Genomic DNA, 72,089 nt, shown 5'->3' with positions numbered 1-72,089 from the left:
ATTATGCATTGCGCAGCACACTTCCAACAGGACTATAAATTAGGATAGTAATTCCATCTGGGTTTCTGGTGACAAAAATAGAGAATTTAAGCTGTTTCTGAAAGTTCCTGATGATGCTGAGACCCCTCAAGTGATATTAGCAGTCTCCTGGTGTGTGGCTGAGGCAAGTTTATTAATTCCCTTCCCTTCCAAGAAGATGTAATTAGTAATTAACCACAATTGCCTTGTCCAGAGGAAAAGTTACATGATGTAATTAAGATGAATGCATGTGGTATTACCAGGTGTTCAGATGGGTAAAAATGAATTAATAAACAAAGGAGCAAATCCATTGTGAAACTCAACTGCAAATGAATCATTGGTTCACTTCATAGGATATCTGTCCAAGGTCGTCACATTAGGAATCACTATGGCTACCACCCGGGCTAAAGGGGAATTAATTTATGTCTGAGGTATGCTGATCAGTGTCTCCAGGTTCTACAAGAGTCTACTTTGAAGTTGAGCAGCTCTTTGAATGTCCATAATAGTTGTGTTTTACTGCATGGATACTGACACATGGTACAAAACAGTGCCATTGATCACAAGGGCTGATACAGATAAGCAACAGAAAATTATTCACAGAACAGTTAAAGAAGTTCTGAAAGTATTCCTAAGAAATTAGGCAGTCGCAATATTGAGAGAATGTTGACTGAGACAAATGCCACTGGACTTAAGTTGAAGGGTCAAGTTTTAGTCTTTTTAATTTTTATTATTCATTAAATTTGTACAGTGGTACCTCTGGTTATGGACGCTTCTGGTTAAGTACACTTCGCGTTACGAGTTCCGCTGACCTGAAAGTAGGTGCTCCTGGTTACAAACTTTGCCCCAGGATGTGGGCAAAAATTGCACGCCCAGGGCACGTGTGGAGCGGGAAGGGCAAATAGCGAAAGCACACCTCAGGGTGAGAATGATTTCTGATTACGAACGAACCTCCGGAAAGGATTCAGTCAGTAATCAGAGGTACCACTGAATACCCCCCATTCATCTGAAGATCTCAGGGCAGTTCACAGCGTAAATAGTCTTACCACTATAGACAAGTATTTTTTCTGGCATCCTAGCCAGGGCCCCATCTTCTGTATAACTAAGATGAAGCAGAGCCAAGATCAAACACAGATATTCTAGAACCAGGAAACTAGTCAATAAGCTACATTTTTAAAAATTATTATTTGCCTGCTTGATAAATTGGCTGTTCTTAGTTTAATTGTCTGCTGCATTGAATTTATGAGCCCCCAATTAATATGTGGTTCCTTGACGTGGCAACATACTACAGTTCCTGTTCATTTGTGCCATTGATGCATATCTCTTGTACAGTCAAGTCTTCTATAGGTGATGCGCTGCATACAATGAGCACCCAATTTGCCTTACTTTCCTTCTCCAACTTTAGAACATAAGAAGAGTCTTCCTGGATAGGACCAATGCTTCATCTACTCCAGAATTCTGTTTTTCATACTGGCCATCCAAACACCTAGCAGAACCTGAGCACCCTCCTCTCCTGCTCTTTCCCACAACTGGAATTCAGAAGGATATTTCTGTTTGTCCACCTTGCCCTATGACATTTTCAGTTCAGGGTCATGCTTGTTTACCTTCTCATGATAAACCTGCCCTATATTTCCTGCATCTTGATAAGGACCAAGCTCTTCAGGGCCCACTAGCCACCTATTCCATCCCTTCGTCCAATGGATGAAGGAAGAGGTTTATCAGAAGAAGGGAGCATACTGGCAAAACCTATCTAGTTGATGTTGATCAGAGTGGATCTAAATTTAATGATTGTTGATAGGCTATTTTAAATGTTGAAAGCATATTGCATTCTCTGGGCTCATCCACACTTGTGCTATGTCTAAAAAGCATGGGTCCAAGTGGTTTCCCACTTGACCCACGCTTTCTAGGCATGAATCCAAGCAGTTTTCGCCTTGCCCTGCTTCTTTTCTAGGGAAAACCTACTCTCACGTGTTATATCAGAACTAATGGCATTCTGGGGAAAACCCGAATTGCTGTTCTGATTGAGCACTAAAGAGCAGTTTTTCCCAGCGGGAAAGCAGAAGAACAAGAAGAAAGGTGAATAAGCTCTCTGTCTCATCCATGATCCTATAAGGCAGATAATTCCCACTTCTGTTGCCCTGGGCTCCTTTTGGAGGAAAGTTGGGATATAAATAGAATAAATAAATTTATGTACTGAGCTGCCCTGACCGTGATTACTCTGAAGTAAGCCCATTAATTCAGCAGAGCTTTCTTCCAAACTTACATCCATAGGATTACAGTCTGAAACTTGAACAAGTGACTTCAGCAAAATGTAAGTTTTGTTTTTATTTGCATTCCAGATATCCAACTTGTATTTCATCCCCCTACCCAGATTTAACCATGTAATATATACTGAAAAATAACGATAAACTGAGGACATGGCTAAGAATGTGCACCAGATTCAGGCTTTAAACTCTCCTCATCATAGTAATCTTTAACCAACATTAAAGCATTCGGCATTTTTTCAAGAGCTTAATGTACAATCAGCAGGAGAAACAGGGCATGGCATGCCTGTTTCTCACTTATTATTACCCCCATATATTTATCATTTAATGTACATACATGCTTCCAATCTGCATTCTTCCAGCACTGTAAAATGGTCTTTATAGTCAGAATATGAATGAAAATAATGCCTGCGATCTCTAATGGCTTAACTTTAACAAAACCCACTAAGAACTTTAATGGGCACCATTGCTATTCGACTTTTAAATAATAACTTCTAAAGGGCCCTTTTGTAAGGAAAAAAAGCATTCTAGCAACATGAGCAAGGAGTAAAGTTGTTGTGACTTTACCCTTTGCTGGGGGAAAATGAGCAAGTCACAAATATGTCATCCTAATGAAGTCTTCTTGTGATTATATTGCAATTTGGTCCCTGCTGCTTGCAAATGGAGAGGCACTTCCCTGCCCTGACTTTCTAGCACCCAGCCGAGTTAATGCAAAACGTGTAAATCTCTTCAAAGCAAGGAAGTTTGCCATGGCTGGATGGAATTCCACTATGCTGAGGTATCCATTAGGTTTGGAGACAAGCTAATTAGATGTCTGTCTTTTGGCGGGGAGATATTAAGTCTTAAATTCTAGGGCATCTAAAGTTTGTGCAAATCCAGGCATCAATCAGTTAGACAAAGGGAGAAAAAACAAGTCAATTTTATTAGACTACAAGACCCAGTCAGTTGATTATAGTGAGAAAAAATAGGACTAGTTACTTTAACGGAGGGTTTGCTCTTGTAATTGATTAACTGCTGCCATCTGCTCTATTGACCTTCGTTAATTTGTTGTATTGCCTGTCATTCCTTATCTTGGGCTGTGTGGAGAGGATTTTTAGGTAAACATCGACATGGCTAAAGTCAGAAGGGAACTTCAGCTGCCTCTGTGGTTTAAGTTTAATTGTATGCATAGTCAGACTTTCTTGTTGAAATCACTGTTGTGCTGTTACTATTTCAAGCACAGGAGCTTATGCCTGAAGCAGAGGAGAAGGAAAGGAAGACGCTGAGCTGATGTGAAACAGGCCACAACTTTAATTCATGAAATTTCCATGAGAGCAGCATAAGAAGAATAGGGAGACTGCCCCATTACCCTCCCCCCCCAACTGAGTTTATGCAGAATCAATTTCTGGTGGCTTTTTGTTTGAGTGGTTACTAAAAGAGCAGATCCAGTGTACAGTGATACCTCGGGTTAAGTACTTAATTCTTTCCAGAGGTCCGTACTTAACCTGAAACTGTTCTTAACCTGAAGCACCACTTTAGCTAATGGGGCCTCCTGCTGCTGCCGCGCCACCGGAGCACGATTTCTGTTCTCATCCTGAAGCAAAGTTCTTAACCTGAAGCACTCTTTCTGGGTTAGCAGAGTCTGTAACCTGAAGCGTATGTAACCCGAGGTACCACTCTACAAATGCAGAAAAAAAGACAGTCAGCCTTCTCCCACAACCCACCATTTCTAGCCTGGGAAGATCATTAGTTTAGAAAACGTATGGAATGCTAGAACTCGGACAAAATGTGCTGAGGTGTGGGAACGTAGAGAACAAATTAGCTGCCATTGATTTACTGGCTTCCTTGTTCCAGAAGATTGCTTCTTGTAATAATGCTAAGTTTTTGTTTTTAGGCCTTCTATAAATGTGGAGTTCGAATGAAGAAGTTTCTAAAAGCATTGGTTTGTAATCCCCTATAGACCTCTTGAACTTGAACCCACCCTCCTTCTGCAAGTACATAAATGTTAGAAATGTGCTGTGTAAGCTGGAAAAAAGTACTATGCTGATAGTGAAGCTAGGACTGCATGAAAGATAATCACATATGGAGCTTGACATCAGATGTCAAGGAAATAAACAACTATCTGAAGGCAGCCCTGTTTAGGGAAGTTTTTAATGTTTGATGTTGTATTATTATTATTATTATTATTATTATTATTATTATTATTATTTAGTTGGGAGCTGCCCAGAGTGGCTGGGGAAACCCAGCCAGATGGGAGGGGTATAAATATTAAATTGCTGTTGTTGTTTTATTGACCAATGAGTCAGGGCTCCAGTTCCCTGCGGCTCTGGAACCTGGAGGTTAGGAAATGTCAGACAAACAATTAGTTTGAGAAATACCACTGAGCATTAGCTAGAGGAGGGAACTATAGTGGTACCTCAGGTTACATACGCTTCAGGTTACATACGCTTCAGGTTACAGACTCCACTAACCCAGAAATAGTGCCTCAGGTTAAGAACTTTGCTTCAGGATGAGAACAGAAATTGTGCTCCGGTGGCGCGGCAGCAGCAGGAGGCCCCATTAGCTAAAGTGGTGCTTCAGGTTAAGAACAGTTTCAGGTTAAGAATGGACCTCCAGAACGAATTAAGTACTTAACCTGAGGTACCATTGTACAAATTGACTGGTGTCCCTTACAAGAGGTTCCTTATAGGTCAGAACAGCTCGCACTATGGATTTGATAGTGGGAAAAATATTTGATCTTGATCTTCACCTTGTCTTGCTTGTTGGACCTTGCTTCCCACTGGCTTTGCAGAGAAAGGGGCATTTTTTACATTCTGGGCCTGTCCCCTTCAATTCCACCCTGTGATTCTTCTTTATGCTGCTTAAGAAAAAAACTGTACTCAAAGGACTTAGCTGTACAGCTGCAAATAAAATGTTTTAAGTGTGTCTTAAGTACAATATATAATGTGACACTAGATGGCAATGGTGAGCCTGATGGAAAATTCAATGTATTTTTAAAAACAGCATTTTCAGAACGGTTTTTAAATGTGTGTAGATTCCACCAATGGGACGCGGGTGGCGCTGTGGGTAAAACCTCAGCACCTAGGACTTGCCAATCATATGGTCGGTGGTTCGAATCCCCGCGGCGGGGTGAGCTCCAATCGTTCAGTCCCAGCGCCTGCCAACCTAGCAGTTCGAAAGCACCCCCGGGTGCAAGTAGATAAATAGGGACCGCTTACCAGTGGGAAGGTAAACGGCATTCCGTGTGCTGCGCTGGCTCCCCAGATGCAGGTGGTCACGCTGGCCACGTGACCCGGAAGTGTCTGCGGACAGTGCTGGCTCCCGGCTTATAGAGTGAGATGAGCGCACAACCCTAGAGTCTGGCAAGACTGGCCCGTATGGGCAGGTGTACTTTACCTTTACTAGATTCCACCAAAGTTTACTTTAAAATTTAATTCTATCAGTCTGATAATTTTAAAGAGATACCTAGGTTCTTTTAAATATTGTTAAATAGTTCCTTCCTATATCTTGTCTAACTTTCTGAAGTCATTGAATATTTTTTCCTGTCTTCCCTCTAGAATTCTGCACATATAATGTCGCTTCATCAGCATATTTAATTAACACCCCATTTAATTTTTCTTCCAGCTCATTAATGGAGCTAGAGAAATGGTGCTATGATTTGCATTCTCTAATTAGGTAAGGGGAGTAAAGAACTTCTTGTTATACTTTAAACACTTGGATGCACGGAGGGGAAATCCTTATTTAGTCCTACCATTTAGTGTTATTTGTCCTACTATTGCTAATATCGGAGGAAGAGATTTTGTTGGAATTAATGAACAAAAAGCCACACTCCCTTTGACAGTTAAGAGTCAATGAAACTCCATTTAATGGCATTATCCAACGTAATCCATTCTCTTTTCAAACTTCGCTCTGAAAAGCCAACAAAATCTTAGGATGGGAATGCTTTAAAAACCCTGCTGGATGCTAGAAAGCTCCTGGATTCTTTCCTTTGCATCGTGATGACTAATTAATAGAAACAGCTTGATAAATGTTCAAGTTCAAGAGTCTAGCTTCCTCTGAAGCGTTTGCATTTGGGATGGCAGTCAAGCTGAGACAAGAAAGTTGTTGCCTCCAGACTCACAACTTTGATCCTGCTTTGACTGATGTTGTAGAGAACTGAGAATTCTTCCAGGTGATGCATCGTAAATTCCCAGCAGTTTTACCTTCAGGATGAGGCTGAAGAAAAAGTAAAACAGCCAGTATACATATTTAACCCTCAAAGTGCATTGTTACATCTTGTTCCCCCAAACTTATACCATCTGCCGCTATCCCCCGCTTTACCAAGATTGCTGCAGGTGAATACCAATATTTATGGATAATGTCAGGAGTTTAAAGCTAATCTCACTTGTCTGATATGACAAAGCACCCCGGGTGCCTACTACAATGGCGAAACCCCAACACGAGAACCTAATAGAATGAAAAATTGGTACTTAGCTTAACAGGCTGGAGAATCCTCAGCTCAAGCTGAGTTCAGAGCGATAACAATATGTCTGTTTGAAAAGCTGCTCTAAAATACTCAACTCGCAGGTACAATTTCCACATTTATAGGTATGTTAAGAGAAATAGAGGCACTCTCAGCAGGGTGAGGGGACTGGGTGAGGTCAGTAATATAAATCGTTTCTTCTTCCCTGTCTCCAGAAAAAGGAGGTGGAGGAGGTGATTTTTGTCATAAAGCCTTCTTGTGTGCAAGTGTATTTTCTCAAAGCTTGGCTAGATGGCACTTCCCGCTTCCTTAGCTGCCCAGTTCAAGGAAGGTTCTGTTGAGGAGCTAGCTAGAGGAATTACAAGCAGGGCGAGAGCCAGTAAATGCATGCTTGGTTTCAATAGGTATTTGAAAACCATTCAGAAGCAAAAAACCTTTCAAAGTGTTTTCCCACTTAGTAGCTGTTTTATCTGACCTCACTTCTGTGTCAATAACTGTGGGGAAGAATAGAGTTAGGACATGTTCATTGGGCTTTTAGTTTGTGGGAAGTAGAGGTGGGTGTCTTCAGATGCATTAGCGCAACACATCTAACCCTACAAGGCACATGATACCCATATCAAGTCTTGACTTATCACCTCAGTAATCTACAGGACAATATAATACTCATGAAACCAACATGGGTAACAGTATCCACAGCAGGCAAACATACCAAACCGTGTTTTGTAGGCAGTCTGTTTGTTTCTGCACTTGCATTTGAAACACCATGGGTTCTAGGAAGCTCCTGTGTAAGTCCATAATTTAACTCCGGACAATGCAAGCTGTAGGTTTAGTTGATAACATTGCTTATTAGGTTGGAATGTAGGTTCAAGGCTGAACGTTGTGCTCCCATAAAAAGTTATACTCAACTGCATAGCTTGATCTTCCTTGTATGTGTGTGTTGGGACAGAGGGGAACTGCTTTAGTTGCGGAAATTCAAAGAGTAACTGTTGCTGCAGCGTCAAGTGACACCCTGTGCTTGCTTAGTAGCATGGATCTGTGTAGTATGCCTCACTGTTTATTCAAATACATTTGCGTGCCAAGGCCCCATGACCAACGATCCCCTAGTGGATGGATGAAACACACAAACAAGCAGATTTTGGTTTATGGGTTCAAATAGACCACAACTTTATTGGTTACAGATGTGAGTGGTTTGGCTTATGCGCTGGGTGAAGCCAGACTATATATCAACCCACCTGTCTGCAGGGACTCCATCTGAGGGTAAACCACTGATAGGGGGAGCTCTAAGACTTATATCAAATAGGGGGTCCCCACTGGGGTAGTGGCATGGTCCTAGCCCACGCCTGGGCATCGGACAGAATCCACACCCTTGTGTCCTTTTCCTTAATGAGGAGGGGCAGGCAGAGGCTACAACCTCCCCTCCAACTAAACAAAGGCTTACCCACAATGCCTGACCTCACAGCGTTGTGACGATTGCTACAAGGTAGGCAAAAATCAAATGGCGGAGCCAATTTGCCAAGTAGAAAAAATTCCTGTCTGGTCCCAGCAATATGGCAACTGACGATTAGTCCATAGCAAGGTCGTAATGCATTGAAGCAGAAAAAAGAGGGCAAGGTGTGTGGGAGATCTGGCAAAGGGCACAAGAAGACGCCCAGCCCCCGCTGCACTGGAGTTTAAATTCCCTGTGGACACACCCTCCGTCGGTGCTGAATGGTTGGTGAGGCCCACTCCTTGAGCAGGGCCCCACCCAGCACTGATGGCATGGGGGGGGTGATGGTAGGACATGCTCAAGTCTCCAGCCCTCAGCCGGGTGATGCAGGACCTGGGGCCCGGCCACAACACTACCCACCAGATGAGGTAAGCGGACATATCGCATAGCACTAAGGTACTGGGCTGGGCTGGAACAAGAGATCCCATAGTTGGGATCACAGGGAGCTGCCATTTGCCATGCTGTTGTAGACCCATTCCCAACTGTATAAAGCTTCATAGTTGCCATAGTCATGCAGGTCAGGTGACTGCCATCGCAACAAACTCGGTAAAACATGGACCCTAGAAAGGCGACTCAGGATTTATTTGTGTTATCTCAATGTTATATTCTGGGTTAGGCAGTAGCACAAGAAGTCAATATTTGAGCTGTGCCCTCAAATGCCACTGAAATATAGATAAAGAATAAAATAAGAATAGTGTGTCTATGAAGAATGGGTGGAAGAGCTTTACATTTTATGATACTACAGGGCTGGGGAACTGGATTCAGCCAGAAAGGTGGATCCTTATCTTCCCCCATCCCCTGCAGGCTAAGTTTGACAGGTAGATGAGGCCAGTCACGCATTAATCAGCTGATGACACAATATGCAGATGACAAGCTATCATTGTACTATCATAATACTGTGCATGGAACTGTAAGGGTCTGACAATCAGCTGATCACTGGAGCTTTCACAGTGCTGTGCATATTAGAATAATTGACTTCCTGTAATGTTGTTTGGGCTTATTTTTCACAACTGCATTTATTTATTTTTGCACAATTGCATCTCTGACTTTAAAACAACAGACCTTGTTATAATTGGATGAATAAGACTTTGCATTGGGTTTGTATGGTCTTTTCTTATTCTTCTGAACATAAACACACCCCTTATCTAGAAAGCTAACATGTCCATAGACGACTGCTAAAACATATGGGGGTTTTAGCTCCTGAAAATGTCCACATATCACAGACTGCAGTTGGGATATATATGCATCAGCCAGGTGTGGACAGGATAGGAAAGAGACGAAAGCAGAACATAAGAAAATCCCTGCTTTATGGTCCAAGGAGTCCATTTAATACAGCTTTCTGTTTCCAAGAGTGAGTGGCCAGGCAATTCCTTCCAGGAAAACAACTGTTCGTCTTAGTCCCTTAACTGACACACAGAGGTCCCTTTCAGTTGCTATAGCTACTGAGGGACATATCCTAGGTGCACAAGCAAATCTTCCTTCCCACCCTCTTCTCTGCAGCTCTCCCCATCCCGAAAAAACTATCCAGATCTACTGAACATTGTGGGGTTTGTTGTATGGGGCTGCAGTGGGAAGGGAGAATCGCCTGAAATCAGGCAGAGGAATCTTCCATCTTTACTTCTTGTGTGCTTGTTTCAAGCTATATTATTATTATTATTATTATTATTATTATTATTATTAATTATTAATTATTCATTATTCATTAATTTAATTTGTATACCACCCTATACCTACAGGTCTCAGGGTGGTTACAATATAAAACCAATAAAGAAGAAGAGGAGTTTGGACTTGATATCCCGCCTTTCACTCCCCTTAAGGAGTCTCAAAGAGGCTAATATTCTCCTTTCCCCTCCTCCCCAACAACAAACACTCTGTGAGGTGAGTGAGGCTGAGAATCTTCAGAGAAGTGTGACTAGCCCAAGGTCCCCCAGCAGCTGCATGTGGAGGAGCGGGGAAGCGAACCCAGTTCCCCAGATTACGAGACTACCGCTCTTAACCACTACACCACACTGGCTCTCTAAAAAGCAAAAACAATGCAATAACCCCCTCCCTTGCACTAAGCTATTGTGTAAGGTGCACAATAAGTCATGCATTAGCTGATGGAAGTTCTTTTATCTGTCAAGGACCAAGTGAAGTGTGTTGTTTGACATAAATTCTTTGTTTTGAAAACTGTTTCCTTGTAACCAACTTCTATTATTTCCATAACTTTGGTAGAAGTGAGGTGAGGGCAATGTAACGGGGCCTAATATCCATAGGGTGGCAGTTATATAATTGTTATGGCATAACAAAGCCCAGGAGCCATTAGTTCAATATTGCTGCCCTTTCCAGCCTCAGGACTTGTTATAGAGGTAGATAAAATGATACTTTAAGCGGCTGAAAGGAAATGTCTTAATGGAGACATGCTTTTACTCAAACCACCTCAAGCATCCATTCCTGTAACGCTGTGGTGTTACCCATAATGAATTCAAAGGTTGGCAGGCTTCATTTGTTTGAGATGTGTTGCTCAGGTTCCAGCTACTTTCTCTTCCTTTGAAGAACACTGCTTTAAATATCATGGGGGTAGAACATAGCAGAGGCTGTGTCTGGTATTTTCTTTAGTTTTGTTTGATACCTGGAAAACTTTTTTTTTTAGCCAGGCATTTAGACTTGTTTCTTGAGAACAGTGCGATGGCCGTTTCTCATTACAGTCTTTCTTGGCAGTGATCTTAAGCCATGCCTATCCAGTTCGGCTTAAATGGTGTCAGCACAGTTACCGCATGACTAACAAAACCACCCATAAATAAATAAATCTGTATGCACCCCCCTCCCCCTGAAGCTGAGAAATCCAGTCAGAATTCTACTCACATTCTCCATTTGTAACGTTTCTGTTGACTGCCAGAAAGGTTGGGCAGAAAGATACTGCCTGCAATTCTTTTAATGGCTGCATGTTAACCTGCCGTTTCACACACTTTCACTGGGCAACAAATTACTGACAGTCTCTTAGATTCTCATGGACCAGAAAATAGACAAAACCGAGAGAGAGAGAGAGAGAGAGAGAGAGAGAGAGAGAGAGAGAGAGAGACCCTTTTGTTCTAAAGTGCTTTATTTTAAAACAATGGGAGCACTGTTACAGTTCTTATGTTCCATTACTCAACATGTTTCTTTTTATAGACTGGTCCTTGGTTTTCTGTGCTTCTTGGGCTTGCGGCTTGCAGGAGAAATAGTAATGAGTACCAGACTAGGCAGATTAGGACCCTGGACAGTTCCCTGTGGGCCCTGCTTTCTGAATTAAGGAAAACATTTTCTCAGCCATGGACCAAGATCAGCTGAGAATTTAAGAAGGCTGGCAGGGCCTTCCCTTCCAGTGGCTCCATCCCCCTGGAAGATCGGCACGCCATCTTTAATGAGCCTGTAGCCTATTCTCTGCTTGCATACTCCTGCAAAATAGAAGAATATTTATTTGTATTGGCCACTAACCATAGCAATAAAATAAATAAATAAAATAAAGTGTACTGAAGGTAGAGGTAAAAACTTTAACTATAGAAAATACATTTTGGGGGTTTACATCAATAATCAAATAATAGATCTTATTCTAATTGCCCCCACTAAAAACCTTGCCGTTTTTGCTGTCACCTTATTATCTTGATCTGCTAAAAGAAAGGACACACTAGCAATGGTTGAGCGACCTGGCATGGACAATAATAGAGGGCTAATAATCTCCTCCCCTTCATGGATCACTGCCTTGCCGTGGCGAAGGGGCTTGAAGAACTCAGAGAAGCTATGAACTATGCCGAGCAGGGCACCCAAGATGAACAGGTCATAGTGGAGAGTTTAAACCAAACATGATCCACCTGGAGGAGGAACCGGCAAGCCACTCCAGTATCCCTGCCAAGAAAACTCCATGGACAAAGACAACAGGCATATAAAAGTTATGACGCTGGAAGATGAGCCCCTCAGGTCGGAAGGCATCCAACATGCTACTGGGGAAGAGCGGAGGACAAGTACAAGTAGATCCAGAGCTGATGAAGCGGCTGGGCTAAAGCCGAAAGGACGTTCAGTTGCGGATATGCCTGGAAGCGAAAGGAAAGTCCAATGCTGTAAAGAAAAATATTGCATAGGAACCTGGAATGTAAGAACCATGAACCTGGGTAAGTTGGATGTGGTCAAAAATGAGATGGCAAGAATAAATATTGACATCCTGGGCATCAGTGAACTAAAATGGACAGGAATGGGCGAATTCAGTTCGGATGACCATCATATCTACTACTGTGGGCAAGAAACCCGGAAAAGAAATGGAGTGGCCCTCATAGTCAACAAAAGAGTGGCGAAAGCAGTACTGGGATGCAATCTTAAAAATGATAGAATGATCTCGATATGAATCCAAGGCAGACCTTTTAACATCACAGTAATCCAAGTTTATGCACCAACTACTGGTGCTGAAGAAACTGAAATTGACCAATTCTATGAAGACTTACAACACCTTATAGAAGCGACACCAAAGAAGGATGTTCTTCTCATTATAGGGGATTGGAATGCTAAAGCAGGGAATCAAGAGATAAAAGGAACAACGGGCAAGTTTGGCCTTGGAGAGCAAAATGAAGCAGGGCAAAGGCTAATAGAGTTCTGTCAAGAGAACAAGCTGGTCATCACAAACACGCTTTTCCAACAACACAAGAGACGACTCTACACGTGGACATCACCAGATGGGCAGCATCGAAATCAGATTGATTATATTCTCTGCAGCCAAAGATGGAGAAGCTCTATACAGTCAGCAAAAACAAGACCTGGAGCTGACTGTGGCTCAGATCATCAGCTTCTTATAGCAAAATTCAAGCTTAAACTGAAGAAAGTAGGAAAAACCACTGGGCCGGTAAGATACAATCTAAATCAAATCCCTTATGAATACACAGTGGAAGTGAGGAACAGGTTTAAGGATTTAGATTTGCTAGACAGAGTGCCTGAAGAACTATGGATGGAGGCTCGCAACATTATACAGGAGGCAGCAACGAAAACCATCCCAATGAAAAGGAAATGCAAGAAAGCAAAGTGGCTGTCCAATGAGGCCTTACAAATAGCGGGGGAGAGAAGGCAAGCAAAATGCGAGGGAGATAGAGAAAGATACAGGAAATTGAATGCAGATTTCCAAAAAATAGCAAGGAGAGATAAGAAGGCCTTCTTAAACGAGCAATGCAAAGAAATAGAGGAAAACAACAGAATGGGAAGAACCAGAGATCTGTTCAAGAAAATTGGAGATATGAAAGGAACATTTCGTTCAAAGATTGCCATAATAAAGGACAAAAGTGGTAAGGACCTAACAGAAGCAGAAGACATCAAGAAGAGGTGGCAAGAATACACAGAGGAATTATACCAGAAAGAAATGGATGCCTCGTACACCCCAGGTAGTGGGGTTGCTGACCTTGAGCCAGACATCCTGGAGAGTGAAGTCAAATGGGCCTTAGAAAGCACTGCAAATAACAAGGCCAGTGGAAGTGATGGTATTCCAGCTGAACTATTTAAAATTTTAAAAGATGATGCTGTTAAGGTGCTACACTCAATATGCCAGCAAGTTTGGAAAACTCAGCAGTGGCCAGAGGATTGGAGATCAGTCTACATCCCAATCCCAAAGAAGGGCAGTGCTAAAGAATGCTCCAACTACCGCACAATTGCACTCATTTCACACACTAGCAAGGTTATGCTTAAAATTCTACAAGGAAGGCTCAAGCAGTATGTGGACCGAGAACTCCCAGAAGTGCAAGCTGGATTTAGAAGAGGCAGAGGAACCAGAGACCAAATTGCAAACATGCGCTGGATTATGGAGAGAATGAAATCCCAACAACTGGCACATTTTAGTAAGGAATGGCTCGTAATCTTCACACGACATTTTCATGCATCCTCTGGAGAAGGCAAACATGGATCCAGTGCCATTAAGAACACAGAGCCTAATGTATACGTTATTGAATAAAAACATGAGGGGTATTTTTGAGGAGACATCTGTTCAACAGGTCAGCACAATAGAAGTGAACCACATTTATGTCTTAGGCAACTTTACTTACAGAACCTGGAGTTACTTGCTTCCAAAGCTTCCATAGGTGTGTAGTATGAACATTTCCAACAAGCATCTGTTAAGCCATCTGTGTTAGTTTACAGCAAGCTGTGCTCACTGCAGTGCTTCATATATGTCCTGTTCAACCCCCCACCTCCCTTTTCACCTTCAATATAGCTGTCTCCTGTCTAATGTGACAATTCCACCAGGAGCTTGCATATAATGGGTATTCTTCATTTTGACTTTGTCAGCCACCTTGGGCGTCTCTTGATAGACAAACAAAGTAAAAAACAAACAAACCACTGTAATAAACTTTTTTGTTTTTACATTTCTGCTAAAAATGTCAACTCCGCTTTCCCCTTCCAACAGACTGCCAAAAAAACCAATAAACAACATCAAAAATAAACATAGCAACAAGCCACATCATTAAAATAATGAAATGCATAACATAATACTAAACTAAAAGCAGCAAAGAACTCAGAGCACCCACGAACAAATAACAACCCAAACAGCAGGTGAATCAAAAGCCTGCTGAAAGAGAAAAGTTTTCAGCAAAACACCAGTGAAGAAGAGACTAATTTAAGTTCCTAGGGTAGGCAGTTCCATACATCAGATGTCACTGCAGAAAAGGCTCTCCAACACGGTGTCACCAATAGTATCTCAGAAGGTCTTGGCTTGCATAAGAGGGCAGTATCAGTTTCTCAAAGGACAGGTAGATTCACAGGGAAGGAGACAGTATCTCAGTTAGGCTAGTTCCAAGCCATTTTGGACTTTGAAGGTAATAATCAGCACCTTGAACTGCACCCAATGATGAACCTACCCCAAACAGATGGGGATGCAATTCAGTGGCCTGGTTCTTTTAATCCCATTAGGTAGCCTCCCTGCTGCATGGGATGTGAAAACAAAAACCTGCTGCCTTTTCTTATGACAACAGCATGCTACACATATCTGAAGAAGGCCTTGGAGGCCCCCAGCGCAGTTTAAGGTAGGGGTAGCCAATGTGGTCGTCTTCTTTGGCGATTACTCGTCGCCGAGTAAGATTGTCTTCCATAAACACGGTTTTAACAATGACTCCGTAAGTGACTGTGGAGGCCAATTTTGGATCCACACATCCTTCCACAGTGGGGACATTGGTTTCTGGGCGGGAGCTGATCATGGTGTGGATTTGCCAAGCGTGCCTTCCTCTTAGCACGTTTCTCCCTTGCGTCCTGAGTTCGAGTGTCTTCAAAGCCCATAACACCTTTGGTAAAGGCTGTTCACCAATTGGAGTGTTCGCAGGCAATTGTGTTTCCCAATTGTTGGTGTTTATACTACATTTTTAAAAAAGATTTGCCTTGAGACAGTCTTTAAACCTCTTTTGTTGACCACAGGCATTACGCTTTCCATTTTTAAGTTCAGAATAGAGTAGTTGCTTTGGAAGACAATAATCAGGCATCCGAACAACATGAACGGTCTAACAAAGTTGATGTTGAAGAAATGTGGTACCCTGTAACTTCCATCAGCCCCAATGTACAGTCAGTTGTCAGGGGTGGTGGGAGTAGAAGTCCTCACTGACATGTAGGAACCAGATTGAACACCCCTGGTTTATGATCCATGATCAGCAATAACACCATGGTTTTGGTATTTTTAAGACTGGCACGTGTAGTGGGAAACTGACAAACCTTGCTATTTTAACACCTTGTTTTATGTATTTGTGGTACCCTGCCCTGGAGTCTTGTGTCAAAGGGTGGGATATATAAATCTAACAATAAATCTTCTACCATGACAGCAGCTGCATACTATAGCCTTGCTCCTTTGCAATCACTACGTTGTGTTAGGCCTCATTTCCTCTTTCCAAGCCAGACACAGAACTCACATAGAAACACACACACACACTTCTCCTGCACTCTATAGGCTCTGCACTTCCTGATCTGCAAAAGCCCCATGGGGGAAGTTATATTGCAGCTCTTTAACTGAAATATGGGAAGCTGGAGAGATTGGCTACCAAGTGCCTGAGATCGCTGATTTTGTTTCTGAGGGAAGTCCTTCCTTTTAATTTTCCGCACTGATTCTTCAGTTTGGCTTCAAGTCCTCTGCCTTTTTCTTGAATCACGCATGACATGATTTGGATAAACCAGAATCCCACCTGTGTTCCTTTGCCACTCTCACCAAAGTCTGGGCAGTCCCGCTCACTTTTCCCAGAAGCCTAGCTGATGAGTCATTTCTGTTCCCATTCTGCTAAACAGCATGAGATGTAGGCTGCATCAGGCTTTCTGGAGGGAGAGTAAAGCCTTTACTCCCCAGCAATCCTGATTTTGCCCTTTCCCTCCCCAGTGATCCTGGTGCAGCCAAGAGAGCATCATCCATGCTGTTAAAAGTAGCATGGTGTGGCCTCTTTAAATTCTTACTGGTTCTCAGCTGAGAATGGGCTTTCAGCAGGTCAGCTCTATAACTTAAGAACTCAGTTGGGATCTACCCACTGTTGATTTCAGAGTATTTACTCTGATCCTGCTTTCTGAAACCTGTTAATGCTCCCTGTAACCTTGCTTGGGCTGCGTATACATCATACATTTGAAGTACATGATGTTCCCCCAAAGAATCATGGGGATTGTAGCTTACCTGCCACCAAGTGACAGTTCCAAGCAATCTTAATAAAAGACACTTCCTGGGAATATTTGGAGGAAGTCATGTGCTTCAGATGTTTGGTGTATATGTCGCCTTGGTGTTTTAAGTGCTCATAGCCTAGCCAGGGAGAGGGCACAGACCATGGGAAAGGTTCTGAGTTTAAATTCCCCATGACTTTCTGCCTACTTGTTTTTGTAGTACAGTTGTACCTTGGATCCCGAACACCTTGTGAGTCGAACGTTTTGGCTCCCAAATGCCACAAACCCGGAAGTGAGTGTTCCGGTTTGTGAACGTTCTCGACACGGGTTCCACGGGTTCCGATTGACTGCAGGAGCTTCTTGCAGTCGGAAGCCGCACCTTGGTTGTCAAATGTTTTCAGAAGTCGCATGGACTTCCAGAATGGATTCTCTTCAACAACCAAGGTATGACTGTACTTTTATGGCAATCATTTTCCCCCACCAACAGCCTATTTGTGAAAATAGTTTTGACACATGAACCAATAGTTACATTGAAATATTACATATTCATGACTGTTGAAAGTCGTTTTCTTTTTCTCTGCCTACATTGTTTGATTAGGTAAAGGTAAAGGTACCCCTGCCCGTTCAGGCCAGTCTTGCCAGACTCTAGGGTTGTGCACTCGTCTCACTCTATAGGCCGGGAGCCAGCGCTGTCCGCAGACACTTCCGGGTCACGTGGCCAGCGTGACAAGCTGCATCTGGCGAGCCAGAGCAGCACACGGAACGCCGTTTACCTTCCCGCTGGTAAGCGGTCCCTATTTATCTACTTGCACCCGGAAGTGCTTTCGAACTGCTAGGTTGGCAGGCGCTGGGACCGAACGACGGGAGCGCACCCCGCCGCGGGGATTCGAACCGCCGACCATGCGATCGGCAAGTCCTAGGCACTGAGGTTTTACCCACAGCGCCATCCGCGTCCCTTATTGTTTGATTACTTAGTAGCAAAAGATGCTCAGGCGGTTCCCATTAGCTGCAGCTTCAAAATTAGGAGGGATCTATCCCTTAAGCAGTTTGGCTTTTTTCCTCCCTCATATTTCCCCTTTCCCTTTTTATAGACAAAATTGGTTTTCTTTCTACACAGGAGCTTCAGCTTAAGTAATGGAAACACTGGTGCTTCGGCATTTCTGACCAAGTGCTTAAATGTGATTTATTGCATCTTGTGTGCAATTCTTAGAACTTGCACCTTTTAAAAAAAAGTGTGGGGGGGGGGAGATGTGAAACCAGTACAGTAGCACCTCGGGTTACAGACACTTCAGGTTACAGACTCTGCTAACCCAGAAATAGTACCTCAGGTTAAGAACTTTGTTTCAGGATGACAACAGAAATCGTGCGGCGGCAGTGGGAGGCTGCATTAGCTAAAGTGGTACCTCAGGTTAAGAACAGTTTCAGCTTAGGAATGGACCTCCGGAACGAATTAAGTTCTTAACCCGAGGTACCACTGTAATGGAAATCTTGGGTTGCACACTTCTAAAATTAATGCTGCTGTTGAAATGGAATGTATGGGTGTACACCCTCACATTTTAGCTCACTTTCCTTCTGCCAGAGTGGCAGTGCCTCAAGCCCTCCCAGAGTGATGTCAACAAATGACAAGGCCCCAGAGCCCTGTCAGCTCTGCCCCGCTTTAAACACATTTCATGGTGGTCTAATAACCCCCTGGCTGGGTCCAGGACCTGCCATTCTACAATGTCATGGAGAGGCCCTATATCAGGAGCATTGTGGGAAATTAAAATGGCATCTTCCCAGTGTTCACCAGTGTGTGGTTGCTGCTGCCTGCTAGTACTGCCACTCCCAGCAGGGAAGCCCACCAGGGGTGAACTGCTGCAATAGGAGGGTGCCCACCTGTTTGTGGAGGACTGGGGCCACCCCTTTATCAAACCTGGGGCCACATTATTCCTTGACTCCCCAAAGGCCTAGCTCCTACTCTGACCAGAAACTCACCAGACAGTTATCGCCAAATCCTAAATCTGCTCCCTTGGTAGCATTGTACTGCCATTGAGGGGATTTGCTGCATGGAGGGATGGGCATGTATGTCAGTTTTAGTTTCTCATTTTTCCAATCTTAAATTAAGTCAGTTGTTTGGATAGCACAGTTGGTTAGAGTCTGATGCTGATAATGCCAAGGTTAGGGTTTGGTTCCCATACGGGACAGCTGCATATTTCTGCATTGCAGGGGGTTGGACTAGATGATCCGCAGGGTCTCTTCCAGCTCTACGATTCTACATTTCCACATCAGTTTGCAAATTGTGTTGGTTTTTTTTTTTAAGTTCTCACAAAAATTCGCAAGCATTTTAGTGAAAATTTCATCTAACTAGGGGTTGATGTTCCTGCTTGCTTTGTCCCCAACCCCACCAACCCACCTTCCCCAACCCCCAAAGCCCCCTCTTCCTTTACTTATGGTCCATGCCCCCCTTAGCCTTTCCTAAAAGATAAAGGTAAAGTACCCCTGACAGTTAAGTCCAGTCGCGAACAACTCTGGGGTTGCGACACTCATCTAGCTTTAATGGCCGAGGGAGCCAGCATACAGCTTCTGGATCATGTGGCCAGCATGACTAAGCCGCTTCTGGCGAACCAGAGCAGCGCACGAAAACACCGTTTACCTTCTTGCCGGAGCGATACCTATTTATCTACTTGCACTTTGAGGTGCTTTCGAACTGCTAGGTTGGCAGGAGCTGGGACCGAGCAACGGGAGCTCAACCCGTCATGGGGATTCAAATCGCCGACCTTCTGATTGGCAACTCCAAGGCTCAGTGGTTTACACCACAGCGCCACCTGTGTCCCTTACTTCTCCCCTGTTGTTGTTTCGTCGTATAGTCGTGTCCGACTCTTCGTGACCCCATGGACCAGAGCATGCCAGGCACTCCTGTCTTCCACTGCTTCCCGCAGTTTGGTCAAACTCATGCTGGTAGCTTCAAGAACACTATCCAACCATCTCGTCCTCTGTCGTCCCCTTCTCCTTGTGGCCTCCATCTTTCCCAACATCAGGGTCTTTTCCAGGGAGTCTTCTCTTCTCATGAGGTGGCCAAAGTATTGGAGCCTCAGCTTCACGATCTGTCCTTCCAGCGAGCACTCAGGGCTGATTTCCTTCAGAATGGATAGGTTTGATCTTCTTGCAGTCCATGGGACTCTCAAGAGTCTCCTCCAGCACCATAATTCAAAAGCATCAATTCTTCGGCGATCAGCCTTCTTTATGGTCCAGCTCTCACTTCCATACATCTCTACTGGGAAAACCACAGCTTTAACTATACGGACTCCTCCCCTACTCCTTGCCAAATCTCTGCAGCTTGCCTGCACTACCTTGCTGCCATGCCACCCTTCTCGCTTGACCCAACCCCACCAGCTCACTCACCCAGACCTCCCCCTCCAGCCTTTTCTCGCCCACTACCCTGCAAGGAAGGCTCTAGATTCCTCACAAGTCGTTGCACACTGTACTTGTCCCCCTCATGTACATAGAAGCATCATTTGGGTGCCATACTGTGGCCATTTATGCAGGATTTATTCTATTTGTTTTAGGAGATTTACAGCACCAGAGTCAATTTCTGCCAGAGTTTTCTGTCGGTTCCCGCCCTGTTAAAGCAGTTTATCAAGACTTTTCTGTGCTGCTGGTTGCTGCTTATCAGTTAATGATCTGTGCCATTGAGTGGAAAGCAACAAGAAGCAGCTAATAAAGGCAGCTTAACTTCCTGGGGTTGCTCACAGCTAGCTTCTCTGTGTCTGTAAGCCAATTTCTCTTTTCTCCCCCCCCCCCTTCCCCAATCTAAATATCCTGCTCAACCGTAACAGTTTTCCTATAAGTTCTGCCAAAGCAAATATTTCCCTCGCGTTATCTCTTGAGGCAAGCTGAAGTTCTATAAATTTCACTTTCTAGATGTGCTTTCTGTTCCACAAAGACTCTGTGTCTAAATGGAGTTTGTTGTGCAGACTTTCTTCTATGTTGGGGTTGTGGGGTAGTCTTTTGGGAGGTGCACATCAAAGGGTTCCATGTCTAGTCCCCTCCCCTCAAATCTTGCTGCCAAGAAAAATGTGACACGATGGAAGTCAGCCAAAAATACATTTTTTATGGTAAGTATCAGTACACAAGCCCACCAGCCCTTTAAGGCATGGGTAGGCAAACTAAGGCTCAGGGGCTGGATCCGGCCCATTTGCCTTCTAAATCTGGCCCGCGGACGGTCCAGGAATCAGCATGTTTTTACATGAGTAGAATGTGTCCTTTTATTTAAAATGCAACTCTGGGTTATTTGAGGGATCTGCCTGGTGTTTTGACATGAGTAGAATGTGTGATTTTATTTAAAATGCATCTCTGGGTTATTTATGGGGCATAGGAATTCGTTCATTTTTTCCCCTGCAAAATATAGTCCTGCTCCCCACAAGGTCTGAGGGACAGTGGACCGGCTCCCTGCTGAAAAAGCTTGCTGAACCCAGCATTAAGGGCTGTTTCAGAACCATGTCCACAGTCTGATTCAGAGATTAGGAGGCAATCCAGCCACTTCTTCCTTTAGGGTGAGTAAATCAGAATCTGTGTAGTTATTGCTCTGTAAGTTTCCTTCATGGGATCACATCTGTTAGATTCAGGACTAATGGACCTGCAATGGTGGAACCCAAGACTGTAAACCTCAGGATTAGGAAGAAGAACCAGATAGGTCTACGTTTTCCTTATTGGCTATGGGCTTTCCCTGTCAATGAAGCAATGGCCTCTCCTTTCCTATTCTAAGGCCTGGACTGGAAGCCTTCCCGCCCCCTCTGCAAGCATTTTTAACCTGCGTAGGTCCCTTGGATAAAACCAGTGCTGGTTCCTGGTAAACTAAGGAGCTGGCTCTTAGCCTTAGGCCCCATCTGCATTGTACATTTAAAGCAGCATCATATGACTTCAAACAGTCATGACTTCTCCCAAAGAATCCTGGGAACTGTAGTTTGTTAAGGGTGCTGGGAGTTGTTAGGAGACTGTTCCAGAGTTTCCTTTGAAGGGGGTTTAACCACTCTAAGAATTGTAGTTCTCTGAGGGAAATAGGGGTCTCTTTAAAAACACTACCGTATTAGCCCGAATATAAGCCACACATTTTTCCAAATTCCAACCGTGAAAAGTTGAAATGTGGCTCATATTCACCACCTTACGATATTGTGCTGAAACAGCTCCCCTCGGGAGCCCGTCCCGACCGCGGCTCCCAAACCTCCCCTGAGCCTCCAGAAATAAGGGGGAAGGGGGGAAGCCCGCTGGCAAAGTGGTGCGGCTACCCCCCAGGAAGCAGCTCAGGAGTGCGGTGCAATGGCATGGCACCCGCCTGCCATCCCAAGCCTCCCCCAAACCACAGAAAAGAAGAGGGAAGGCCACTGGCAAAGCGGTTACTGTATTTGGCAGCGGATGACCACGTGGGCTTTGGTGGTGAGAATGTGTTTGTTTGGGATGGGTGCTTGTTGACCCCCTTTTGATTCCCTCCACCAACCCTCCCTGGGCAAGCCTTGTGTGTGTGTGTGTGTGTGTGTGTGTGTGTGTGTGTGTTCCTCATTGTGTGATTGTGCTTCATTGGGTGGGTGCCTTTCGGAATCCCCCCCTCCAATTTTAAGGGAGAGGCTTATACTCGGGTATTGTCTTTTTCCCTCCAATTTTAAAGGTGTGGCTTATATTCGAGTGCGTCTTATATTTGGGACAATACATTATTTTATTTTATTTTATTTTTTATTTGTATGCCACCCATCTGACTGGGCTGTCCCAGCCACTCTGGGCAGCTCCCAACAAAATATTAGAAACACAATAAATCATCAAACATTAAAAACTTCAGGTGTCTTCTAAAAGTCAAAGTTGTTAATTTCCTTGACATCTAATGGGAAGGCATTCCGCAGGGCAGGTGCCACTACCAAGAAGACCCTTAGCAAAATACAGCTCCCAGGATTCTTTGGGGAAGCCATGGGACTTTAAAGTTTTATGGAACTGCTTAAATGTGTTGTGCATATGGGGGTTTATTGAGGATTGTGACTCTGACATTCTGTTGGACTTCCCTGGCGGAGTGGGGAGAAGGTTGAATTATCTTGGTTAAGGGACTGTTTCCTTTGACCTCCTGCAAAGGAGCTTGCCTACTCTGCCTGGGTGATGGTGTCCATTTCTTCCAAACAATCTGCGTTCCCTGATGAATGGGAATATATATACTGTGTTGCTTGTAGACACACGGCAGAATTATGTCCCAAATAAGCACTGGAAGTGAAAAAAGGACATGTCAGAATTCATTGTTTGTTTTCACTGCAGGTCAAAACAAAAGCCATTCTTTATGACTGCTGTACATTATAGCAGTCAGTTGCTTGCAAAGTGCTATGTATAATATTGGTGAGCTGTGAAGTGTTCTAGCTTTTTTGCTTTTGTTTTTTAATGCCCTGGACGGCTTTTCCCATCTTGCAGCTGTAACCTCTGTGCTTGAGGGGAGAGGTGCTTGCTGACATATGAACCAAAAGCATCTGCTGCCCCTAAGGTGTGAATATTTTTTACACCTGCATCATTGATGAAATCAGTCTTGTGGAAGATCCACGGCCGTGATGAAATATAGCGCAGAGGGCATGCCCTGCTATCAGCAGAACAGTGCAATGTCTTCTGATTTAAACCATTTTCTATAGTACAGTGGTACCTCAGGTTAAGTACTTAATTCGTTCCGGAGGTCCGTACTTAACCTGAAACTGTTCTTAACCTGAAGCACCACTTTAGCTAATGGAGCCTCCAGCTGCTGCCGCGCCGCCAGAGCACGATTTCTGTTCTCATCCTGAAGCAAAGTTCTTAACCTGAAGCACTATTTCTGGGTTAGCGGAGTCTGTAACCTGAAGCGTATGTAACCTGAGGTACCACTGTATTCCTTTTCCACAAGCATTTGCAAAAGGGTGCTGAAAGACACTGACCTGTTCTTTGTATGGCATTTTGCTTCTCTTTCAATATTCCAGACCTTAAATGAGTTGGTTGCTAACTCCAGAGTACTAAAATATCTGATATTTGCGAGTTTTGAGTCCTGCCTCATGACCAGCTCTATGCAATTGCTATTAAATAATATCAGGACAATTGGCTCTTTCTGAAAAGGCCGTTGTTTGCTGCTTCACTGGAGACTTGAAGAATCGAGAACCAAACTCACAAACACTAGCATGTGTTCATGAACCAATCAATCTTTCAGTTCACATCTTTCCACTAGGCAAACCTCCCTCTCCCCGCACGCCGTCCTTTCCCCCAAAGGCATGTGTGCGCCGTGTGAGTAAAATGCACACAGTGCTGCAGCAAAGGCTTTGCGAGAAGAGTGACTGACCCCTTGTCAACTTTATAGACGATACATCTACTTGTCCAGAACGACCCTCTTAGGGATCAGCCAAACGCCTTGCCAAAAGTAACAGGTTTAAGCAGAGGACATGCGAGATCTGAAATATTTTGCAGCTCATAAACAAAGCTGGCGGAGTAAGAAGCAAAGAGGAAACGGAGTAGCTTGCTGTATCGCTTGTGGTACCTCTGTGGCAATGTGGGGATATTTACTAGCCTGCGATCGCTTCCCATGAAAGCACCGTATGAATAATTCATGGCTATTTGGGGATTTGCAAGGATTCCCACCCTCTCCCTGGCATCTTATCACATTGCACTGGTAGATACTTTTATTATTTTATTAATGAAGCTAGCCGATACCTTCATATGAGGTCCCAAATACTGGAGCCTTTATCTAATGCTTTTGATTCTGCCTTGCTCCTCATATATATATTTTTTTCTTATCTTATAATTAGGACTGTCAACTAATTAAAGTCCTAGCGGCCAATTAATTGGGCTGATTTAACTTGGCGCTTAATCAGTTTAAGCAACTAAATGCTACAGAACCTCAATAAATCTCTAGGGGCTTCTTTTCAGAGAAGCCTGGCACTCTGCTGCTCCTGTTCTAGCACAGTGATGCCCTCCTGCAACACTGCGTACATAAATGAATAAAAAATACTGATCTGGAAGGGCTTTTTCTTAGCAGAGTCCTTTCCCCTGACATGCCTGCAGTCAAAAGACGCCTGCCTTGATCACATGCATGCATGATCCTGTGGAGGCTGTTGTACATGGATGGAATTAATTGCATTTTCATAAAAGCACAAGAGTCCTGCTGAATCAGGCCAACAGCTCATCTAGTCCTGTTCTTCATGCTGGCCAACCAGATGCCTATGGGAAACCTTCAAGCAGGATTCAAGCACAAGAGCACTCTTCCCTCCAACAACAACAACAACAACAACAACAACAACAACAACAATAATAATAATAATAATTTATTATTTGTACCCTGCCCATCTGGCTGGGTTTCCCCAGCCACTCTGGGCGGCTTCCACAAAGACCAAAAATACACAAAAATGTCACACATTAAAAACTTCCCTGAACAGGGCTGCCTTAAGATGTCTTCTGAATGTCAGGTAGTTGTTTATCTCTTTGACATCTGATGGGAGGGCGTTCCACAGGGCGGGCGCCACTACTGAGAAGGCCCTCTGCCTGGTTCCCTGTAGCTTTGCTTCTCGCAATGAGGGAACCACCAGAAGGCCCTCAGTACTGGACCTCAGCGTCCGGGCAGAACAATGGGGGTGAAGACGCTCCTTCAGGTATACAGGACTGAGGGTGTTTAGGGCTTTAAAGGTCAACACCAACACTTTAAATTGTGCTTGGAAACGTACTGGGAGCCAATGTAGCTTTCAAGACCGGTGTTATGTGGTCTCGGCGGCCGCTCCCCATCACCAGTCTAGCTGCCGCGTTCTGGATTAGTTGTAGTTTCCGGGTCACCTTCAAAAGTAGCCCCATGTAGAGTGCATTGCAGTAGTCCAAGCGGGAGATAACCAGAGCATGATCAAGGTGTCTTCCCTGCCAGGTAAGTAAGTAAGTATTGATGCCAGCCATCAATAACGCTCTCCTTCATGATTTTGTCTAATCCTCTTTTACAGCCATCTGGCTTGGTGGCCATCACTGCCTCCAGTGGAAGCAAATTCCATAGTTTAACTATGAAAGCAACATCCCTTTAAAAAACAAAACAAAACCAACAACAAAAACAGCAATGACTCTGACTATACCGACAGTATATAGAGATTGCTTCAAGGTGATTCCTACCACCCACTTAAATATCGAGGACAATTCTAGGGTGCTCATGTATGCAGGAAGAAATGGGAGAGGCACTGTGTGAACCAGTCTTTAGGACAGTTCTTGTACTATAGTATTAAACCCCATTCATTGTTTTGATTATTTTTTATGATGCTCTGATTATTTTTATGATGTTTTGACTATTTTTATTATGCATTTTGTGCTTCATATAGTGTAACTTTGTGTTGTGAATTACCCTGAGACTTACGGACATAGGGCAGTATACAGATTTTCATAGTAGTAGTAGTAGTAGTAATAATAATAATAATAATAATTAATAATAGAATACTCCTGACATAAACCACTTCCTACTGGAATGAGGTTGTGCAATGACTGTGATCTTCCCTCTTAAGATTGCATAAAACTATCAGGGTTCAGCTGCCCCTGTTGGTACACATGGAACTGGGGTGGCTTTGACGAGCAAGCGTGAAGATTCGCCCTGCATGTGTCCTACCCCACAGCACCTGCTACCTGGAGATGTCAGGGACTGAATCTGGGATATTTTTTTACATGCAAAGCATCTAACTCTGTGTGCGTGCAGCATGGTGTGTTTGGGTTATATCCCACCACCCTTGTTTCACTCCTTTCCCCATTTTGCAGCCATTTCCCCTCTGCGTTCTTCCCACTGTTTCAGCTTGCAAGCAAGTATTCCCCGCCCCCCCCCCCCGGTTTTGCACATGTCTGTGGGTACGAACAGATCCCGGTGCTGATGAGCCAGAAGAGGCAGTTCAACCAATTGGCATCCTGGTCAGAGCCTGGAGAGGTAGAAGAAATGTACTAATTGACAGAGTGATTTACGGATGCTGATAATCGTTCTCCCTGTGGTCAGCTTTGTCATTTACTAGTAGAACCAAGATTACTCTGTGATTTCTGACACTGGACTCCTTTTAAACTGGTAATAACTTAAAATAGCCTTATAACAGGCAGTACCCACAGCTGTCCATGTTGTTGCTCTTCCTGACACCCTCATAAGGGAATTGTCGTGAGCATATCTCGTTTTATAGCTTTGCCTTCCTCATTTGCTCCTGCTGGCCTTCACAAGGGGTGCCACAAAGCCTTTCCGCCACAAATGTCCCTGGCCAACTCTTAAGGTACTATTTTATTCACAGACTCCCTTCTTTTTTTCTTGCTCCTTAAGCTTCCCAACATTTTTATTTTTTGTTCCCATAAAAAACGAGGGTAGAGAAGCTGTTTCTTAGTCCCCCACAAATCTCCCTCTGTTCCTTTCCACTTAAATATGAAGAAGAGGAAGTGCAGGGATGAGGCACTCTGCCCTTGTGAGGAGATCTTGAAAGATTACTGTTATCCTTCAGAAAGAAATGAATGAATATCCTTGCAGCAAGCCAGCCTGGCTACGTCTGCCCTAGATTCTGTTTCTCCCCTTGTAATTTATATCTTTCTAAACTTGCTAAAAAGCGCAGCTGCTAAGCCAAGCTGAAAAGGACATTTAACAATTTGTGGCCCCATCTGCACTATGCATTTAAAGCATAATTACAAATTTGAAGATTCATGGCTTGCCCCAAAGAATTCTAGGAAATTAAAGGTACTGAAGGTTGTTAGGAAACCCCTATCAACTCCATCCCGCACAACCAATGGGCAGGGATAATGGCAGCTCCTATGCCTTTGTTGAAACGTTTATTTATTTGGAAGCCAATGTAGACTTCTGCATCTGAAGACTGTTACTGACTATATTCTCCAGAGTTTACATCCTTTGACTTTCTCACACTTCTGGCATCCTCCTATTGATATTCCCATTGTTAGGAATCCTCACTTTTTCTAACAACCCACTCTCTGGGGAAATTTCACATATTGTGTGCTTTGGGATGGGCCCTCCATTCATTTGTTGACCCAAGCCCAAGCGTATCTTTTCAAAGGTTTGTGTTGTATAACTCTACTAGAATGGCTAAAGGTCTCTTTTAGCACACAGTGATAGGTGAGGAAGAAGGGCAGATGCTTTCTGCGGGCAAGATAGAGCTTAGACTTTAGTATCTGGAGAGGGGGAAAAGCCTCCCACTTCCTGTCTAGTTTGTTGGATCTTTGTGTTTTTCAGTTCCTATCAGCAATGTTCCATTGCTCTACACCCAACATAAAAATAAGCTTTGTGGGAAAGAACAAAATTATGTTTTAAGGGTATGTTAATGTGTGCTCTTCTCAGAATGGCCTTTAGTCCAGTGGAGCTGTTTATATATTACAGAACATCTTAGTGTTATTGGACCTAACTGGCTGACCCCTACAAACATCCACCCACCCACCCACCCACCCATGTTTAATTGTTTTCCAAGACGTAGAGGAAAAAGGATAACTGGGACATTCCAGGCAGTGCCGGATTTATGTATAAGCTAAACAAGCTATAGCTTAGATCCCCGCTCTCTCAGGGGCCCCCAAAAAGTTTCAAAGGGAAAAAACCTGGATGTTCATTTCCAAAATATAAGATAAAAAACAAATAAAATCAAACCTACATACAGCAACAGTGTTTTGTGTTGTGTAGGCTCCTATGATGTAAGTAATGGGCCCTGCCTGCTAGCCTGCTCCCTAAAATATCACTGGTTTGCTCATTTCTATATATAGGGTGCCTACATTCTGCATGTGCAAATGGCTTTAGATACCTATTAGGTCCATAAATTACCATATAGCATATATTCAACACAAAAAAACAGCGACAATTTGTTGTTGACAAAGGACAGCTGGAGATATAAAGGGCCCCATTAACTTAATGAGCTTAGGGCCTCATCAAACCTAAATCTGGCCCTGGTTCCAGGATCAAATCAGAAACAGGAATGGCTTCTGTAATTCTGGGACTGTCCCTGGAAAATCAGGACACTTAGAAGGGTATGTTATACACAATCCCACTTTCAATCCTGTTTCTGGCTGCAAAGGTATTGGGGCAGACTGCTTTGTTTCCAATCTCTGTGTGTCTCATAGTTTTCATCTGAAATACTGGAACGTTTCATAGCACAAAGGTTCCTAGTTTGTCATTGTTTTGTCTTGCTTTTGTGGTGTTTCGTCGAAAAGGGCCCCTCCGGACAGTAATAACATGGTAATGTTGGGGAAGCTTCACAGAACAACTAATAAAGTGGAATGAAGTGTGGATGGTCCAGTAAAAATCTAGCATTTAATGCAGTATTATCGGTCAGTGACATTGACCACTGGTCTGGAGGGACCTTTTATCTTCTATCCGTTAGATTTTACCTATGATGGTGACTGTTCCTAACATAACTTGGCAGTCCCCTGAGCCGGGCTGGTTAATCTAGCAATCGGAAGCAAGATGGCTTTAGCTCTTATGTCAATAGTTCTTTTTGCTGAATGGCAGCAGAACGTGAGGATGCCTGGTTTAGCTTACAATGGCTTATGACAAATATTTGCCCTTAATTACCTGCCGCACACACGCACAATTCCCAAAGAAGGGGTTTGGTCTGCCTAGCACAATGTAAACAACCGCATTTGGCAAGGAATGGCTTAGTCACTTCACACCCAAGGTACTGTGTTAATAAAAGAACTAATCACTCTTTATAAAACTTTATGCAAATATAGTCAAATTAGATTTATTAAAATGATGAAAGAGAGCAGGGGATTTTCTTTAATAAGTAGTTATGTTGTGCAGTATCTGTTCATAAAGCAGATGTAATGATGCATTATAAACTCCGGGAAAATGTAATCAGTCTAGGAGAAAAAAAATTATAATGAAATGGTTGTTTAAACACTGTAAAGCTAATGTTATAGTAATTACTTCCCAGCGAGAAAGGCATGGAAGGCATTATGCAGGCTGTGTTTGATTAGTGATCTTGCCAGCAACATCTGGCTATTTGCTCCATTTTATTTTAATACGATTAATTTAATATGATTATCAAACTTAACGTGAGTGGCAAAATAAATAAATAAATAGTTGCATGTTGCAAATGAAGTCTTTGCAGCATCCACAGTCTCACTACACAGTGTGTTTCTTTCTTCTGTACTAAACCAACTTTTGAGTGGGAACTTGATGTCTGAGTGGTTTTTATTTATTTATTTATTTATTTATTTAACCTGAAATAATTAATTGATTATTTCATAGATATATTTTCCCCCCTCCAGTGAGCGGAGAGCAATACACGTTATGGGGCTATCCCATTTTGACCTTTCAGAATCCCTGACAGGAAGTTAACATTGAGAGACAGTGATTGACCCACGATCACATCGTAAGGTGAGCTATGGGCATTTTGCTACCTGAGAAAAACTGAGGTGACCGAAAGTCCAGAGGTAGCATTATTATCAATTTACGATGGGGTGGAAGGTTCACAGGCTATGAAGGGCTTGCTCACTAATTTATTGACAGCTGCGCGAGTTATGATAGCTAGGAAGTGGAAGGGACAAGCAGAATATAAAATAGAAGAATGGTATGAAGAGGTGTGGGATATAGCTATTAATGATAAATTAACATGTGCCATTAAGGTAAGATGGGGAATACGCAGGAGAAATGATTCTGAGGAGATATGGAAGGTGTTTGTAGAATCTGTACTGTTAAAATGGAAAGGGGTCAAACCATCACAGAAGGTGTTGAAATTTTGGGAGGCTGGATAGTTACAATGGAATGGTCTCTGGGGTGGGGTGCCCATTTTTATTCTTATTTATTTGTGATTATTACTTTGTCAAAATATAAAATAAGAATAAAAAATAGAGAAGAAGAAGGAGCAGCAAACTGAACCGCAAGTCAACTCTTACTTCAGCAGTGGTGATGGGCAGTGCCGGATTTAAAGGTAAAGGGACCCCTGACCATTAGGTCCATTCGTGACCGACTCTGGGGTTGCGGCGCTCATCTCGCTTTATTGGCCGAGGGAGCCGGCGTACAGCTTCCAGGTCATGTGGCCAGCATGACTAAGCTGCTTCTGCCGAACCAGAGCAGCGCACGGAAACACTGTTTACCTTCCTGCCAGAGTGGTACCTATTTACCTTCTTGCACTTTGACGTGCTTTTGAACTGCTAGGTTGGCAGGAGCAGGGACTGAGCAACGGGAGCTCACCCTGTCGCAGGGATTTGAACCGCCAACCTTCTGATCGGCAAGTCCTAGGTTCTGTGGTTTAACCCACAGAGCCACCCGCGTCAAGCTAAACAAGCTATAGTTTAGGGCCCCACTCTCTTGGGGGCCCCTACAAAAATTTAAAGGAAAAAAAACTGGATGTACATTTCCAATTGTATTTCAGTTCAACAATTACTTTGATAAAATACATATTTTGTTATGTGCAAATTGCTTTAGATACCTATTAGGTCCATAAATTACCATATAGCATATATTAAACACAAAAAAGCGATATTTTGTTGTTGACAAAGGACAGCTTGACATATAAAGGGCCCCATTACCTTCAGTTGCTTAGGGCCTCATGGATGATGGGGCAACATCCTTCATTATGACCGAGGACTTCAGGCTAGCTTAGAGGGCACAGGGCAAACCAAGTACCACAACCAGCTCTGTGCACCAACAGCTCACCACTACTCTGTGCCCCGGTATCTCTTTCCTCAGGCTGCCTCCTCACTCTGGATAATCATAGGGATGGCCCTGATGCAAAAGCTGTTATATGAACTCAGGTTGTCCAGTCCAAGCCCAACATTGTATCCATGGCACTTTCTGGATCATGCGTGTTTATATCATGTTATAAGGTTGTATGGCAATGACAAACCTAGACAGCATCTTAAAAAGTAGAGACATCACCTTTCCAACAAAGGTCCGTATAGTAAAAGCTATGGTTTTCCCAGTAGTGATGTATGGAAATGAAAGCTGGACCATAAAGAAGGCTGATCGCCAAAGAATTGATGCTTTTGAATTATGGTGCTGGAGGAGACTCTTGAGAGTCCCATGGACTGCAAGAAGATCAAACCTCTCCATTCTGAAGGAAATCAGCCCTGAGTGCTCACTGGAAGGACAGATCGTGAAGCTGAGGCTCCAATACTTTGGCCACCTCATGAGAAGAGAAGACTCCCTGGAAAAGACCCTGATGTTGGGAAAGATGGAGGGCACAAGGAGAAGGGGACGACAGAGGACGAGATGGTTGGATAGTGTTCTTGAAGCTACCAACATGAGTTTGACCAAACTGCGGGAGGCAGTGGAAGACAGAAGTGCCTGGCGTGCTCTGGTCCATGGGGTCACAAATAGTCGGACACGACTAAACAACTAAACAACAACAACAAAGGTGGTATGGATGAATCTAGAAGGATTTCAACGACGATACTTTATTGTATTTTTGTTTGTAACCTCTTGATTGTGAGCCTTTTGGAAGGGCATTAGGTTTTGAAAAGCAGCATATAAGTTTAATAACAGTAAAGTTGTTGTTGGCATCTATTTTTTGACAGTTCTTTCATGAACTGCACTCGTGAACTCCCAATAAATGGGAAACACTAATGGGAAACTAATCATGTGTTTATTAATTGTGGTCCAATAAGTTATAGCCAATGACAGGGGAACAAGGATAGTGACTTCATCAAACTCAATTCATAATATGGTATGAGAACTTTTGAGTTGTACAGAAGTCTTCCTCCAGATGGATTTTTTTAAAAAATAATGTGGATATTAAAATGTAGCGACCATATCCTAGCAAGGAATAATTGATCAGCAGAACAAGAAATAATTATTCATCAATGCTATAAGCTGTGACTAATTTGACCAGGAACAACAGGGCATCTATTAAACAATAAATGACTCACTGAAGGTCCCCAAGGATCTTGCCTGCTTTTTGGAACAGTTGTTACCAGATGGGAATTACAATGGAATGAAGAGCAATTTCATGCTATTTTGAGATTGGGACAGGTGAAGTTTCAATAACTTTAGGATCAAGAAGGAAAGGAACCAGTGACATCTGCTTCAAGAAGCATGAGCTCTGCCAACAAATTTGTGACTTTATCTCTTTGAGAAGGCCTCCCCTTTCAAATAAACAGAGCACATATGGCTCCCACAGTGATAATCTACAAAGCAGGCCTGAGAGATTCGCCCTTTCAGTGTATGTTTGCAAAGTGTGCTTGAATAATAAAACACTATCCTTTTTCTTTATTTTTATTAATTTGCATCAACGCTTTTATTATAGTAATTTTGTAGAGGATGATGTTTAGAGAAGTGTTTTTAATGGAATCCTGTTTATTTTTTGTTTATTGCTGTTTTTAAAATTAGCAATATTACAGTGCTTTACATAATTTCAGAGGGGCATGATAGGTAGAATTGTCCAAAAGGGAAGCAAAGTGTAGGCGTGAGGAGTTCAGCTTAAAACACCTTCTATAAGTGCGTTTTGGAATCATATCTGTAATTGCAACCATGCTATGACAATGCAGAAAAAAAACCCTCCAGCCTGATTTATCTTTGTCAGAGTGGTAATAATAGTCTTGAAATCCAAAGGTATACATGATTCTAAGAAGAGCAATTTATCAACCATTTCATTTGACACAAATTGAAATTAAGCTACTTCTCATACTCTAGAGGTCACTTTCCAACAGGAAGAATTCACTGTATAATGTATACCCAGCAGCAAAAATATAAAAGTGAAGTAAGCACAGTTGAATGACATTTGTGTGTATCAAACTAAAATGGCAATGGCGCCCACCTGAGAGGTGCCGGAACTGAGTTTCGGCTGGAAAAAAAGCCCTGGTTATAAGCCTCCTTGTGATTGGGAACCTGGATAATCTTCAGATTTTCCTGTCCAGTGCAGGAAGGTCAGTGACCAAGCAGAGATTCACAGTGAGTTTGGGGCAATGGTTGCATGTGCACATACGTTGCTATACCCTTTCAGTCAAAACTAATGCCTGAACAGGGCTAGAGTAGACTACTTTGGGTAAGAGAGAGTCTCTCTCTCTCTCTCTCTCTCTCTCTCTCTCTCTCTCTCTGTGTGTGTGTGTGTGTGTGTGTGTGTGTGTGTAAAATGTACTGATGGAAGATGGAAGGAAGTTCTCACTGGGACAGAAAGGGTGCTGAAGGACAGCATCCTCCACAACATCTCAGGGTTGCAAGGTAGCGTAGGAGGTGCAAGAAACAAGGAAGCTTTGGTTCTGTTGGGGCACTGACTCAGAGGACGGAAACGTCTGTGGTTGTCCCCCTCTGTACCTGTCACCTGCCTCATTCTGCTTAACAGTAGCCCCAGTCCTTACACCTGGGGACTATGTGTGTCTGAATAAGCACTGTGGGTACAAGGCTGCTGAAAGTACTTTAGTACCACCTTTTGAGAGTGGGGCATCTACGTTTCCAACTCAACTCAATAATAATAAAGTTATGCTTTTAAAATTTATTTTGTGGAGCAAAATAAAGCTAAACTAGTGGTAGTATCTCACTTTCTTTTCCTCAGTCCCCAGCATCCGTTGTGCTATCAGTATAAGGCAGCAAGTGGAGTAAAATATTTCAAGGTATACATTTCAAATAATTTGGCAGCAAGAGGAATACAAATGTATTTTAATTGGGGACATGAGCATAGAAAAATTGCTGCCTGTGCAAATAATGAAAGGATTATGGGATTTTCTGCAGACTGAAGGAATAGTAGAAACTGAAATATTAACCCCATGTGAGGGTGATATTGTGTGGGTTGCGGTTTTTTGTTTTTTTTACTAGCATTATCCATGTGTATAAATAAATCCAGTTGCTCTGCTGTTATTCACAGAGGAATATTGTTGTTGGAACATGTCTGTCTCAAGAGACAATGGAGTTCGCCTCTGGGAGGTGAAGTCAAACTGCTACATTAGCAGCACTGAAGGGACCTTCCTGGGGCGCAAACCTTGGTGGTGAGTATGGAGGTTCTGGGTTGCCCAGACAAGAACTCTTCCACCCCCCGGCATTGTGAAGTGGTCCAAAGTATCCAGAGCAATACATTTGGCACCAGCTTGGCTGCAGGAGTTGCTGGATGGAGGTGTACAAGGCATCATTCAACCGTCTTAGGGACTCCAATCTGGATTTGTGCATTGCATACTCCATAGCCTTTTCTTCTCCCAAGATATCCTACAAGGCAGCAGAGGTTTAGAATCCGAGATTTCCTTCTCCCAGATGAGCTACCTTCCCATGTTGAAGGCTACGTATTGTAGAGTGGATTCCATACCACAAAAACCATGTGAATGAGTGTCACACCAACTGGACATTGATATACCAGGTTTTGAGCACCAGAGCCTAAAACTTATGGGGTGGAGTAGACCAGAGTGCATGGCTGGTCCTTGTGATTCCAGGGGGCTAACTCAACAGACAGCAATCTTATGGCTGTAAAAAAAAGAAAAGAAGGAAATTTGTGGAAACATTGAAAGAAAACCTTATGCATTTTTTAAAAAAAGATATTCCATGGAGATTAGTGAATTTCTAAAAGCAGTGTTTTAACATAAGCCAAAACACCTGGGAATCCTTTGAGTCTGGCTGGTGGCCCTGAGACCAAATTTGCCACCCTTAGAAAGGATCCCAGAGCCATAGCCCTGGGCACAATCATACCATTGGCTCAATTATTTACATGAGGCTTTCACAAGGAACCAACCATGATGGTTGTTAGAAACCTCATAGGTTTCCCTCTTTATATTATGGTCACAAAAATAGGCTTGTACCACCCAGGCCTTTCCAGTTGGTTTTGTCCTGCCTTTCTTTTCCATAGATAGCCCCAGTCTCCCCACTACCTTCATTCTTGCATCTGATTTGCTTCTCATGTGCATCCTTAGTTCAGCAGCTTCTTCCTTCCTTTTCAATGTTATCCATCTCTCTGTCCATGTTTGAGGGAATGTAAGTGTGCTGTTGGGCCTGGACTGAGGGCAACTGGTCCTACCTGGCCAGATTTAGGGCCTTGAACCAAGCAGCCATTGTTGAAACTCTGTTTGACTTAAGATAGCTTTTTCGATGAGGACTTTGAGTCTCTTTCTATCCCTGTCCCTGCATCACTCCCAATCTTGCTTCTGCAAGGCAGGTCAGGAGGGCAAGGGGCTCCCAGCCTAAGGCTTTGTTGCTGCACACCTGCCCAATTAAGGGTGCTTTTCTAAAAAAAATATTCCTGCAAAGAGGTATACTATTTGATCCCAATTGCAATTCTGCCATTGTGCATTCATGAAACTCTCTGCCCTTAAAACCCTGAGCTCTCCACAGCGTTAAGGTAACAAAACATGCTTAATTTTGAGTGAAATATCAAGAAAGAAAGTAATTTATTTTTACACAGCTGTCCCTGCTCTATCCGACTCCAGTTGTGTGATATGATCAGTGTTTAATTTCAAGTAGTTGGAGAGTTTGAAGTGGCAGAATATTTCCCAAAAGCCAAGACAGCTTTAGGGGGCATGTGAAATGAAACTCATAGCTCTGAGGAATCTGATTCAACAGAGGCCCCTCAGGAACTCTAAATTAAACTTCCTCTCTGTGAAACAAAGGAATTCTTTTATCTACTCCAAATGCTGTTAAACACTAGGCATTCTCCTTTTGGACGTACTAAAATTTCACTTCATACCAAGCCAAGAGCAGAAAGAGATTACTGAAATAAAAATAAGCTAAAACAATTGTAACATTTAAAAACTGGCCCTGGAATCTGCTGAGGTCTCCTCAGAAGTCCAAAACACCCAGAGAGCTGTGCTGCCAGAGGTAACCCACCACAAGGTTCTTGTGTCTTGGTCTGGTATATGACATGGCAGTGACTTACCAGATTTGCAAGTACAGTGGTACCTCGGGTTAAGAACTTAATTTGTTCTGGAGGTCCGTTCTTAACCTGAAACTGTTCTTAACCTGAGGTACCACTTTAGCTAATGGGGCCTGCCACCGCCGCCATGCCGCGCCGCTGCCATGCGATTTCTGTTCTATTCCTGAAGCAAAATTCTTAACCCGAGGTACTATTTCAGGGTTAGCGGAGTCTGTGACCTGAAGCGTCTGTACCCCGAGGTAGCACTGTATCTGTTGGCAATTACAATACATAAAATATTATGTGGGAATTATATACAGAGGGCTGGCCATGATGCTGAGGTGATGCTCCTGCATGTCCTGAGTGCTGCTATCTGGCTTGCCCATCTTCCTCTAACTCCCTCCCCTATTTCCCTCCTCCTTGAGGGAGAAGGTGGTGAGGCCTGGCAGGGTCAGTCGGGACTTTGGTGACGGGAATGGGAGGCGGGTGAGGTTGCTGCTCCTTTGCACCTGCAACATTGGGAAGGGTGCAAAAGCAAGTGGGAGGGGGAGGATCACAAAAGGCCAAAAGGGTCAGCACGGGCCAGGCTTTGCAACTCTTCCCCATGTGTTTCCCCTTTCAACCTCCGGTGTTGGGATTCAGACAGATGAGCAGAGCAACCTGCCAATAATAATAATAATAATAATAATAATAATAATAATAATAATACCGTATTTTCGCCCTATAGGACGCACTTTTTCCCCTCCAAAAATGAAGGGGAAATGTGTGTGCGTCCTATGGGGCGAATGCAGGCTTTCGCTGAAGCCTGGAGAGCGAGAGGGGTCGGTGCGCACCGACCCCTCTCGCTCTCCAGGCTTCAGTAAGCTCTGGCGCAACCCTTGGGAGACCGGCGCCACTTTGCGCCCGCTTCGCGATGGCTGCGCAGAGCTGCCTGCAGTCCCTGGGCGAGTGCAGCTCTGCGCAGCCATCCAGAGCGGGGCGCGAAGTCGCGCCTGCCTCCCGATGGCTGCGCAGAGCTGCCTGCATTCCGAAGCCTGGGGAGACCGGCGCGACTTACCGCTGGCTTCCCTAGCCTTGCGGATAGCAGGCTGTTCTCGGGGCTGGGATTGGGGGAAGCTCGGGCTTCCCCCGCGCCAGCCCCGTGCCTGGGGGGAAAATAATTTTTTTTCTTTATTTCCCCCCCAAAAAACTAGGTGCGTCCTATGGGGAGGTGCACCCCATAGGGCGAAAAATACGGTAATAATAAGAGCGGTAGTCTCGTAATCTGGGGAACCGGGTTCGCGTCTCCGCTCCTCCGCATGCAGCTGCTGGGTGACCTTGGGCCAGTCACACTTCTCTGAAGTCTCTCAGCCCCACTCACCTCACAGAGTGTTTGTTGTGGGGGAGGAAGGGAAAGGAGAATGTTAGCCGCTTTGAGACTCCTTAAAAGGGAGTGAAAGGCGGGATATCAAATCCAAACTCTTCTTCTTCTAATAATAATTTATTTGTACCCCGCCCATCTGGCTGGGTTTCCCCAGCCACTCTGGGCAGCTTCCAACAAAGATTTAAAATACATCAAAATGTCACACATTAAAAACTTCCCTGTCACTTGACATTGCAATTGTGCCAGGCAAATCGTCTTGCCCATCTGCCAAAGTTGTCCCACAGGGATCCCCACCCCTGGCCTAATGTGTTTGTGGGGAGAGATTGGCAATGTCTAGGGGGTGGGAAGGTGGTTGGGGAGCAGGGTTGTGAGTGAGTTTGGTGAGCAAGCAGGGATGGAGCCTCTAGTACAGTGGTTTTCAACCAGTATGCCGTGGCACCCTGGGGTGCCTTGAATGATGGTCAAAGGTGCCGCGGGCAACACTGGCTTCTGTCCCTCTTTCCTTCCCTCCCTCATCTGATTCCGTCTTGCATCTCTGCCTCCCAAAGGCTTGAGCAGCCCTGGCTACAAGCCACCCAGGTGAATGGTGCTGCTGGGGCAGGCCAGGAGGTACTTCCCAGGCCCCTGTGGGGCAGTGTGAAGAAGTGCCTCTCTCTGGGGAAGGGGGGGCAGCTCAGAGATCAGGGGTGGCAGCTGTGGCTTCCCAGAGGACACCCAAGGAGAGGAGATTGGAGAGGAGGCTGAGGGAATACTCCACAAGGGTGTGTGTTCGAAAAAGTGTGAGAGGCTGCCAGCTCTGCAGGCAAGGGGTGACATAACTGGACTCCTGAGCCCCACAGGGGTGCTGCAGAAAGAATGTAGTTGCTCAAGGGAAGCGTGGACTCAAAAAGGTTGGAAAACTCTGCTCTAGTATATAACTATCTGCCAACTGATAACTCCTCACAAATGAAAAGCTTATGGCACCATAAATTTATTAGTGTTTGAAGGCTCCACTACTATTGCTGCTACTAGTAGGAAGCATCTATATAGCAAGATTCAAGTGCTCAAAAGTGCTTCCTATATTACCTCAGCAAAAGCTTAAAGCAGCTTCAAGTTTTTGGCGTTTCAGCAAATCCAATATTTATACATTATCCTGTCTTATAAAGAAATGGAAATTGCATATTGCATGTATAAACTTTGAAACACACTCTAAATTTCTTCCTGTCTAGCCAATATTTCTACTTTTTTTATGGATGGGTAAGTGCAAGTGACATGAGTGATGCCCCCCTGTTTGCTAGCACACAGGAAATGGTGGAGTTCTGACTGACGGCAGGAAAAGAAGCTTGCTGCTTGAGGGTATGTCCCTCAGAAGCCTTCTTGGCCATTCTCAATGCTGTCTTCTGGAGACTAAATGGATGTGGACCAGAAGCACTCAGATATTCCCAGCTTACCTACCCAGCAGCTTCCTTACCTACCGAGTATTTACTTAGGTTTGTGGAAAGATGTGATATTTTACTGCCCTGATTTATAGTGAACAAGTTTCAATCTTGGCCACTGCACCGGAGTTTGAATTGTGGATTTAAAATGACACATCTGTACAACTGGAGTTGGAGTTTGATTTTAAATTATTGATTCTCATACCTTCAAGGAAGTGGCTCAAAGAGGTTTGTAAATCCAGGGAACATTTCACCAGAGAGGAGGTAGATTGGGCTTTTAGGTCTAGGTGATGGTATTTTATGTTTAGAAGGTGCATGAGCAAAAAGAACTGTAAAGGGAAATCCTACCTAAATAATAACACACATGCACACCAAGAAACTTAGCTCCATCTTTATATTGTTCTCCATTTTTATGTGACTATAATCTGCTAAATTGTCCATCCTGGTTGGTCTCTAATGAATGTATATTTTAAGGGTCTGAACAATGTTCGCATGAACTAACATAAATGACTGATGGATTATACTTGGATTAATTATAGATTAATTATGTATATAAGGGGTTAAGATCTAATATAGAATCATAGCTGAAAGAGAAGTTCAGAGTTGGGAGACAAGGACCTGTATAAAAGTGGTTGAAAAATTAGACTCTGGGTGATCTCTTGGATGCGGTTGCATTATTTGCTTGGTTTTTTGTTTGGATTATTTGTTTGGATTATTGATTACTTGTTGGGATGGACAGAATCCGGCTTGACAGGTCACCTCAACTCATAGATTATTTGTGTCTGGGAATGTAAGTGATACCTATCTTATATTTTTGTTATCTGCCCGTTCGAAGCTTGTGAGAAACTTCTTGCATATGCATTCTTCAAAAAATGTGTTAACCTGCAACTCAGGTTGACTCTGCCAACTTGTGTTTAGTAGGTCAGTGAGTTCCCAGGGACTAGGGAGGGCACCTAAATGAGGAGGTTGTAGGATAATTTCTGGTCCCAACTCAAAAACTCCATAAAAACGAAATCCTACAATATGTGCCCCAAAGCCAAATATTCATGGTGCAACACCCATCCCTCACTCAAACATAAAAGTAAATAATGGAAACTTTGTCTGCTACCAGCTTCTGAAGCTTTGTAAGAAACCCTGGCCATTGATGAAATCCTGTTGTCATTGCTGTGCAACATCTGCAGAATGCTGAGTAAGAGTTGGTCACCTCCTTATAAGGAAGTTTTTCAATAGAGGCAGTGACCATTTTAGGTGTGTCCGATATATGCATGAGGCCTCATGTGTGCTGAACCTGGAAGTGACCCCAAAACATCACAAAAGTGGCTGGAACGGTGCAGGGGCAGAAATGGGTGTTTCCAGGCTTTTCCAATGGGTGTTTCAATTAGATGCGGTTTCATGTAAGTGTGCGGTGCCTCAGAACATAACCCTTGCACAAATCAGTTGCTGCGTGTACTCCAAAACAAAAACCTGGTGGTAAATTCCTGGATCAAAATGTGTTGACTAGGGTATCCCTTTGTATTATGAATGATAAATGTGCTCTTCTCTCCCCCCCCCCATTATAACTGACCTGGAAGCTAGTTCCCCCTCCCCATCCTCCTCCCTGCTGAGTTGTACAAGGACAACACTGAATCGAAGGAGTTAAGATGATAGGCAGGGCTACAGTTGGGCTGATTCTAGGTAAGGAGGTAGGAAAGTGTGGACTGGCTTGGTGGGCAGTGCCCCATTTGCCTTAATGGACCAGCTTCCACTGCCTAGAAGCGAACCAGGTCCATAGCAGTCACACAGACTAATAAATAATGAATGTAAAATTCTGTCAAAAATGTATAAAATATTGTTGGAATGGAACTTGAAAGATGAAGAGGTTAAATCGGTAATGATACAATAGGCCAAAGACTTTGGTTATAATATACAATTTGATGATTGGGAAAAATTGTGGAAAGAAAACTTGAAATTTACTGCATGTACTGCGTTGAAGGAAAATGTTATGAAAATGTTCTACAGATGGTATATCACGCCAGTAAAATTAGCAAAAATGTATAAGACATGTAATAAGTGTTGGAAATGTAAAGAAAAAGAAGGAACATTTTACCATATGTGGTGGGAATGTAAGAAGGTCAAAGGTTTCTGGGATGCGATTTATAATGAATTGAAAAAGATGTTAAAGTTTACTTTTGTGAAGAAACCAGAAGCCTTTCTTTTAGGAATGACAGGAAAAGAAATAAGAAGAAAAGACTGTAAACTCTTTCAGTATGCAGTTACAGCAGCAAGGATTTTATTGGCTCAAAAATGGAAACAAGAGGAATTACCGACAATAGAAGAATGGAGATTGAAATTGACAGACTATGCGGAACTGGACAAATTAACTGGGAAAATCAGATATGTCCGAGACCAAAGGTTCATCGAAGACTGGGGAAAGTTTGTAGAGTATCTGAAAAATGTATGCGGTATACAAATAACGCTAGTGGGGTTTTGAGAGGCCCTGTAAAAACTGAGAGATATTGTCAAAAAGAAATAGAAGGGAGAGGGAAGACAAACGGCAATATGTGTAAAGGGAATGTGTAATTAAGAGATAAACATGGATGACTGCCAGAGAAGCTGAAGGAAGTTCAAAAGAGATGTTTTGTTATAATTTGGTTAAAAATGTATAAATATATTGGAAAATTAATAAAAACTTATTTAAAAAATAAAAACATAGCAGTCACACAGGCCAATTCACAGTATAAATAGTCTCTGAATGGTCAAGCTATTGGGCTGCAGCCCGCATTAATATAATCTGACCAGGTGAAGTTTTTTTTTAAAGGTATGCAAATACTATTATAATAGCATTTAGATAGCAGGTTATGGAATATTGCCTTTTAGAATGTCCACATGGATTAAAGTAGGGCTGCCATATGTCTGGGTTTTCCTGGACATTACCAGGATTTCAAAGGTGGAATTGATGACCAGGGGAAATTCCCAAAAGGTAGCACTTTGTCCTGGATCTTAGGCAAGTCAACTTAGGCATGTCAATGGAAAAATCACATTTTTGGGGGGATAAAAAGGCTTGGCGATGGGAAGCAATTAGAGAAAGGAAGTTGACCTGAGCCATTTTGGCTTTTTCATAATGGAGCAAATGTAAGATCAAAGATTGGGGAACATATCGAGGTTCATTGAAATGGTAATGTGATACTTGGCAAAATAAAAAGCTGGTAGAATATCTGAACAAGGTGATCTAAAGGGGGAAGTGCAGAGTTACTAACCACGTGATGATTAGTCATTGTTCTAATTGCTATGCGTTCCACTGATTTCATTGTTTCAAAGTGGTGCTACTTCTGGCCATATTAGTATTCTTTCTCTAAATGAAAGCGTGGTAGTAAAATGGTGTGCATTGACATGGCTCATTAAAGGCGGTTCCACTGAGTTTATTTCCCTGCCTGAAAGGATGGTGAGTCATATAGCCAAACATTAAGGTCTGTAGACTGCCCCAGAGCTGTATTCAAGATTTTTTTTTAAAAAAATGAATTTCATAACATGTTCTTGTTGCATTTTTGTCCCTCTTTGCCTAATAGGTCTCTTGACCCATTCTGTTGTGCAGAAAGCAATCATAATGTCTGACAGAATAATTTTCTGTTCTGCATTGCCGATTAAGCAAATACACAGATCAGGACTCCAAAAGTCTTTGGTGTATAAAATCTCTGGTGCCCAGCTGCTCCGTTTGGCTCTTCTCATTTGCTTTAGAAATGTGCCCCCTTTTTACAACTTTGGCTTTTATTTTCTGGAAGAGGGTACTCACAGGTACGCTTCACCTAAGGAATATACAGTGCATCTCTCTCTCTCTCTCTCTCTCTCTCTCTCTCTCTCTCTCTCACACACACACACACACACAGAGAGAGAGATAGATAGATAATCACTTCTTTTGACTGCTATTACACTATTAACAGTTGAAGTTGGTGGGAAGAAACATACATGGAGGAGATTCTCAAAACAAAAGTTAATCTGTTGGGTTTGTACCTTCCCTTTCTCATTTTTATTTCCATCCAGTTTTTACTGATTGAGCACAAAATCTAGAAAAAGAAAACAATAAAGTGCCTTTTTATAAGCCTTGGTAGCCTCAAAGGAACTGTATTACTTTTGCTCGGCAAAGAAACGACTTCAGAAATAGATAAAACTCACGCTTGATGGCTAAGGAAAGAGGGAGTCGTTCTGCAACAAACATTCAGCAGAGCATTGCCATGCAGCTTCAATCTGCTTCTTTTTAGGAGGGTATCAGTCACAACAAGAGTGTTTCAAGATGGATTGCTTTTTGTTTTTTCCCTTCATTTCTTGGAAATGTGTGGAGTTGCACATATGAGAGGCCGTCTGGCTCGCTGAGTGTTTGCTGGGAATGGCTGAGGGACATTGTTTATGGGGAGAAACAGGACAGTTTGCTGATTGATTCTTTTATAGATCCATTCTCAGGAGACTGCACGCAGCAGAGACTGCTGTCTGTAGTAATATAATAATTCCTGTAGTTCCTGAGAGAGCCTGTTTCATATCTCATCAATGCATGCAATCTGATCTGGGTGGAGCAGACAAGTGCTTGATTTACAGAGACCTCCATTGAGGCATTGGGTATCAGCATTTGCCAGTAGACAGCAGTTGTAGTCGAGTCAGAGACAGACACTGACAGATTTAGCACGGCTCAATCTGACTGTAAATGTAGCCCAGGGAACACATGCACAGGCTTGCAGTGTGAAGAAGAGCATGCCAGAAACCTGCAAAGGGCTCAAGCACTACAAACAGCACCTGTGCTGCCAAATGGTGAGGGACTTGGCAGCCAATTCCTTCTGCCGAGGCCCCGGGAAGGAGGATTCTCAAGGTCAACCCAATGCTTTTGCCAGGAGTGGTGTGGTGCTATAGCATTCAAACACAAAAGCTCCTTTCCCTGCTCCCCTTATAAGAGCAGTTAGGCAGCTCAAGTAACACCGGTGCCTGAGGCATTCTCAGATTTAATCGTCTAGGCTGTAAATAAAAGCAATGTGACCAGGAAAACAATCACCATTACGCTGATTGCTCCGGTGGAATGTATATTGAATCCAAGTTTGGGGTCAAAGGTGTCTTATAATTGTTTTGCTCTCTGACTTGTTTTCAGTCACCAAAAATAAATAGTTGGGGCAGAGAAGTGATCACAGGCATCTATTTTCATGTGCACTGAGCAATACAGCTATACATTGCTATTTTTCTAGGAAAAGAGGTGCCTGAACTCATCATGAACTTCTCCCTTGTTCTCTTACAATGGCAATGGCGCCCACCTGAGAGGAGCCAGAACTGAGTTCCGGCAAGTTCTGGCTGAAAAAAAAAGCCCCCAGATCTGATTTCATAGCATCACTTAGCAGCATGATGACAGCATAAGAATGTGATTGTGTAGTTGCAGCTCAGTATGGATTTGTACTAGCCAGCAAAACCCACTGGAAAGGAAGGGTCATTAAAAAGCTGCCTTATTCAGATGGAAATTCCCACAGATGGAAATTCCCAGGTGTCAAAAAAGGTTATTTATGTATGCCACTACTGCAGCCAGTGTTTCGTTAGCCCCAAAATGGAAAACGAGCGAGGTCCCAACTAAAGAAGAATGGCAACTCAAACTGATGGAATACGCACAGCTTGTGGACCTAACCTATAGAATAAGAGAAGAAGAAGAACATACATTTAAAGAAGATTGGAAAATGTTTATTGAATACATGGGGGGAACTTGTGTACACTTGAAAACATTGGCAGCATTAAGATAAATTCAACAGTGTAAATAAGTTGCGATGGATGTAATAATGGAATAATAAATGGTTTAGTTTATGTAAAATATACAGGCATTTATGTTATGCAAAATGAACCATGGAAAGAGAAGAAGGGAAGTCACTGATATTTTAAGGTTGTTCAAATGAATATTCTAAACTATAAAAAAGAAAATTTAATAAAAAATTATTAAAAACACACACAAAACTCTGCCTCACGGAGATTGCAGAGACCAATTCAGTTCATAAACCCCATCGTCACACCAAGCCTATAGGGAGGCATTAAGGTGTCAAACATCCAGCATAATTTTTCTATTTTGGGTTCGCCCCACCATCTCCTGCTTTGTGCCAGACAATATGAGTGTGCCTGAGCACTATTTTGGGACATTTTGGATGGTCTTAATCAAGAGATTGCCCAACTGTAGCTTTTGGAGTTCTTTTTTCTTATGGACCAACATAGTTATCTTCATTTTTTTTAAATCTGTGTTATGCTGAGTCAGGGCATTTGTGTCTCTAGAGCAAGTCCAGGAAACCTGAGGTTCTTCATCTGTTGTTGGACTCCACCTTCCCATCAACCCTCTCCAGCATGGCCACTGATTAGGAATCATGGGAGTTGCCATCTACCAACACCTGGAAGGCCACAGGTTCCTCATCTCTGCTCTCAAGCTTTGAGTCTCTCCTACCATTCTACCTGATACTGTTTTCACTGAAGATTCCAAGGGTAGAATCTAGAACTTTACATGCAAAGCCAATGGGCCAGCCCATTAAGATGATGTAAAGGTAAAGGTAAAGGTAAAGGTACCCCTGCCCGTACGGGCCAGTCTTGACAGACTCTAGGGTTGTGTGCTCATCTCACTCTAGAGGCCGGGAGCCAGCGCTGTCTGCAGACACTTCCGGGTCACGTGGCCAGCGTGACAAGCTGCATCTGGCGAGCCAGCGCAGCACACGGAACGCCGTTTACCTTCCCGCTGGTAAGCGGTCCCTATTTATCTACTTGCACCCGGGGGTGCTTTCAAACTGCTAGGTTGGCAGGCGCTGGGACCGAGCAGCGGGAGCGCACCCCGCCGCGGGGATTCAAACCGCCGACCATGCGATCGGCAAGTCCTAGGCGCTGAGGTTTTACCCACAGCGCCACCCGCGTCCCATAAGATGATGTAGGCCAGTGCTTTTTTCCTGAAAAAAGGTAGTGAAACTCACCACAATGTTTATTGTGGGCCCAGTCACAGTCCCTCCTCCCCAGGGTGCTGACTAAATATAAGGTGTGATTAATAAACTTAAGCAGACAATGATATGGATTAGAAATGGTCACAGCTTTATTGATTACAGATATAGGTGGGTTTTTGGCTTAGGCATTAGGCATTTAATTTTAAAAGGCTGAGGGAACTCAGTTTCCCCCAAGTTTCTGCTCAGAAAACCTCCCGATGTAAACAGTGGACTTGACAATTCAGGGCAGATTTTTGCAGTAGGATGCAAATGATTGGATTGGCCACTATTTGGCAATGTGGCAAATTGTCACTGTTCGGAGAGGCAGGCAGAGCTAGAGGCCCAGTCCTTGTCCCTTTACTTCTTTCAGGGATGTAATCCACCGAAGAACTGCCAGAGGTAATGCTAGGGATAAACATAATAAATTACTGACTGCATTTCATGTTGCGCTAGAAAGGTATCATTGGCATAAAAGATGTGAGAATATGTTCACGGAGTATTTCTTTTGGTGTACCATTATCTGGGTAGTTGACATATTATTGCTATTTTATTAGAAAAGGCTAATTGGGCAATTAGCAGATGTTTTCCCTATAATGCTCAGAGGCAGGCAGATTTTTATATTTTATTATTTGTATAATTGTCAACTGGCTCCCTAGTAGAAATGTTTCCAACCTATTTTTTCTTGAGTTCTGTGAAAGAAAGAAAGGCTATAAATACAACTAGCTAACTAACTAGCTGAAATATTTAAAATTTGAAATATGGTAGGCACATTACAAACCTGAATTAACTTTAAAGTAAAGAAAGGAGACTTGCCCCATAGTTGCCGTGATTACATGTTCCAGCCAAGACTCATTAAGAGTATTTTTTAAAGGCATTTTTGCAAAGAGCTGCTACTCTGTTGTTTGCTATACAGAACACATCTGTGAGGTGCTGCCTACAGATTGTTTCTCAAAATAGGCAGAGTTCCTTGTTTGTGAAATCTGCTATTCAAACATCTGGTGTTTTCAAGATATTTCCAGAGGCATGTTGCTCTCTTTCTTCACATGCCCAGGAGTCAAAAGTACTAGAGTAGCTTCCGACTGTTACTTTCTCCTGGGAAGAGTCATGCTGGGCAAATTGTATGAAAAGACAAAGCACCATTTGCATTTTTTATACAGAGCCTGAAGTGACAACATGTGCTGTTTTGGCCCACAAAGGAGCCATGTGACTATTCCGATTGCTTCAGCATTTTTTTGTTGCAGTTGCAAAGATTCTGCATAAAGGCAGATTCAGCATTGTCCTTGACTTTATTTAGATTCACTGTCTGTTGAGTCAAAGCTTCACATACAGAAAAACCTGACAAACGTTTCTCATTGGAAGCCATTTTACCAGTCCAGGTGTTTCCAGAAATCCCTGGTGTGGCATCACGATGCCTTTTATTAATCAAAAGCATGTCCTTGTGTTAACTAGCATGCTGTGCAACACAAAACATTCTCTCCGGAGAAGGTGTTCCATTCATTTGGTTTCTGCCTAATAGAATGGCATGACCATTAGGTTAGGGGTCTGATCTCCCTGGTATTGAGAATGCAGACTACTGACATTTCTCTGGAATGTTGCCATTATCAAGCAAGAGAATGCACCTTGCATTGGGAAGAGTTATAAAAATCTAGACTAAGCAAACTTCAACAGAGTTTTGTCAAAGCAGGGAGCTAGAGTTACTGATCACATGGAAGGGGAAAACTGATGGTATCTTGAAGATAAACCAACAGCAGCCTGCCAATTTAGGTGCAGAAGACTTTTGTGGAGACAATTTTTTGAGAGAACTTCCTTCAAGCGTCCAGGTTCTGTACTCTGAATATAAGATCTGGCCTGATGTCTGTGAGACAGTGATGAAGAAAGATGGACTCACCAAACTTTGCCAAAGAAATTCCTAGGAGATTGTTGTGGATGTGGGTACCAGTGTCAGAACTGTTCTATGTTCATGCATGTCTCCAAGACCAAAACTCTGGTCTGGTTGAAGCTCCTGGGAGCCCAGAGACACTTGACTAGAAGGCCAGCACTCAGTAGTGGAGAATTGTGGGGCTGCAAGGTTTATCTGACCTCCCTCCGCCTGAATGGCTGCTGCATCCAATCAACTCATGCGCAGTACAATCCTATACAGCTCCATTCAGAAGTAAATACCACTGAGCTCAAAGGGACTTGAAGGGCCAGCATGTAGAGGATTGTAACTTCAATGGCCTTTAACTAGTAGATCTTAGGCTCAGTTCTCCAGCAGCAGTATGAGAATAATAATGATCATTGACTTTACAAACATTACAATGAAATGTATATGAAAACATCATCATCTCTATACAAAGTGATATATGCTCATCATTATTCATTCTATCAAACAAACAAACAAACAAACAAACAAACAAACAAATAAACAAACAACAGGAACCCCAGAAGGAAGAGTTGATGCTGAGAGGTGAGGACTTGCCCACGGAAAAGCCATTCAGTTGAATGTGAAACGGAAGTGAGGTCTGAAGTGCTTCCAACTCTCATTTCATTCCCAGGCTATACTGGCTCCCATCATTAGCTATTAGTCAAATGACTGAGAGGAACCCAAATGCTGTTGTTTTAAAGGTAGAAAATACCAGCAAAAAAACAAATGGCACTGAATTAAAGGCCCCAAATGTTTCTTCTGACAGCTTAATGATCTATGTATAACTATGATGCATGGCTGTTTAATGGTCCTCAAAGCTTTTCTGGGAGCCCTGGACTAAACAGGATTTATCTCTAAAATGAATTATTTGGTGTTTTTGAAGAATCAATGATATGGAGCCCCACATGGAATTAAAGGACAAGGAACTCATTCCAATGAGAGATGTTTTCCTGCTTCCAGTCTTGTGTCACATTTGTACTGTGTTTCTTCAAGTTACCAGCAGATTAACAAGTGTTTCTGGGTATTGTCAGTAAAGACCAATCTTTTGTGGCCTTCACTGTGACCCCCAGTGCTTCACAGGACTTCCCAGGAAAATATACCCTTCCCCACTACCATGGAATTAAGGAAGATGTGCAACAACCAGTGTTGTGAATATGGTGAATAGTTTTGTTTACTTTGACTGGCATTCCCTTGGAGACAAGTGTGTTTATGGGTGGTTGCCCTATGTATCTCCACCTTCTCCTTTTCTTAACCTGGACAGGGTACAAGCACAGGAACTGGGCATCCCACTGGTCCATGCTGCCCTGTCAGACCAACTCATTTGCTTTTCAGCCCTCTGCTGCTTACCATCCTTGGGTACCAGCACACCACCAGCCAGACCACTTGGACTAAGGAGAAGAGGTAGAGCTCTTCATGCTACAGCAAGGCCTATGTCTTACCCTCTGCCAATTTGCCTTTGCTGTCTCTTTTCTAGTGAGATACAACCACAATTAAAGTTGTACAACCAATCTGCTTCCTCTCCAAACAAATCAGATTTTTGTGTGATAGGAAATCTCCAGCACCCCTCTGTTTCCAGAGACAATGGAGTGTGCCTCCAGGGGTGAAGTCAGACTTCTGTGTTTACAGCACCAAAGTGACCTCCTGGGGCACAAGCCTGGATGGTGTGTATGGAAGTCCTTGGCTGTGGTCTGGGAGGTTTGCCTGGCACCATATATCTTTAGGTACCAGGCAAAATCTTTCCTCTTTAACCAGGGCTTTGGCCTCTAAATACATGTGGTTTTTTAGAGTGGGTGGGATGTTTTAATGAAAAAAGAAAAAGAAAAAAGGTTGTAAGTTTTTGTGTTGCCTTGGGCAAGAAAAAGTGACTGACAAATGTAATCAGTATTAATAATTCTATATTATTCTTTCCTTGTGCAAATTTATGAAGGTGCAAACTATCAGCCTTTCAGTATCAAAGTATAGATTTGAAAGGACAGGCAGAGAAATTAATAAATATGTAAAAGAAGAGTGAGTTTAACATAGCTATAGCAACTGCGTTTTTTATGAAAGCAATGTCCCCCCCAAAAAAAGCTTAAAGGAGTGTGATTACTTATAAATCTGTTTTAAAACTCTTGAGACAGAAACGACCAGAGGGAACGTAAACAGGCACAGCAGCCAATGACTTCATTCAACGCTCTCTTTCTCCGGTTCACTTTTCGCTTGCTTATTATTGGCTTTGCTGTCTGATTCCAGGCAGTGCCTAAATGGCTGATGGGGGAGAAATTATTCAGAAATAATAGAGGATAAAAACCACAATCTATGAACCCAGTGGAAACCTGCAGGGACTGCAGTAGTGCGCACCTAAATATTCCTGTTAAGTAGGGAGTTTGTTTTCACAACTTAAAGACTGGAGTTTTATTTCTTTTTGTGGATGTATGTTTTAAGTGGTGAATGTAAAGGAGACCTGAGGAGAGGCAAGAAGAAAGAGGCAGCCTCAAGTGGGATGGCTGAATCCTTTCCTAATCTGCTTATCTACCCTGCACATTTGTTGGCAAATTGCTTTCCTAGTAGGCGCCACTTAACCAACTACTAATCCACTTTTATACATTAGCACAGTGCTGTTTTTCTAGAAAATGAGGTGCCAGAACTCACCACAAACACCTCCATCATTCTCTTAGACTGGCAATGGCGACCACCTGAGAGGAGCTGGAACTGAGTTCCTGTGAGTTTCCCGCCTGAAAAAAGCCCTTCATTGGCAGAGGGAAGAGCAGGATAAATTCTCAAGCAGCTGGTTCATTAAGAACCCTTCTAGAGGAAGCGTGTTTTCAATTTCCTCATGAGCAACCAGAGCTCACATTGAAGAACCGTCTTGCTTTGTGCCTGGCACTGGATACCCAAGCAATGGTCGAGTTGTGGATTTGAAAGGCAAGTGAAGATTGAAAACCTGAAGCCCCCCACCCTTGTCCCACAGAAGAGCTGAATAGTCCTACTGGTAGTTGAGTAAAAAAGGAGGTTCAGGGTGCAATTCTGTACACACTAACCTGAGAGTAGATCCCACTGAATTCAATAGCACTTATGTCTCCCCTAGGACTGCACTGTCAGGACTGTAGATAGGCTAAGCCAGGTGGGGCCCTCCAGATGTTGGACAACAGCTCTGGTAATTCCTGTTCATTGGCCACACTGGTCTGCAATTGATGGGAGTCATAGTCTAACAACATGTGGAGGGCACCATGTTGGCTGGCCCTGGGTTAAGAACTGGTTCATACAAGTATCTTTCTCTAAAGCAGCCATGGCCTGTGCAGTCTGGTTCATACCTTTCCTCACATAACCCAAACTGTTTGCATGAATGAACCCCCAATCTGCCTTGGTCTGTAGGCAATAAACTTGTCTGCGATTGATGAAGTAGTTCTATCTGATCAGATAACAAGTATGGGGTCTTTAGTGCTGTTTCTTTACAAGCAGGGTTGTAAAGTAGGTTGGAGCTGTTGCTAGGCACAACTTCCTCCATCTTGGGCTCATTAGGGAGCCTTTTTTTTCCTCACAGATGTGTCAGATTTTGCAACAGTGATCTGAGTTTCTGTATGTTCTAGCCCAGAAGATGACTCAGAAGCTTCAGCTGCTAATGAAATGCATCCTCTCCAACATTTCTCTGATGAAAATAGAGCTGTGCTATTCAATAATAATAATAATAATAATAATAATAATAATAATAATAATACCCCACCCATCTGAACTGGGTTGCCCCAGCCACTCTGGGCAGCTTCCAACATATATAAAAACATAATAAAACATTAAACATTTATTAAAACTTCCCTGTCCAGGGCTGCTTTCAGATGTCTTCTAAAGGTTTTATAGTTACTTATCTCCTTAACTTGGGGGGTCACATAACTCCATACCCTCCTGCACAATTTTATGTTCCTGCCTCTTTTTCTTCTCTCTTAAATATGGCAGCCATTTTGTATTCTATCACATCCCATGGCAGCCATTTTGTGACTGGTGCTCATGCTGCTTCCTGTACTTGTGGAGGCTCCCAGTACATCTTCGTAGCCTGGAAATCAGGGTTCCAGAATGTCTGGGGAACAGCTCTTCATTCAGTTCCCTTTTTATTTGCATATTCCCAAATTACCGTAAAGTTTTCACATCAGCCTGTGCTTCAGTAGTTTGCTAGAGGTTTTTGTGTGCTTATGCGAGGAAAGATCCCGACTTTCTAAAATGTTGTTGAAAAGGCTGTCGCAAAGTATGGATTTCAAGCTGAGAAACTGAATGTCTACAAGGCATTGTTTACAATGGCTTTCTCCATCTCAGGCTGCCATATCTGTGACAGCTTTGCCTCTTAACGGTTAGCTGACATGACTTTTACTCCTTAGCCTGACGTGAAGCTGTCCATTATATTTGGAGAAGTTTTAATCAGTGCCAGGAACTATGACATATTAGTGAAATGTCCTTCAAAGCTGTTCTTGCAGGCATTACCACCACTCTAACTCCTTAGGCTTGAACTGAAGACATATCTAATGACTTGGAGTTAAATGTAACTCAGTGAGCCACTGTCCTAGTGGCAGATATGGATTATGTGTCCAGCTGTCAGAGTACATTCACAGTGCATGTTTTTAATCTTCAGAGTTAAAGTAGACTTCATATTTCTGTTTAACAACAACAACACTGCACCCTAACAATACCAGAACTTTATCCCATTGTGATGTATTTTTGTGCTTTGCAGGCGTTACGCAAAATGGTACTCTTGATTATACTTGTTTCTCAAAGTTCTCATCTAAGAAGAATGATCTCTGTATTCGTGTCTGGCCAGACGGAACTAAATATACCACAATGCACAAATAGCAATAGCACAGAGTCACAGCCAGACTGGATCTCCTGCCCACCCCTCCCTATCCATCTTTGATTTAGTTTATTCAGAACTTCCTTCAATGCAACTAATTCCCAGCATACCAGTTAAGCACCAAACTAGATGTGATGTGCCACCTACATAGCAATTTAATCTGCCTCATTCACATTAAAAAAGCAGTGTAGGTGAAGATCTAGTAATCACATGACCACCTAGGGAAGTGAAGTGAAATGTTTGTATGTGATGCCAATAAAAGGTTTGATGATGATGATGAAGTGAAGTAAAACCTGTCTCCACCTTTGCTCACTGTGCAAGAGGGTTTTAAGCAGGTTCCTCACTGTGTGGGTGTCGGGGACAGGCCAGATGAGGAGGAGTCCTCTACCCCAGGAGGCTTCCAGGCAGTTGAAAGATGGAGATAGCATGGACCCAGGTTCGTGGTGGCGGCAAACAGGACACACCCCAGAAGAAGAAGAAGAAGAAGAAGAAGAAGAAGAAGAAGAAGAAGAAGAAGAAGAAGAAGAGCTGGGAAAGAATGGAGAGTAAGGAACAGGAGCAAGCTAGTAGATGCACTAGTCTTGAACAGAGACAGGATGTCAGGTGTGCGTGCAGGACCCAGGCCCTGTGACCAATAGGACTTTGCAGGACTGGGGCCTTCCTAAGTTTGTCCTGAAGAGGCAAGGCGCGGCCTCACAGGTGAGGCTGATTGGTAACTCACAGCACCTGGTGGCAAGAGTTGGGAAGGGATAGAAGGTCAGCATTTCCCTTTGGCTCTTTGCCACAGCAACACGTTTCCTGCCTTGCTGTGTTTGACTTCTTGACTCCCTGCTTCTTGATCCTCGGACCCCTGACTTCATGCCTCCTTGCTTCCTGACCCTCGGACCCTTGGCTTCTTGACTCCCAGCTCTCTGACCCTCAGACTCTTGGCTTCCTGACTCCTGGTTTCTGGACCCTGTTCCTGTTCCCACCCTGCCATCTTGCCCCGGGTCCTGACATCCCCTGCTGGGACTTTGATCGCCCGTGATCCAGACCATGACACAGGAGTCAGAAGTGGTCAAAACATTTGAAGGGCTAGATCCAATCTGGAGGGGTCCTCAGCAAATTGTGGACCTGCTCCTACATTAGCATCAGAAGGCTTCACCAGCCGCACCAGTTGAATGAGCAAGCTGCCATTTTAGATTTCCATAATGGTGAGGAACCATCACTTTGAGGCATTCTGGGAAATTTAAAAGGCTGGGTTATGGCTAGCTGCCTGCTTCCTTGCACCAGGAGCCCAGGTCAGGTCTTGGAGGCTGATGTCAGGCCAGAGAGCAAGAAAAGCAGTAAGAAGTGTTATTCCAGTACCTGTAATTCATTAAAGGAAAACAAGACATGTAACTGCGTGCTATACAACAAGTGTATGTTTAGTTTGCCTCTAAATGGGGAGGGATCGTGTGTTCAAAACAACACAGAAGCTTGCCTGAGTAACTAGCCCTAAAGGTAGTAAAGGTAAAGGGACCCCTGACCATTAGGTCCAGTCGTGACCGACTCTGGGGTTGTGGCGCTCATCTCGCTTTATTGGCTGAGGGAGCCGGCGTACAGTTTCTGGGTCATGTGGCCAGCATGACTAAGCTGCTTCCGGCGAACCAGAGCAGCGCACGGAAACGCCGTTTACCTTCCCGCCGGAGCAGTACCTATTTATCTACTTGCACTTTGATGTGCTTTCGAACTGCTAGGTTGGCAGGAGCAGGGACCGAGCAACAGGAGCTCACGCCGTAGCAGGGATTCGAACTGCTGACCTAGCTCTGTGGTTTAACCCACAGTGCCACCCGCATCTCTCCTAAAGGTAGTAGCAGTAATCTATTCTTGAAGCACTGTTTCTCTAATGAAGGGCTTGCCAGAAAACCACAGTGAGCTCTCTAGAAATGTGACACTGCAAAATAGGCTATTGTACATGTACACATATATACAGAGACACCCCAAGAGGCCGCTTGTGTTCATCCTGTGAAAACATGCTATTCGGTGTTGCCACAAGTTGTTGTCTGTGTTCTCCTGTTCTTCAGTCTCATGGTGATGATAGTCGATCTACATTTTGCCTTTCTTTTGTAACCTTGCCTTTGTGTGAGGCAAGGCTTCTGCATTTGCTAATTAACAGCTGCAGTATCTTCATTGTTTTAAGACACTGGTTTACCCTGATAAAGAACAACAACAAATCTATTATGCCAATGATCAAAGCTCAACAAGGCTGTAGATTGTGCTGCAGATCAAAGATGATCTGTCAAACTTTATTACAAACAAAATGAAAGCACAGTGACTTCAAACATTATTGAATCATTCTTGATTTCCTCTTCAAAAATGAATTTTCCCCCAAAGCTGAAAAATCACCTCGGAGATCTCAAAATGTGCAAACCTGACACCACCTTTGCCTATACTCGAGTCTTTTGCTCCTTATTGCTCTTGATTCCAGCTTTATCCTCCAGTTTTGAATCACAAGAAACAGTTACTACTTACACTTGTTACTCACCAGTAAATGCTGGATAGTCAAGGTTTTATCACAGTGTATTATTTCTTTGTTTATAAGAATACTTATATTTTTATAAATATATATTTTTTTAAAAATTATAAAATACTTACATTTTATAACTTTTCATTAGAAAGCTATTTACAATGAATATTTATTCAATGAATATATTTATGTATTTATTCAATAAATAATCAATATTTATTCAATAAAAACCACACACAAATTCAAAATCACACATCATCAGCTAGCTTATGGCAGAAGATGTTTTCTCAATTGTCGGCTTAATCCTGGCGGCCTACAAAAGTTTTCAGCAAATGTTTAAAAATTAGAACAGAAGAAGCCTGCAGTCATGGGTGGGGGAGAAGGCAGAGTGACTCCACCTGCAGCTGACCAGCCTTCAAGGACTCAGAGGAGAAGGTCCTGATGAGAACCAGCTGGCTTCAGCCTTCTTAAGCAGAGCTTCCAGCAGCAGGTAGATGTTGGAAACAAGGTTTGTAGTTGCTGGCCCTACCTTGCTGCTTCCAGCTTGTCTTGCCCCCTGATCATTGGATTCCCTGATCCCTGGACTATCTGACCATGTGGATTACTGTTTGCCTGGACACCAGGACTGGACTGGACTTTGGATACCGACTCTGCCTCCAGGCAAATACACCTTAGAGACTCTGCTGGTTGGCTGGTCTCCCACTGCACTGAGTTCTACACGTTGTTGCTCAGCATAAGACTATGATACCTGCTGAATCTCTACTAGAAGAAGACTGGGCCCATGACACTAGTGGCCTGGTTTTGTGTCAATGAGCCTCACCACTTGGGGCAGGGTGGTGGTGACGACCAACAATGCTCCTGCCGATGTTGTCAGTGATAAAGATGGGATATGAAGGTTCAGGCAGGCCCTAAGGGGCCTTGAACTTAAGTTGCAAATCAACATAAGGACTTCAAACCTGGCTTGGATTTTTATCAGCAAGAATATTTGCTCAAGTGTGAAGTTAAGCTAAGAGATGGTGGTGCCCGATTCTAGCCAGGGCTGAATGTGGATCTGAACTAGGGGTGAGTGAATCTGTCTTTCGCTTTCTAATTTTTCCAGTTCTCCATGTGAGTTTGAGATTTTTTTTGTTCATAAAGATGTCACTGAAATGTCACTAAAAGGGCAGTGGCAAAATGGAGTGTTTGCAGGGTTTTTCAATGGGTTTCAATTATACGCAATTTCACCGACGTACATGGTGCCTTGGAATGTAACCCCAACGTAAACCGGGGGCGGGGGCCGCCTATATAGACATTTGACAGATAGAGGTTTCAGCCTCAGGCATTGAGCACACCTGCACCCTGGTACAATTTTTTTTTGTATGTTCTTTTCACTATTGTATACACTTCTGAGCACACTTTACCACAACATATGCATTTTTCTACACATTGATTGGCTGCAGAACTGCACTGCAAAATTTGGAGATGTGTGGATTTTGAATGACTGTTTCAGAAAGCTCGAAAGACGTGGTCTTCAAATGAAAATGGAACTGAATCTCTCCCCTCGCCCTTAATTTAAGTCCAATCCTTAGCCAGGTATTCTAAGCAGCATATCCCACTGGTTCTTGTCCATACAATCATAAATCTTTCTGTTTCAAGTGAAGCAAAATGTTGCATATTTACCTAGTCTTTGGGAACCGTCTCAAGGCTTCCCATGGCTCTAAGTGCCCGTGGGGAGTTTCTAGGAATCTGCTCACATGAAACGGCAACCACATGGAAGCGACTTTAAATCGCCCCCCGTGGTGGCAGTCTCATCTGAGCAGGCTGTCTGTGGCATGGAGAAAAGCCCTAATTGACAGGGCAAATTAGCGCACAATTTCTAGTAGCTTCACATGACAAAGCCTTTGTCTTTCATTTTCATTAGCTGTGTAACTATTTTCCATCCATTTCTGTCTTCTACCAATAACTTTGGTAGGTTTTCTCCACTTGCCAAATTTACGCTGCTTTCACTGATACAGCTACTACATCTTCAGAGCACTAAGCCACGATGAAACACACTTTATTTAAAATCTTGTTTGCTGCAGCACATGCCAATTTTTCCTGACCATTGAGAGTAGGTGCAATTGCCTTGTGTTTGCTTCCAAATGGCCGCAAGGTGGTGCTGTTTCAGAGCATAAAAAGTACGTATTCGGCTCCAGCCGCCCATTATTTACGTTGGTTTTGCTTATTAGGTACATAGTACTCCTGTCTCCTTAAACTCCAGCTTCAGAGGGCAAGGAATTAAGAGGCTCTTGCAGCACACTATATCATACTTACCAGGAGACAGTCAAAATAAATGATAGCGAATTGCGGCAGTTGCTTTGTGCTTGCCATTATGGACTTCTAATTTTGACATTAATCACCCAACATGCGAGAGCTGGATGTGAACAATCTGCGAGATCCTGGATACAAGCCTCAGTCTCTCCCTAGTCTTTCTTTGTGGTCTGCTTCTCTTTCCTTATAATCGCCCTATAAAGATCCTCGCCGTTCCCTTCCAGTGAACTTTGGCACAGCAGGCGCAATTACAGGTGGAACTGCGGAAGAATAAGGGGGAAACTGCGCTTTATTATTAAAAAATGAACTCTCGCTACCTCCAGCACAGCTGCTCAATTATTTATTAAATGTTGGAGGCATTATTTGTACTTTGCCTTTGTAAATCCTCTTCGCGGCCCTCGTGGGCATCCGTAACAAGCTATTAAGTGGCTGCAACTGCAACCTGGAGAGGAAAGTTTTCCTCTTGTAATGATTTCTGCAAATCAACACACAAAACGAGTTTGCTATAAATCCTCACAGAATGTAAACACAGTGAAGGGAGTCAGGCCGACCCTTGCTTTAGGAAAGCCTCAGTTCTGGAGTTCTGAAACGAGCAAAGAAAATAGGTTCTCTTGCACTGCTTTTTTGTGGGGTGCTTTGACATGCTGTGGGCTCGATGGCCCGTGCAATCTATTAGATGCTGCTGCTTACCCCATGGAAATAAGCAAGGTTTACATAAAAGCAGTCCTTGGTGGTCTTAACTTCCTCTGTGCCCCTTTGTTGAGGGAGGCCAGACTGACAGGCATCCCCTGATATTTTTTTAAGTGATTCCACCTGCTTTCACAGTGGGAGATGTTTTCTCTCCAGGTCCACAATTAATAACCACCTTGATAGGAATCAGACTTCTGGTGTCTGCTATGTGGGTCATAAGGCCATTTGCATCTCCTTGTTCTCCACATGGAGAACATTTTTCACCTCTTTCTGAGACTACTCTTTCATACAATCCGGTGCTCTTTTGCTGAGAAGATGAGAGAAAATTTAGAATGGAGCAATAAAGCCAGTCGAGTTTCTTTAAAGCTTTTCTTAGCTACCTTACAGCAGTTAGCTTACAGCAGTGATTGCTATTGCAACAGATTAAAATAAAAGCGAATCGCAGAAAGGAAATGCAGGGCAAACCAAATGCTCTCACGTTGTTAAAACACACTGGCTGCTTTGTCTGTGAAGTGGGTTGGGTTGCTGTTGTTGGTAACCATTAGTTTCTTTTTTCACAACGTGAACTCAAAAGCGACTTGTAGAAACGAATGCTAACAAATATAGAGTAAAAACAACCTAAAATGCACACCTGTAATATGTATCAAAGAGCAAACCCATCTCAACCCCCGCCCACCAAAATGAGTAGAACGTTATAGGTCTGAGTGAATAACATTTTTTTTACTGGTGTCTAAAAATAGGTAGTGATGGTACCAGGCATGCCTCCCTGGGGAGAGCGTTCCTCAAATGAGGAGCCACCACTGAGAAGGCCCAGTCTTGTGCCAACATCCTCGGAGGGGGGTACCTGGAGATGGGCTTAATTTGTCTTTTAAAAGTAAAAGGAGCAGGCATGGATGGGAGCAAAACTCACCTCTCCCATGCCTTACACTCCTGTGCTGCCAAGCTTTGTTACTGAAGGTGATCCACCTAAGCAGTGGCAGACTTTGGGTTCTCGAATTTTCGTGGTGCCCTGTTTGGCACACCCACCCAGTCTCCCTGCCTCTTGCAATCCATTCTACATCATCATTGCGGCACCCCCCTGTGGCACTAGTGCCCAATGCTGCTGAACTGGTTGCACTACCCTAAAACCACTTCTGATCTGAGGGTCAAACCACACATGACCTTAACTGTGTTGTTCTGCCCCTGAGTGCAGTGTTCCCCCCTCCCCCAAATTGCCAGCACAATGAGTTTGATCTATATTGGGACACTAGCATGGGAATGGGGGACTTGAATGACAAGCAGGCCAGTGGCGTAGCGTGGGGGGTGCAGGGGGGGCCGGCCGCACCGGGTGCAACATCTTGGGGGGCGCGCGCTCGCACTCGAGTGCTAAAATCCATGGGTTAGGGGGCGCAAATTACTTGCCTTGCCCCGGGTGCTGACAACCCACGCTACGCCACTGAAGCAGGCGACAGGGCATTTTCAGTCTGGGCCCTCAATTCTGGAATGTTTTCTCCAAGAAGGCCTGCCTAGTGCCAGCCTAGATGTTGCCTTTGGATCAGGTGAAGAGGGCTTTCGGGTTGTGATGTTTTATTTTGCGCCTATTTTTGCTTTTATTTATGTCCCCTCCACCATCTGTATGTTTGTGTGTATCTGGCAGACTTATGTCCTGAGAGACTCTTTTTAACCTGAAGAGTGGCATAAAAAGAACCAACAACAACAACAACAACAACAACATATCGTCTCTCCAAGTATTGTAAAGTGGTGCCAGAAATTATTGTTGACTGGGTATTGTGACTGGCGTCTAACTGATTAGCTAACTTCCTGGGAGCTTGCTGAACGAATATAGAGATTTGTTTGCTTACGTAGTCGGGACAGCAACCCTATGAACTGAGTGGAGTCTTTGTATCTTGCAATAAAGTGAAAATGTTACCAATTTAACACCACCTCCACCCAACAGCCCTTTCCTTGCAAGTGTCTTCAAACTCAGTACAGTGTCCCAATTGTGATACATTGTTATGGAGGTTTTGAAAGGTTTGTACTGGTGACATGACCCACTATGCTGTGGGTACCCAGAAGAAGCAGTTGGATCAGACAGGGACAATTCTTGCTTGGCAACAAAGCTGCAATCTAAAACTTCTGGAAAACTGCATGCAGGCATACTCTTAGTGTTGGAGTGTGAATGGCAACTATTTCTCTTTGTAAACCAATAGATCATTTTGTTTCAGATTAGATTAGATTCTGATAACTGCAGAGGCTAATCCTAGATTCACAGGTAGGTGTCAAATCCATAATTGTCAGTGCAGAGATTTCCACTACTGTTCTGTTTCTCGTATTTGTTCTAGGACTGCAAGGGACATCTTTTGTCACAGATTTGATGGCCCACTGAGTCCATGTTTGGAAGAACCCATATATAGTAGGTTTAGTTGACTTCTAGGTGACTTATCACTGCCTATCTCATTTTTGTCTTTCATCCCATGAGTTTGTCTAATCAGCCCAGTTATCCCTATTTGTGAAGGACCACGATGCTTGGTATGTTGGACTGACTGAGAGCATCCCTGCTGATGATCTCATCTTGGAAGGATGCAGTGTCAGCAACAGACATGGAAGTTGTGCCTAATCTTTTGCTTGAAGTGGTTTATGTCTTATAGCCCATACACCAGGATATTGAGAATCTGGAGCGGATCAATCAGTGCCTTTATCTCAATGGTTAGGTTGGCATTTTTCCAGCCATGGTTTGCCAGGCTGCCAATGTGGTTGCATTCATAGAGTGCCAACATGACAAGAATATATTGTATTATTCAATATCCACTATTGTTCAGCTCATTGCTAAGCCATGCAGGATATAGATTCCAGACAGAGGACAAATACAGGCACTAGACTTGATCTTAGACTATGAAAAGTTATTGTGGGAGGAGATAAAAAACAACAACAACTAATATTTTGGCCCAGCATGTGATAGAACAAGCTCATAAAAATCTGGAAAGTGTTTTATTGCATTTCAAATGTTCTACCTTATTGGTCTTGATAACATATATGCAGTAGAGATGAAATATGTTTGCATAATGCATTTGACCATGAATTACACACATGCCCACTACATTAAACCATGTCTTTTTACAGTTAGTTTTTACAGCTGAATGGTAATAGCTCTATTAGTGAAAAGATGGCGGTGTTACACGCTGTTTGCAGATTGTTTATGTGTACAGTGGGATACACATTCTATCTGTGGCTTTTAAGAAAATGCGTACTAAAATGGCTGCAGTATGGAGAGTGCGGAATGTAGGCATTCAGGAAATTATCATGGGGGGAATTTAAAATATGAAAACAGAGATTCCATTTTAAATAATAATTTAAAAAATCCAACTATGCAGGGCTGAAAGATTATTGCATGGCTTTGTTATGCGTTGAGAAGCATGGCAAAAAAAGGATCTCTATTGAGAAGCATTACTTATGTAGTTCCGCACATGGTTGCACCAGAAATTTAGTTATATTAGGCAATGGAATAAATAATTTTGATTGAGAAAAGTCTGTGCAGGACAACAAAAATGGATTTTACAAGCCCTTATGGTTGCTAAGAGACTTATACTTCAAGTCTGAAAGGACAAAAACTCGCTGTCGATTTTGCAATGGTCTGAAGATCTCAATGTCCTTGCTAGATTTGAACATACTATCTATAAACACCACTTTGTTTGGGTATCGGTTTGGAGGGCCCATATCGATTTGCATGTGTAAATTAAGGTGGATGTATGGATGTTTATGTATTACGAATGAACTGATGGTTTTGTTTTGGTTCTGCTGTTCTTTGTTTTCTTCTCCTTTGTTTTTCTTCCTTTCCTCTCTTTAATACATTTGCAGCAAAATATCAATTAAAAAAAGAAAAGCCTGCCCATGTGTGTGAGAGAAAAATCTGGGCAATACATGATGATTATGAGCATTGCAACTACCACTCTTCAAGGTGCTACTGTAAGCTATTTTGTGAATCGATAAAACGGTGTTCTTCATGTAAGACAGCTACTTCAAACTGAGGATTTCTGAATCACAGCCATGGTATATTGTCCTTTGTATTGTCTCAATGTCGCTGTCTGTGTCCTTGAACGCCACTCCCATTGTTCCGAATGCTGTAGATATTGCCAGAAAAAACTTGCCTTTCTAACATCACTGTAAAGTTTCAGATATCACTCCCAACAAAAGCAAATTCAGCTGGTGACTGCTGACAGGATTGTAGGCAAAATTGGGCCTCTGAGAAACAAGAGAAAGACCTCAGCATGCTTAGGGGAACCCCAAGGTTTGCAGAAGTACAAGAAAATCTGTAGGGGGTGAAAATATGAGGGGGAACAAACCCCTCAGCAAAATGAGGACTGAATTTGCTCAGTGGACACTGAATACTAGAATATGTGTGTGTCAACATAAAACTGTTGGACAGGGAGAATAGAAGAAAAGAGGGCATGACTGGCTTGCTGGAACCCAGACTAGGAAATGTTTCATCCTGCAACATTTTGTTACAGATCAGACTTGTAAGGATTCGTTTATAAACTCACTTGTGCAGATACAGACTTGAGGATGCTGGTGCTCTGTCATACTCCTCAGAGTCTTTCCTGAAATAAGATTTCTTACTTTTTTACGGTGCTTTCAGACACCTGTCTAACTTAGGTACAGCCTATGCCATGATTCACAACACAACTGTATGTATTGTGTCAGTGTGTGTGTGTGTGTGTGTGTATGGTGTTCTTCAGAGCAATTATTGCTCAGTCAAATTGAGAAACCATTCATTATTGAGGGCGAAGAGCTGAGGAGCAAAAGTTTCACCCCTCACCTTAAGCTATTTTCAAGTGAAGTCATGGTAGCAGGCTGTCTTCTGTGTTATTCTGATCCAGGAAAAAAGACTTGATGTGCTATAGAGATATGAAAAGTGCAAGCTATTGTGTTCAGACCTGCAGTACGTACCTAAAATGTTGGGATGCACCCTTTAAAAATACACACACAATGTGTACCAAAATACAAAAGATAAAACTACGAATCGGCACCGAAGGAAAATAAACTGAATAAGAAGAAACCAATTATTTATCTTCTATTACAAGATTGCAAGCTTTTGCCAATTATTTTCTCAAAAGCAGGAGCCAAGACATTCCCCAGACATGCTGCTTTCAATACTGTGCAGGCTTCAAATATTCAGCCAGGGTGGAACATATATTTCAACAGCCATCTATTGGGAGAGCAAAGTCTATTCAGAGCCTTAAGATCATGTACAGCTGGAGTGCTTGTCTGTCTCTAGTGGAAATCTGTGGGGGTGGAGATATCTGTGAATAACCGCTTCTTTTTTATGTTTTTTTTGGGGGGGCAGGGGGAGAACTCAAGGAGAAAAGAGTTCAGGAGTCCAAGGAGAGAGAAGACGCATATGCTGCTACATGCCCCATCCAGTTGTGTGCACATTTAAATGGCAGTTTCCCCACATACCTGGAAGCGGGCCCAAACATTTCCTTACTGCTCCGTGTCTGCATATTTCAAGGGAAGCCAGCCATTTAAATGCATGCATTTAATTCACATCTGAAACATGACCTTGAGCTTCCAAATATGTGTATGAGAGGGAAAGTGTGAACTGGCCAATTAAAAAATAAATAAGAAACACATACTTTGCTTTTCACTGCATCTGGGTCTTGAAGCAGATGCATATACTTTCTTTTGATTGTAGTCAGTGGTAGCCCCCAACAGAAGGCTCTTTGATCCAGCAGAGGCTTCTATCAGTTAAATGGGGAAGGAGGTGACTTCTGCTGATTTCTCCTCCTCCTGCAGGCCAAACACCACGTCCTGCACTATTCAGAAGTAAAAATTCCCTCAGGCGCAGTAGCCCCTGCAGAATCAAATTTACTTCCATCGGTGGAGAGACGTTACTGGATGCTGTCAGTGACAAGCAACTTCCTCATAAGAGACACTTTATCTCCTATGTAGATAACAAGGAGCTATCTATTGATATCACCTTCTGGCTTATGAAGTAACTTTGATACCTTTGCTTTCTGAGATGCCAATGCAGGGCTATTGAAAAATCACCTTACCGTGGTACCTCTGCTTATGAACTTAATTTGTTCCAGAGGTCCATTCTTAACCTGAAAACGTTCTTAACCTGAGGTACCACTTTAGCTAATGGGGCCTCCTGCTGCCACCGCACAATTTCTGTTCTCATCCTGAGGTAAAGTTCTTAACCTGAGGTACTACTTCCGGGTTAGCGGAGTCTGTAACCTGAAGTGTTTGTAACCCGAGGTGTTTGTAAGCCACTGTACTCGGAGGGGAAGATAGAGAGGAGCCTGAAGAGCCCATTATCTAGCTCCTGTAATGATGTTCCTCCCTCAGCTGCTGCAACCACAGAACTACACAAGGGTCATCTTCCCCTGAGAGAAGAAAGGATTTGGCTCTCCATATTTTTTCCTACAGCTTGTTTCATTAATGCTTTAACATATTTATGTAAGCAACAGGGGCGCCATCTATGGAGGCCTGGGAGGCTTCAAGACCCTTCAAATTTTCAAGCAGGGGACCAGGCCCCCTCAATATTCCATGGCCTGCTGTGGCCCCTATTAGGCCTTCCCACAGCTGAGATGGACCCCATCGGGTCTCCTCCTGCTGCATGACATCACACACATGTGCCACCCCCCCAAAGTTGGGTGGAACCAGGTGCACATGGTAAACAACATTATGCCATTCATCTGAAAAGCCGCATCTAAATACCTACCTAAAATTTTATAGGCTTCTGAAAAATGCATTTATTATCATTGATTGCTTTCTACCCATTTGTTTCAAGGCGATGCCCAGTAAGAACAGCAAATTACAAGGAAACAAAAGCCACCAGAAAGAAAAGTACAGGGAAAGAAACAGCAGCTCTTTGGGTCCACAGGGATTCCCGGTGTCCAAACAACTCACTCATCAATCACAGTTCTGACATCACTTGTTGGCTAAAAACGCTGAAAGGCAGGAGCAGCCATTTTGGCTTATCTCATACAAATTTCTTAGAAGGTTAAGGCTTGCTGGCACATTTTGCTTTGTAACTTTCTTCTTCTTCTTTTAAATAAAAACTAAGGGTTTGGAGCCCAGTACATATCTATCCCCCGTACCCCTGGCCCTGATTGTTGGGCTAGAGCTCTTATCCTCATTGACTACTGGAGTTCAACAACACATGTTTTCGTTACACCTGGTGTATGGTATGAAAGTAGAAAATCCAGGTTTATTCTTTGCTCTGTCACGACACTTACCAGCCATGATAAGAATGTAAGAAAATAATAAAAGGAAGTACTATAAAAAAAAGAAGTTGTGGCATTAGATGAGAATCAGTGCCAGGAATATAGTATATAACCACTATTCCAAGAACTGCTGGTTTTATACTTAAGAATTCTTTTCGGCTGAGGCTGTTTTGCTGCCGAGGAGAAAACTTTGTTGAAGGGAAAACATCAAACCCTTCCCTTTCTTTTAAATGAATATTAACAAAGCAAGCGCCGAGTAGGAGAGGGCACTAGAAGTTTCCAGGTAATTCCCCAGCAGGGGATGTAATCTGGTTCTGTTATTGTGTTACCCTTTGATTTACTTCTATTTTTTATATATAAGAAGATGGTATTCATTGGAATGACAGTAAATCATCCCCGCAGGGCAGATTTACACTATTGATGTGAATGCCCCTTCTAGGAGGCTATCTAGCTGAGTATTATACCATGTACTTATATTAAAAGGTTTGTGGGCATTGTGTAGATACCTGAGCTGGCAGAGATCTTATACATATATTTTATTGCCTGAATAACCCCAAGAGAGAGGCTGTGTAGCTGTTACATCTATTTCTTGACAGGATATAACAGTATAACTCCTACATTCCACATCTTTCTGGCAGGATATATAATACATATAATACTATAACCCTCTAAATTCTACACTTTGTTGTAGAGGTTGATTGATTTGTACTGAGGCGGAAATATGTTAGTGTTGGCTGTTATGAAACTATAATTGTCCTGTTAACAAAGTCACTTAAATAATGCAGATGGAGTTAGGCGAGAAAAAAGAAATCCTGATAATGCTTTCCTGAGGGAACTGAACAAAACAATGTATAATTGCGTCTTTCTAACTTTAGGCTTTGGGCCTAGTTTATAGCATGAATATATCTATCAATTAAACAACGGAAAATTCACTCAAAACTATGCAGCCAATCAGAGTATGTGTTACCTCAGTACATGAGTTACCTCATGCCACTCTGGCTGGTTGCCAAGCCAGAGTGGCATAAGGTAACTTATGCACTGAAATAACAAATGCTGAGAAAATAATTAACCCTTAACTTACAAACTGAATGATCCTGGCTGTTGCATTTCCAACATGACCAGTTAAGAGGTGAAATAACGCTTGGCTTCACTGGAGACAATGGAAATCAGGGACCAGCCCAAGACACTTGGTTAATCACAAAATGGCACCCCCCCATCCATGGAAGAAGGAATGAGTGAAAATCTATCTACATCACAAATAAGAAAGGCATATAAAGATCAGGACCAAGGGTAGGAGGAGACCAGCAGTGCCTCCTATTCACCCAGAGGCCCCTGTAGAGGCCGCATTGTGGGAGTTGTCAAAGAGGTAGCAGATCTGGCCTCCAAGGAGTGGGTGTCAGCCATGCCACCATACCACCCCTCTCCCACACAAGGCGTGCCTATGAGGGTAGCAGGACTGAAATAAGGGCCTCCCGCAAGGATCCTAAAATCTGGAGATGTTCATATGAGAGCACATGTTCCTTCAGATAGCTTGGACCTAAGCAGTGTAGGGCTTATAGGTTATTAACAATACCAAAGGCAGCAGAGGTATCCCATTCAAGACCATTTAGCAAATATCTGAAGCTTTGATTCCTCTTGCTTTGAGAAGAGGAATTTTGTTCTTGCAAAAGTGTGTTATGCATTTCATATTAATAAATAGAAGACAACACTATCATGCTTTGATGTCGCTTTTTCCATCATACTGATCTCTGATTATCTCCTCTGTTGCTTCTGGAACAACAATAGAGTAAGACTGCACAGATAAACATCACTGTGCTGTTGCCGTGAATGTTCTCTTCATCACCTTATGCTATGGGAGCTTGCTTTCCACAAGGAATCATGAATCTGTGAGGCCCTTATGCCCTTCCAGCTCTACGGCATTCACAGTCATAGGTTTTCAATAAAACACTGATTGTTTCTAAATTGCTCTCCAAATTAACAATCTGCCCTTGGATTGCTATTGTGGGACTTGGATTATTTCAAATTCCCTTCCGCTTGTTCAAAATGTTTTGTGACTTGGTGGTTGTCAGCTCAGATATAGAACACACAACACTTGTTGGCTGGTGAGCTACTTTCTGTTTCTTTTTCCATTTCAGGTTTGCATCATTATGGGTATATCGGTAGTAGATGAGAGCTGACAGTCTTACTCTTGTGTGTGTTTTGAACGACTGCACAAGGGAGAGAATGAGCAGCCTGCTAGGGGGAAAACCAACAGAGCTATGTTTTATTATTTTTCTAAAAAATTAATCCATGCAATAGCTATTATTTTATTCATGAACAAGACTTCTGTCAATGAGCCAATTAACTTGGCCACTGAACTGCTGACCCAGATATTTTTTAGATAATTAGTGGTTTGCGTGCAGCCATAAAGGAAGCCTCACCAGAAAATGCACCTAAAAAAAATTGTTCTCCTGACCATGATATGAACTGTTGTGTCACATATAATAAGGTTAGTACCTAAAGTGGGGGAAAAGGAAGGGAAGAAGAGGGGGAAAGGCTCTTAGCACACGGGACCAGGAAAGGAGCAGGCCACAACTTTTAATGAAACTTACAGAATCTAGTAGTTTGATGCAAGGCAGTAAGGATCTCATTGAAAAGTCTGAATCTACCTACTGGGGGAATCGGGGGAGGAAGAAAGGAGTAGGCAGAGTCCTGGTATAGGAAGGTGTGTGATTAGGCATTTGGGGAGTAAAACAAGTTCATGGCTGGGGTCAGTCTCCGGTACCCATTTGTGGTGACTTCCTGGGTCAGAGGTCTTTGGAGATCAAGAATCCTGGGACTCAGCATGGTCAGCAGCCAAAGCCCATGCAGGTAGTCAGAAAAGAAGAACAGAAGATGCTCAGGGTGAGTGGGCTATTGAATATTCTGCTTGGTGGCAGGATAATAAATGACGCCATCTTGTAAAGAACCAGAGGTCTTGGGATATCCACTTCTGTCAACTCAAAGCACTCCAATGGCTTTGTTTTCTATTCTACCTGTGCATCTTCGGTTCAGGTTTTTGTAAAGTTAAATGAAATTAAAGTTAAGTTAAATTAAAATAATAATTCCCCATATTCTCCTCTAAGAAAAAGCAGGGCGGGGTTGTGACTATACAACCATCTTCAGAGCAGCTGAACTTGAGATGCCCCAGTGATGTCAAAGGATCTTTTGCCAGTTGGATGTGGATGTTTCCCTATTTAGCATCTCTCTTGATTACATCAGCAGGGGCACTTTGGTTTTTTGCCAAAGGGAATAATATTACTGCAGTGATGCCATGCTTAATGAAAGTGAATTTCTGGGATGCTTTACTCAGCAATCTGCTAGTTTATTACATATTCTTAGTCAGCTTTTTTTTTTTTTTTGGAAGAACATGATTTATTTATTAGTAGGCCCTGTTGATGCTGAATAGAAAAATATATGCATATAATCATCATATGTACAAAACCATATAAATAGATAGGCATGGGAACAGAAAGGGTTCAAGGCTATTTTGGGCTTACCACCAGATCGTGATCACATCTGCATAAGGTATTAATATCCCTTTATTTCATCTTTTTATTATTCTGGCAGAGGCTCAAGGGTAATTTACAATATTAGCTGCTCCAGTTGAGACCATTTAGTATAACAGCACTAATCGTTACACAAGTTTAAAGAGTAAAGCACTGAATCATACATAAGCGACTTGGAAGCTTAAATTGCATTTTGGAAGATGAGTAAGGGCCTGATTTTAAGATCAGCTGCACTGACGAATAAGTTCTCACAAGGATGGGGACTTCTCATTGAGGTTGTGCAATATTATTACAATCTGCAAAGCTGAAGAGAGATGAAGTAGTTTTGTAAGCAGAATGACTGATATATAGCACTGCAAATGTTGGGAACTGCAACAGTAGAGTTACAGAAAACAAAACATCAGATCCTTTGTTAATACTCCCATGACCAGGCTAGTTGGAGAGCATCATCTTTCATTTCTCCCAGGAAATTGGTCAGAATGTGAACATTTGATACCTAGTAGGCAGGAAGAAAAGACTTGAACTATAGAACTGAAGGTGAGACTACTTGGTGCATCAAATTTTGTGGGAAGGAGAGTAAAACAGACACAGGAACTGTCTGCTCATCAGCTATTCAGCACTAAAAAGAGCCAGCTGAGAAACAAGAATTAGAGATGAAGTCTGTCTATAAATTACTAGCAGCCTTGTACCTGGCGTTGCTCAGGAATTCTAAGAAGCCAAAAAAGGTAAGTGCGGTTTTGTAATCAGTGTTTAAAATCGGTGCAGTGTTGAAAGGATGTCTGCTATCTTGATTCAAAATGGCATCCAACTGTATCATTATTATTTTTAAAAAACCCTCCTCCTTGATTTCAGAAACCACCCTGAAAAATTGGGTATGGTATCTTAAGCAGGGTCCAAATGCATAGTGAAAAACACCTTTCCAAAATATATAGTAGGTCTTGCCCTGAAACATTGCAACTCTGGTTAAACTAATTCCTGAATGACAAAATTCTGGTATTGAGTCAGAGCTTGGCAGGGAAAATGTGAAGGGCTTGTGCTCAGGGGTGAAGTTGTCCAAAGAAAAAACTCTTTGCCTTAGGCATACAGCTGCATGTTTTGAAGGTTTGATGTTCTACTGTTTGATGTTTTAATTTTTGGGAAGCTGCCTAGAGTGGCTGGGGTGACCCAGTCAGATGGGCGGTATATAAATGAAATTGTTGTTGTTGTTATTTGCTTTCAAGTCTCCTGCTATAAAAAGAGAGAGAGAGATTCACACATGATCCTAGGCCCACACAGGCCATCCTTTACCCATTCCAGACTCTGATGGTATCCAAACCAGACATGGGTGGCACTGTGGTCTAAACCACTGAGCCTCTTGGGCTTGCCAATCGGAAGGGCAGCGGTTTGAATCGCCTCGACGGAGTGAGCTCCCATTGCTCTGTCCCAGCTCCTGCCAACCTAGCAGTTTGAAAGCAAGCCAATGCAAGTAGATAAATAGGTACTGCTTGTGGCGGGAAGGTAAACGGCGTTTCCATGCACTCAGGCTTCCATCACGGTGTTCCGTTGCGCCAGAAGCAGTTTAGTCATGCTGGCCACATGACCCGGAAAGCTGTCTGCGGACAAATGCCAGCTCCCTTGGCCTGAAAGTGAGATGAGCGCTGCAACCCCATAGTCACCTTTGACTGGACTTAACCGTCCACGGGCCCTTTTTTACGTATCCAAACCAACAAGCAAGAACTCAAGTAGATGAGCCCATCTACAAGCTCCATGTTGTAACATGCATAGCACACACATGTGCAGCATATAATTTTGTTAGAAAACTCTCTAGAACAGAGATTTCTCCATTTTACGGGCTGAGTCTATACTCTGAAGGATGATCAGTGTACCCATAGAAATAATTCAATATGCTGCTTTGCTTGGGATGGTCAAGACCTGGTAGTGCGCTGGCTCTGGGATGCTCTTGCGGGATCTTATGGGGCCACCTGAATTCCTGCAAGGTCTCATGTGAGCATCTCTAGCTTTCCTGAGCCAGCATGCTGAATGGGCTTTGTCACCCAAGCAAGGCCGAGAGCTTCGGGTATATGTGATTTTTGTGTATACATGGAACCATTGTAATTGAGACCTTGCATAAGCTGTGATCTTACTGTACATCACAAGAGTGTTTCCTCTTAATGGCAGGGGATGAAGTGGGGGGAGACGCTATCTTGTCCTTCGCTTCCAGCAGCAAAATGACTTCAGTCAGCCCTCAGGCCTGTTGTTTTTACATACCTCCACATGTGGTGGGAGTGCTCCAAAATCCAACTATTCTGGACAACAGCCATACGAGAAATATGTAAAATAACTAAGCAAGTATTAGACATCACCCCAGAATTGGTCCTACTAAACATCTCCCAAGACAACAATGCCCATTTACACCACAAAGAACTCATAACCCACACTGGAGAGACCTGCCAGGAGTAAGCATGGACCAATGGTACCAAATAGTATGGGAAACAGCCCTACTAGAAAAATTAACCAATAAACTGAAACTGACACGGGGACAAACAGAAGAAGCCTTTACCCTGGTATGGCTCCCCTTTATCACATACACAGCCCAACAAGACAATGACAATAATCCACCAACAGCATACAAATCAGTATGGCTAACCTGATCCAAAACACCCACCCACCCCACTCACACATGAAAACAAAGATCACCACAGCCAATCACAAACAAACAACCACACCCTAGGCCAACCCCAACCTCTCTCACCACCAAAGAAACACAAATGAACAGCACAAGCAACGCTGACATCAAACCCTACACACATTAAGCAAAATAGAAACATCGCCACCCGACCCCCCACCCATCTCCCCCCTCCCCCCTAATGTCTCAACAAATGAAACTGATTTGTAAAACTGTTACATGAAAAAAATACGAGAGACATAACATGTACTTCTGTAAAGCAAGAAAATCTTTA

This window comes from Podarcis raffonei, chromosome 11 (assembly GCF_027172205.1).
Source record: "Podarcis raffonei isolate rPodRaf1 chromosome 11, rPodRaf1.pri, whole genome shotgun sequence".
Lineage (NCBI taxonomy): Eukaryota > Metazoa > Chordata > Lepidosauria > Squamata > Lacertidae > Podarcis > Podarcis raffonei.
This window is presented reverse-complemented; position numbering follows the sequence as displayed.